The 72,089-nt window shown below is 38.0% G+C and overlaps 3 protein-coding genes across 3 annotated transcripts; 1 reads left to right on the forward strand and 2 right to left on the reverse strand.

The window, feature by feature from the left end:
* Positions 1-19,095: 19,095 nt before the first annotated feature.
* LOC145120707 (uncharacterized) lies at positions 19,096-20,085 on the forward strand. The gene has a single exon (XM_079056512.1). It carries the CDS (start codon positions 19,096-19,098, stop codon positions 20,083-20,085), a length of 990 nt encoding a protein of 329 aa, XP_078912638.1.
* Positions 20,086-24,294: 4,209 nt separating this feature from the next.
* On the reverse strand, positions 24,295-32,917 carry LOC145158123 (inositol transporter 1-like). Its single transcript, XM_079077062.1, has 4 exons — positions 32,444-32,917; positions 32,262-32,332; positions 31,786-32,121; positions 24,295-25,541 (listed from the first exon to the last, which is right to left on the reverse strand). Exons 1-4 carry the CDS (start codon positions 32,583-32,585, stop codon positions 24,597-24,599), a joined length of 1,494 nt encoding a protein of 497 aa, XP_078933188.1. The 5' UTR covers positions 32,586-32,917; the 3' UTR covers positions 24,295-24,596.
* A 19,374-nt stretch (positions 32,918-52,291) lies between these two features.
* LOC145106624 (uncharacterized) lies at positions 52,292-60,008 on the reverse strand. The gene is made up of 4 exons (XM_079043583.1): positions 59,936-60,008; positions 59,719-59,865; positions 55,328-55,474; positions 52,292-52,529 (listed from the first exon to the last, which is right to left on the reverse strand). Exons 2-4 carry the CDS (start codon positions 59,824-59,826, stop codon positions 52,470-52,472), a joined length of 315 nt encoding a protein of 104 aa, XP_078899709.1. The 5' UTR covers positions 59,827-59,865; positions 59,936-60,008; the 3' UTR covers positions 52,292-52,469.
* Positions 60,009-72,089: the final 12,081 nt, after the last annotated feature.

The raw sequence follows: 72,089 nt of genomic DNA on the forward strand, positions 1-72,089 counted from the left end.
AAGGGCCGCACTTGTGGGAAGTGCGGCAAGAGCCATGATGGGGTGTGCAGAGCAGGTGTGTGTTACAAGTGCGGGAAGGAAGGGCATATCGCGAGGGATTGCCCCAAGGGATTTTCGGTTTGCTTCCATTGCAACCAGACTGGCCATAGGAAGGCCAAGTGCCCGCAGTTGCTTCAGGGATCAGCGCAGGGATCTGCGCCTTCAACTACTCGAGCTACAGAGAGTCGGACCGTGAAGGCCGAGGCGTCAAAGGCTCGTGGTAGAGCCTTCCAGTTGATAGCGGAGGAGGTCCGCGCAGCACCCGATGTTGTGGCTGGTATTTGATCTTTTGCTTATTCTTTTGTTTATATATGGTGCTTATTTGTGATATGTTTAGGTACTTTTCTTGTGAGTTCTGTACCTGCTTTGGTGTTGTATAACTCGGGTGCGAGTCGATCTTTCGTATCACTAGCATTTAGTCGTCACATCAGTATCCGACGTGAGGCGTTGAGTCGACCTTTGAGAGTCTCCATAGCTGATGAGCATGCTGTTTTTGCGACTGGTGTGATCCGGGGATGTGTGCTTGAGATTTTTGGAGTCGAGTTTCCGATAGATTTGGTACCTATCGCGATGGGGGATGTTTGTGTCATCGTGGGCATGGATTGTTGAGCCGATTCGGAGCCATGATCGACTGTGAGCGTCAGCTGGTGACCATCCGAAATCCTAGTGGGGGAGTACTTACAGTATTCGGCGAGGGTACCTGATCTGGGTCAGCATTTTGTTCGGCTGCTCGAGCGAGGCAGAGCTTGCAGCAGAGTTGCATGGGTTTTCTGGCGTATGTGTCGGATACGCGGGATGTTACGGAGAGACCGAGTACTGTCGCTGAGGTTCCGGTGGTTAGCGAGTTTCCGGACGTTTTCCCCGAGGAGTTACCAGGTGTGCCTCCCGAGAGGCAGGTGGAGTTTCATATTGATTTACTTCCGGGGGCGGCACACCTATCGCCAAGGCGCCCTATCGCCTTGCGCCGCCAGAGATGCAGGAGTTATTCTCGCAGCTTCAGGAGCTGTTGGGAAAAGGATTTATCCGGCCGAGTAGCTCGTCGTGGGGAGCACCAATCCTTTTTGTCAAGAAAAAGGATGGTTCGCACCGGATGTGCATTGATTACCGGGAGTTGAACAAGCTGACGGTCAAGAACCGTTATCCACTCCCGAGGATCGACGATCTGTTCGATCAGTTGCAGGGTGCATATTGGTTTTCCAAGATCGATTTGAGGTCTGGTTATCACCAGATGAGGGTTCGTGAGGAGGATATTCAGAAGACAGCATTTAGAACTCGTTATGGGCATTATGAGTTCGTGGTGTTGCCTTTCGGGCTCACCAATGCACCAGCAACGTTCATGGATCTCATGAACCGGGTATGCAGGCCTATGTTGGATCGTTCGGTGATCGTGTTCATCGACGATATTTTGGTGTATTCGAGGTCTAGAGAGCAGCATGAGGAGCATTTGAGGGAGGTCCTCAGAGTATTGAGATCGGAGAGGCTTTATGCCAAATTCTCCAAGTGTGATTTCTGGTTACGAGAGGTCCAGTTCTTGGGACACCTGGTTAATCAGAATGGGATTTTAGTCGACCCGTCCAAGATTGAGGCGGTTATGAGTTGGGAGGTGTCGAGATCCCCCACCGAGATCAGGAGTTTTCTGGGGTTGGTCGGCTACTATCAGAGGTTTATCAGGGACTTCTCCAAGATCGTCGTTCCTCTCACCAGGTTGACCCGGAAGGGCGTTGCTTTTACTTGGGGTCCCGAGCAGCAGACCTCGTTTGAGACTCTTCGCCAGAGATTGTGCGAAGCTCCAGTGTTAGCTCTTCCTGAGGGAATGGAGGACTTTGTAGTTTACTGCGATGCATCTATATCGGGGTTAGGTGTAGTGCTTATGCAGAGAGGGCACGTGATAGCATATGCATCGAGGCAGCTGAAGCCTCATGAGACGAGGTATCCCACCCACGATTTAGAGTTGGGGGCAGTGGTGTTCGCCCTCAAGATCTGGCGCCATTACTTGTACGGGTTTCGGTGTACCATATACACGGACCACAAGAGCTTGAAGTATCTGATGGATCAGCCCAACCTGAATATGCGCCAGAGGAGGTGGTTGGACGTGGTAAAAGATTATGACTGTGAGATTCTGTATCACCCGGGCAAGGCTAACGTGGTAGCCGATGCCCACAGTCGCAAGGCGGAGAGTGCCCCGATTCGGGATATATGCATGAGGATGACAGTGATGACTCCGGTATTGGATATCATTCGAGAGGCCCAGGCGGAGGCCGTGAGACCGGAGAACCGCAATAAGGAGCGGGTGATTGGGAAAGTATCCGAGTTTGTGACGGATAGCCGGGGACTTATGACCTTTCGAGGTCGGATTTGGGTACCTTATACGGGTGGAGCTCGTAGCACTCTGATGGAGGAGGCGCATAGGTCGAGATTTTTCGATCCATCCCAGGGCCACTAAGATGTATTTGGATCTGAAAAGAGACTATTGGTGGCCCTGTATGAAGATGGATGTTGCTTGGGTGGTCGAGAGGTGCTTAACATGCCGCCGGGTCAAGGCAGAGCACCAACGTCCACATGGTCCATTGCAGCCTTTGGAGATTCCCCAGTGGAAGTGGGAACGGATCTCGATGGACTTCATCACCAAATTACCGAGAACGGCGCGTGGAGTTGACGCGATTTGGGTGATTGTGGATTGGTTGACGAAGAGTGCTCATTTCCTTGCTATTAGTGAGAGCTCTTTGGCTGAGATACTGGCAGAGATTTATGTGCGAGAGGTGGTAACTCGGCATGGAGTGCCGACGTCCATAGTGTCGGATCGGGATGTGCGTTTTACTTCCAGATTCTGGAAGAAGTTCCATGAGGAGTTGGGAACGCGATTGCATTTTAGTACCGCCTACCACCCACAGATAGACGGACAGAGCGAGCGAATGATTCAGATGCTCGAGGACATGCTTCGAGCATGTGTTATAGACTTCGGTGGGAGTTTGGACACATACCTACCCTTGGCTGAGTTTTCCTACAACAACAGCCATCACTCGAGCATTGGTATGCCTCCCTTTGAGCTCCTGTATGGGAGAAGGTGCCGCACTCCCATCTGTTGGGGAGAGGTGGGGCAGAGAGTTATGGGCAGCACTGAGATAGTGCTGAAGACGACCGAGCAGATTCAATAGGTCAGACAGAGGTTACTGACGGCGCAGATTCGTCAGAAGAGTTACGCGGATAGACGACAATCTGAGCTTGAGTTTCAGGTCAGAGATTTTGTGCTCCTGAAAGTTTCGCCATGGAAAGGAGTGATCCACTTCAGGAAGTGGGGCAAGTTTGGGCCTCGATATATCGGTCCGTTCAGAGTGACCGCCAGAATGGGTAAGGTAGCATACCAGTTGGAGCTACCTGCGGAGTTGAGTCAGATCCATAACACCTTCCAAGTGTCCCAGTTGCGGAAGTGTGTGGTTGATGAGACGACAGTGGTACCATTAGAGGACATTCAGGTGGATGCGAGCCTGAACTACATCGAGAGGCCGATCGCGATCTTGGATCGAAAGGTAAAAGTTCTAAGGAACAAGGAAGTGCCCCTGGTTCAGGTCCAGTGGCAGCATCGGAGAGGGTCCGATTTGACTTGGGAGTCGGAGTCAGAGATGCGGGAGCAGCATCCAAAGTTATTTGCGGAGTATGACTTCGAGGGCGAAGTCTGATTCTAGTGGGGGAGAATTGTAACATCCGGATTCCCAGGTATGTCATTTTAAGTATTTATTTTTTAGGATCATTGACCTACTCGACGAGTTGGCGCCATAACTCGCCGAGTAGAGTCGGGATGGCCACGTGGGTTTAATGATCTACTCGACGAGTTCGGGATTAGACTCGCCGAGTAGGCGCTGTAAGTTGAAACCCTAAATCCCCGGGTTTGGGGCCTATATAAGGATAAGTATAGCCTCATTTGCGGCTCCCCGACTGTTTCCTTTCACTAAGAGAAACCCTAATCGCCCCCTTGAGCTTTTGAGAGAGTTTGGAGCAATTGTTTGAGATCTTTGGTGCATTTTGGTAGAGGGAAAGAGGATTCCAAGCAAGGATTGTGAAGAGGTTGCTAGATCTGCTGCTTAGACATTGGAGCTTCTATTCAAGGTATAAAGTTCGTACATTTCTCTCTTGTATGGATAGATCTCATGGTTTTAGAGTTAGGGCTTCATTTCCATCTTTTTGGAGACCTTGAAGGTTTTGAGCACCTTCTTAGAAATAGACATCAGATCTGGACCTTGTGAGGTCCCTAGAGTCGAAAGTCCCCTGCTTTATGCAGCCATGATAGCCCCTTAAATGAGAGACTTCTTCTCAAGCTTGTTCTTGGCATTTTTAGCCTTTGGTGCTATGCATGAACGTAAAGCTCGAGGCTTTACGTGATATTCAGGCCTTGAGATCTTAGATCTAGAGTGTGTGAAAGTTTTCTGCCTTGAAATCACCTGGATACAAGTTGAGACCGAGCGGACTCGCCGAGTTGATGAGCCGACTCGACGAGCCGGTTAGGGTTTGTCCCGATGAACTGAGTCAGTTGGTGACCCGTCGAGTTAGGGGTTAGCTCGTCGAGTTGGAGCTTGTCGGGGGTGCCATGAATCGAATGGACTCGACGAGTCTCCCTAGTGCACTCGACGAGTCTGGTGAAAGTCGAGTTATGTGTTTCAGGTACTAGCGAGGATCGCGGGAAGGCGTCAGCATGATCCGTACACACTTATAGAGTTTATGTCTTGAGATTCTGGGATATGTTTTGTTATGATAACATTGGATACATTATGTTTGATATTACCTTATGAATAAAAGTATGTTTTAAAAATGAAAAATTGTTTTGGAAATTTACGTTGTTACAAGTTGGTATCAGAGCCTTGGTTTGAGGGATTTGGATGCACTTTTGGGTGTATTTGAACTCAAACTGAGGATTTGAGAAAGTTTTTCATAAAATAAACAATTTTTCTAAAAAGTAAAAGAATTTGAGAAAAACAGAAGGAAGCAGTGTGTACGATCAGCCAGCGTCCGAATGGTGATTTCCCAAAATACCCTAACATTATGTGTTATGAGTTATGTTATGATGTGTTACGCAAGCTAGAGTAGGCTAGGTATTCATATTAGGACTAGAGTGGCCTGATTTGTGATGCCTTAGCCTAGGAAGATTTCTGTTGCTATGAGATGCTTGAGAGTGAGTAGGTAGCAGTGAGGAGCTTATGAGAGGTCTACCGAAGGGTAGCCTATGCTAGCGAGATGTAGAGTACTTGTGATCTGGGATCCTAGGAGGAGGACTTGGGGTGAATAGTGATGCGGTGTGGACGGTAGTATAGGGCCCGTACTACTGAAGGCACCGGATCAGTGCGTAATCCAAGTAAGAATCCTTAGGGTATTAGGGAACAAGTAGGGTTGAGTGATCGAGTGCGAGTATACTCGAGCGAGTCTCTGATATTTTATGTTTGTATTTGAGAGACATCATGGTTGGGATGCGCCACAGACCTGAGACGAGCGGCGTGAGTGACGAGGAGCTTCGTCAGATGATCCACGATGAGGTGGCTGCGGCGATCCGAGCCGAGATTCCGGAGATGTTTGGGTCTATCAAGACCACATTGATTGAGACTTTTGATGAGCGGTACGCAGCGGTTACTGAGGCTGCGGCTGCTGCAGCTACTGCAGCTGTTGCTGCTGCTAGACCTCAGGGGGGTGACTCGATGTTGTTCCGAGAGTTCAGCAACACGAAGCCACCGGGGTTTGATGGGACGCAGGATCCGATTGCTGCGATGAGATGGATTTCTGATATCGAGGGATACTTCTACACCTGTTCGTCTCCGGAGCATTTTAGGGTTCGGTTTGCACTGAACCAACTTCGCTTGGGAGCAAAGGACTGGTGGAAGTTTGTGACGGTGAACTTCACTCTTGCAGAGATTTCGGAGGTGACCTGGGAGAGGTTCACCATCATGTTCAGAGACGAGTACGTTCCCCCGGTGGAGAGGGAACGGTTGGCACAGGAGTTTTTGTCCCTCAAGCAGGGGACGGAGTCAGTTACTGTGATCACACGGATGTTCCATGAGAGGGCGTTGTTTTGCCCTGAGCACGTGTCGTCTGAGCAGGCACGCATGAGTCGGTACTTGAGCATTTTGAGGAGGGGTATCAGGGAGTTCGTGGCGAACTCGTCATACCGGACATTTGCTGAGCTCCAGGCAAATGCCCGGAAGAGGGAGATCGAGCTGGAGACTCAGGCCCGGGAGGAGGCCGAGTCTCAGGGGAGGGACCGGCGGCCGGCACAGTCTCAGCCGGCAGCCAAGCGGTCAAAGCCCGCCGATTCGAGATCTGGAGGCCAGAAGGGTCGCACTTGTGGGAAGTGCGGCAAGGGACATGATGGGGTTTGTCGATCAGGTGTGTGCTACAAATGTGGCAGGGAGGGGCACATAGCCAAGGATTACCCCAAAGGGTTCATGGTTTGCTTTCATTGCAACCAAACCGGACACCGCGGGGGACAGCACAGGGAGCACCGCAGGGATCTGCCCTTGCTGTCGTGCGAGCTACAGAGGTTCGGCCGATGAAGGCCGAGGCACCGAAGGTCACGGGAGAGCCTTCCAGTTGACAGCAGAGGAGGTCCGCGCAGCGCCCGATGTCGTGGCTGGTATGTATTCTTTCATTTATTTATGCTGAGTTTGAGATATTGTGCTTATATTATGATATGCGTAGGTACTTTTCTTGTGAGTTCTGTACCTGCTTTGGTGTTATTTGACTCGGGTGCGAGTCGGTCATTTGTGTCGTTAGCGTTTAGTCATCACATCAGTATCCAGCGGGAGGCGTTGAGTCGACCTCTACGAGTTTCCATAGCTGACGAGCGAGCGGTGTATGCTACGGATGTGATTCGAGGATGTGTACTCGAGATCTTCGGTGTTGAGTTCCCGATATATCTAGTCCCGATTGCGATGGGGGACGTGTGTGTCATAGTGGGCATGGATTGGTTGAGCCGATTTGGGGCTGTTATAGACTGCGAGCGACAGTTGGTGACAATACGAGACCCTAGTGGGGGATTACTTACGGTGTACGGCGAGGGTACCCGTTCTGGGTCAGCATTTTGTTCGGCTGCTAGAGTGAGGTGGAGCCTACAGCAGGGCTGTAGCGGGTTTGTGGCTTATGTGATGGATTCACGGGTGGCCGCAGAGGAGCCGCGTTCGGTTAGTGATGTGCCGATACTGCGTGAGTTTCCGGATGTTTTCCCCGAAGAGTTGCCGGGTGTGCCTCCCGAGAGGCAAGTGAAGTTTCGCATCGATTTGGTTCCGGGAGTGGCGCCTATCGCCAAGGCGTCCTATCGCCTTGCGCCACCAGAGACGCAGGAGTTATCCTCACAGCTTCAGGAGCTGTTGGGGAAAGGATTTATCAGACCAAGTAGCTCACCTTGAGGAGCGTCGATCCTTTTGGTCAAGAAAAAGGATGGTTCACACTGGATGTGCATTGATTACCGGGAGTTGAACAAGTTGACGGTCAAGAACCGTTATCTACTGCCGAGGATTGATGATCTGTTCGATCAGTTGCAGGGGGCATCTTGGTTCTCTAAGATAGATTTGAGGTCTGGATATCACCAGATGAGGGTGCGAGATGAGGATATCCAGAAGACGGCGTTTAGGACTCGTTATGGGCACTACGAGTTTGTGGTGATGCCTTTTGGACTCACCAATGCACCAGCAGTGTTCATGGATCTCATGAACAGGGTATGCAGACCGATGTTGGACAGGTCGGTGATTGTATTCATCGACGATATTCTGGTGTATTCGAGATCTAGAGAACAGCACGAGGAGCATCTGAGAGAGATTCTCGGAGTTTTGAAATCGGAGAGGCTCTATGCCAAATTCTCCAAGTGCGAGTTCTGGTTACGGGAGGTCCAGTTCTTGGGGCATCTCGTCAACCAGAATGGGATATTGGTCGATTCGGCCAAGATTGAGGCTGTGATGAGTTGGGAGGTGCCGAGATCACCCACCGAGATCAGGAGTTTTTTGGGGTTGGCCGGCTACTATCGGAGATTTATCAAGGGTTTCTCCAAGATTGTCGTGCCTCTCACCAAGTTGACCCGGAAGGGCGTTGCTTTTTCGTGGGGTCCGGAGCAGCAGACCTCGTTTGAGACTCTTCGCCAGAGGTTGTGCGAAGCCCCGGTGTTATCCCTTCCAGAGGGAATGGAGGATTTTGTGGTGTACTGTGATGCATCGATATCAGGGTTGGGTGCGGTGCTTATGCAGAGAGGGCATGTGATAGCGTATGCATCGAGGCAGCTGAAGCCTCATGAGACGAGGTATCCCACCCACGATCTGGAGTTGGGGGCAGTGGTGTTCGCCCTCAAGATATGGCGTCACTATCTGTATGGGGTTCGGTGTACCATATACACGGACCACAAGAGTTTGAACTATCTGATGGATCATCCCAACCTGAATATGCGCCAGAGGAGATGGTTGGATGTGGTAAAGGATTACGATTGGGAGATCCTAAACCACCCGGGAAAAGCTAATGTTGTAGCTGATGCTCTGAGCCGTAGGGCAGAGAGTGCCCCGATTCGAGACACTTGTATGCGATTGACGGTGATGACTCCGGTGTTGGACACCATTCGGGAGGCCCAGGCAGAGGCCGTAATACCAGAGAACCGCAAGAGGGAGCGAGTGATCGAGCAGGTGTCTGAGTTCGTTACCGATAGTCGAGGGCTGATGACCTTTCAAGGTCGGATTTGGGTGCCGTATACGAGCGGGGCACGTACCATTCTGATGGAGGAGGCGCATAGATCGAGGTTCTCGATCCATCCCAGATCCACTAAGATGTATTTGGATTTGAAGAAAGACTATTGGTGGCCCTGTATGAAGAGGGATGTTGCGTGGTTCGTTGAGAGGTGCTTGACCTGTCGCCGGTTTAAGGCCGAGCACCAGCATCCGCATGGCAAGTTGCAGCCACTTGAGGTTCCCCAGTGGAAGTGGGAACAGATTTCCATGGATTTTATCACCAAATTGCCAAGGACCGCGAGGGGTGCCGATGCAATTTGGGTGATTGTTGACCGGCTGACGAAGAGCGCTCACTTCTTTGCTAACAGTGAGAGCTCTTCCGCAGAGAGGTTGGCCGAGTTGTATGTGAGAGAGGTGGTATCGCGTCATGGAGTACCGATCTCAATTTTGTCAGATCGAGATGTGCGTTTCACTTCCAGGTTCTGGAAGAAGTTCCATGAGGATTTGGGTACGAGGTTGCATTTCAGTACCGCCTACCACCCACAGACGGACGGACAAAGTGAGCGGCCAATTCAGACGCTCGAGGACATGCTTCAAGCATGTGTGTTGGACTTCGGAGGAAGCTGGGACACGAACTTGTCGTTGGCTGAGTTTTCCTATAACAACAGCCACCATTCGAGTATTGGTATGCCTCCCTTCGAGTTGTTGTACGGAAGGAGATGTCTGACTCCCATTTGCTGGGGAGAGGTAGGGCAGCGCGTGATGGGTAGCACTGAGATAGTGCTTCAGACGACTGAGCAGATACAGCAGGTCAGGCAGAGGTTGTTGACAGCTCAGAGTCGCCAGAAGAGTTATGTGGATAGGCGACGATCCGAGCTTGAGTTTCAGGTGGGAGACTTCGTACTCCTGAAGGTGTCTCCTTGGAAAAGAGTGATCCGATTCAGGAAGAGGGGCAAGTTGGGGCCCCGGTACATTGGTCCGTTCAGGGTGACCGCGAGGGTGGGCAGGGTAGCGTATCGTTTGGAGCTACCTGCGGAGTTGAGCCAGATTCATGATACCTTCCATGTGTCTCAGTTGAGGAAGTGTATAGCCGACGAGTCGGCGGTGGTGCCGCTGGAGGATATTTAGGTGGATGCGAGCCTGAATTATGTTGAGAAACCGATCGCGATCCTGGATCGGAAGATCAAGGTTCTGAGGAACAAGGAGGTGCCCCTGGTTCAGGTCCAGTGGCAACATCGGAGGGGGTCCGAGCTGACTTGGGAGCCGGAGTTAGAGATGCGGGAGCAGCATCAAGAGTTGTTTGCCGAGCGAGACTTCGAGGGCGAAGTCTGATTCTAGTGGGGGAGAATTGTAACATCCGGGTTCCCAGGTATTCTATGTTATTCATTTATTTTGAGTTATGAGGAGGGACTCGACGAGTTGACGCCTAGACTCGTCGAGTAGGATCGCGATTTGCTGACTGGATTAATGAAGGGACTCGACGAGTCGATGGGTGGACTCGACGAGTCCGCGCTGTGGACAGAAACCCTAAATCTTTGGGCCTGTGCCTTATTTAAGGGTCCTTATAGCCCTCAATTGCAGCTACCAGTCTAGAGAGAGAAACCCTAGAGAGCTTGATCGAGTGGTATAAGAGAGAGAGAGAGAGCCTTTTTGATCCTTATTAGTGTGATTTTGCAAAGAAGAAGGTGTTTCCAGCAAGAGGGGTCAAGGGGATTGCTATTCTATGGATTTCCAGCTTGGATCTGCAACTTTGAGGTAGTAAATCGATCCCTTCTTCTGTTTAGTATGAGATCCTTGAATTTAGGGTTTTCTATACCCTTTTATTGGCTTGAAATGATGAGTATATTGTCCCTTTGAGTGTTAGACTCTGGATCTGGACCTTTAGAGGTCCAAAGAGCCTTATCCAACCTGCTTTATGTTGTTCCATGGAAGAAATGATCTTAGGTTGCCTTTTTAGAGATGATTTCACCAAAGAGAGCCCTATGTGTGTTGCATGAGTGTAAAGGTCGGACCTTTACGTGATTATTGTGAATGGGGAGGGCAGATCTATAGGTTAGAGAAGCGGATCTGACCTCAGAAGATCATTTGAGTGTTGCCATGGACGTTACTCGCCGAGTCCAGAAGTGGACTCGACGAGTCGAGTCGGGGTTGCCCCGCGATTCGTGACAGGTGTAACCCGTCGAGTGAAGGGATGACTCGACGTGCCAAGTGAGGCTAGAAGGATTCTGAGGACCCGCATGGACTCGCCGAGTCGCCCATGTGCACTCGACGAGTCGGGTCAAAGTTTGACCGTTGACTTCAGTTGACCTTAGGGTTTTGGTCAAGTTGATTCAGGAGAGTTCAGGGAGGGGTAGGATGGCCTTCTACCCAATCTTTAGAGATGAGGCTATGAGAGGGTATTGATCAGGAATGTTATTCGTATGATAGGAGGAGGCTAGGTCGGGACGTCAAGCACGAGAGTTTATCCGACTTCATACAAGGTGAGTCTTCTCACTATACTGTACCTAGAATGGTACCTATGTGTGACCGGAAGGTCTTATATGCTATGAGATGTATGTACCGTATGCTGTTATATGATATGGATGTGTTATGTATGTTATGAATGCTAAGGACCGGAAGGTCATTATGATATGGACCGGAAGGTCAAGATGATATGAACCGGAAGGTCAATACGGGTAGGACCGGAAGGTCTACCAGGGTTGTGGGACGGAAGTCCTCTGAGACACAGTGACCGGAAGGTCTTATAGCCTTGAGTGGCGTATGTGCGTATGTGGTATTTTGGGCAACTCACTAAGCATTTATGCTTACAGTTGTTGTGTTATGTGTTTCAGGTACTAGCGAGGATCGTGGGAAGGCGCCGGCATGATCCGTACACACTTATGGAGTTTATGTCTTGAGATTCTGGGATATGTTTTGTTATTATAACATTGGATACATTATGTTTGATATTACCTTATGAATAAAAGTATGTTTTAAAAATGAAAAATTGTTTTGGAAATTTACGTTGTTACAGGACAGTTGAATGTATGGATCAGCCCTAACCCACAACCAAACAAGGAACAGGAAGTAAGGCAGAAATCACACATTCCACTGCCTATCGGATATTATTTATATATAACTCTGATGTATAAGCTAAGGAACCATAGAATTAACAATTAAGGGTCCTTTATGTTATACTAGTTTGTAAATAAGTGTTGAACCTTTTGTAAATATCTTCCTAGTTCCACCCGCTCTACTGTAAAGTATTGTTTTCGGTAAGTAATCGTATTTGTTTCCAAAAAGTTGAATTGTAAACTGTTTTCTTGTAAAATAATGATGTTTATCCTGGAAAATCCTATATTTTCCATAAAACCGAATTGTAGTCTTAAACGTTCTAAGACCGAAAAGTACAAGTATAATTTTCATACGTAATTTAATGATACATAGTTTTATTCATAAGTAAAACTAGCTGAAGATGTGTTTTCCCTGTAAACTAGATATGATGTTAATACCCTCCTATGATCACTTAGTACATACGAGTTGTATATAATCGCGATCGAACAGACAGTCGAATGGGTGATTCTTCCCTAAGCCCACAACCAAACAAGAAACAGGAAGTAAGGCGGAAATCACACATTCCACTACCTATCAGATATTAATTGTATATAACATTGATGTATATGTTAAGTAATCACAGAGTTAATACCCCTTAAGACTGTTTAAAAAGTATATTACTACGTAAATGTGTCGTTGTTTTCTCCATGTGAGTTCTTATAACCATACTGTAACCTAAGATGGCCTGATCGCGACGTTCTTCAGGCGTCGGAATGTTAACGACATTTGTCACCCCAGGCCTGCCAGCCTAACTGTAGCTAACAGTTAAAGTGCGGGATTGTCAGTCCCGTATAGATCTATACACAAATATCTCGCTCTCCCTACAAGAGACTCTGGTTATAAGTCAGGACTTGGTTGGTACTTAGGTAAGTACGCGAAGACGTCTCACAAATTGCTTCAACGAATTTACTAGTAATAAAGTGAAAAACCTTTTAGTAAATAACATGTAACTTTGTAAAATAGTACCTATGTTCCATTAACTATACCTATTATAGTTTATAAGTTTGTTTCCGTATTGTAACCTGAACTTTGTAAAATAGTATATTTGTTCCATAAACTATACCTATTATAGTTTATAAGTTTGTTTCCGTATTATAACATGAACTTTGTAAAATAGTACGTTTGTTCCATAAACTATACCTATTATAGTTTATAAGTTTGTTTTCGTTGATGTGAAAACCGTTGCGTCTTAACATGTTTTGTAAATATTTGTAAATTTATTAAATTTCGCTTTTAATTGCATATTAACGGTAAGAAAGCATAATAAGCCATTTATATTTTTAAACACAAGATTTCTTGTGTTTTACTTGTATTCCCCCCTAAAACAATTTAAAAATCGTGAAAGCGTAGGAGTATGAACTCACCTCGGGCGTGTGTTCTTGGTTGGTTACGATGTGGTTGCGATGATTCTCGGTTTTGAACACGTTGAATTTAACCATATCCTAATTTATATTAACACATAATATCGTATATAAATTAGATAAAACTAATGATTTAAAGTGTTAAACAACATTAGATTATGTAAGAAAAACTTACAAAATCCTTAGGAATTATTGAAATGTGTTCTTGGGATACTTTGAAGATATGAAGATATCCTGGGTGACTGATTTGAAGGTTTGAAGATATACTGGAAATTGCTTTGAGGATATGAAGATTCAAAGGATTTCCTTATGAGTTTTGAAAGAAAATGGGGAGTTTCCGTAGGTGTGAATATGTAAAATGAAGTATGATTTCGGTTACACACACACACACACACACACACACACATATATATATATATATATATATATATATATATATATATATATATATATATATATATATATATATATATATATATATATATATATATGAAAACCCTTTTATTCTCGTGTCTTCTAAATCTAATTTACCCACTTCCAATTACGCCACGTTACCTTACCTTCCGACCGGCACAATAAAAGATCCACCGATTTACCTTCTCCTCCAGCCGTTTGGGAGAAGTTGCTTCCAAACGTTTTCATTATACTTGACCGACTTCAGAAGCCAATCTTCCCTTTCCATCTTACAAACATATTCTGTCTTCTCGGAACCATTTAAGTGCTATCCCTCCACCGCTACGGCGCTACTATCCCTCCCCCGTTTCATTTATTCTCTCCTTATATTTTTCAGGATTTTTTTGTGTCGCCTACATCAAAATCGAAGGATCCACCGATTTAGGTGTTGTTTGTTTTTTCTGAGACAAAATGTCTGCATTCTGCGGACCACATCTGTAGACCTCTGCAGTAGAAGAGGTGGACCAAACGTCTGCAGTCTGAAAAAAAAAGGTTGTTTGTTTTTTTAACATCAGCGGGCTATTAAAATAAACTGAAATCTAAATAAATTGATTTTTTTTTAAAACTTCAAAGTGATTTTTTAATATTTTTATGACTTTGTTATAAATAACTAACAAATCTAGATCAACTTTTATGTATTATTGTATAAAAAATAAAAATAAAAATGGTATGAATTAACGTATATATTTGATAAAAATCATCAACTTTTGTTGCAAAGTTATAACTAAACATTATAATTAGGGATCAAAGAATTTGATACATAAATGGATGGAAATAAACTTCGATTTTTTCAATTAAATCCATTAAAAACGTACCATAAATATTTTCCCGAGAAATTAATGATATTGTATTAAATAATGTTTTACAAAATTTGGCAAAAAAATATAAGAATATATTATGATTTTTTTTTTCATATTTATATAAACAACTTCAACAACTATTATTGTAATAAATCTTTATTTATAAATTTGTTAAAAATATCATGTTTGTGTCGTCGAACGTTTTTTTTAAGTATTGTGATTTTTTTCAAATTGTTTATCATTAATAAAGTTGGAAAAAATATAAATTTAAAAAAAACTTAAAAAAATAAAGATATATGTGTTTTTTTAAGCTAGAAGATGTCTGAAGATGTTAGAAGACTCTGGTCCACATCTGCGCCAAGAAGAGGGCGCGCAGACATTTTTAGGTCTGCAGTCTTCAAAAAAACAAACAGTCTGCGAAAGCTAATGTCTGCGCGTGGTCTGCGCGGCGCAGACAGAAGAGGTCACGCAGATCTGCAGACAAAAAACAAACACCTTAGTGTTTCTCCTTCTCCTCTAACAAGTCCGACTTCCTCCTCAGAACAACTACGCCATCATCCATAAAAAAAAAACCATGATTTCTTGTCGGGGCGGTATCAGGATAAGAGAGAAATTTTAATGGTAAGGGTCAGTAAAGTCTTCACGATTCGTAAAATCAGGATAATCATCTGTTAGATCTTGTCGCATAGGAGAAACGACATCAAGAACAAGGTTTATAGATTCCAAATTATAAAAGGTAATTGACTGGATTTTAAATTGGGGCATCCTCCTATCGTCTCCTCTGCTCTTATTTTTTGTTTCTACCATACGAATCCACACTATTTTGGCATATCCATACTTCTAGAATCTAAATTGGTTCTCTCTTTGTACTTTAGAACACGTCTGTTTATCCTTTTCCTGATGCTGAATAACAATTGATTGCCACTAAATATGCCTATTTTTAACATTGCCCATACAAATTATGATCATATATTTGGACTTATTCTGGAATTTCACCAACATCCTGAAGCAAGACTTGATATGAAGTTGAAACCGACAAATTGATTTTTAGAAGAATTCTTACTTTTCTTCCCTTTTAAAAAAGGGTTGTTACTTGATTTAAAAAAATGGTAAAAAAATTGGGGGATGAAATCAGAAGTAGGATGTTCAAAATTTAGTTAATTTAGTGTTGTTCAGTTTCAAGCCGGAGATTGCGTTGAATGAATGTTGTTTAAGATTTTGAAAGTCAAAAGTATATGATTCTGACTTTTGGTGTAAAGTTGATAGATCATAAGTTGGACATAATGGTTGTCTGTTCTATTTTCTAATTTGGGGTTGCTTTTTCTTTATTTGAAACTTAAAAAATTGTTTCAAAAATGAAACTCAAGAACAACGATAATGCTTTTTTAGTTTAGAAAAACAAGAAAGCCACGTCCATTTTGTCCAACTAAACATGGTTGTACTTCTCTGCTTCTTTTACAAGTTATTGTTGAATATCGAGGGTGTTACAACAGTTACTATTGTTAATGTGGCATGAGGGTGTTTCATCATCTCCTTCTATGCAAGTGATTCTCTAGAAGGTATCATTACTTTTTTACCCCATGAAATTTATAATAAGATGCTTCTTTTTGGAGCTGATTGGACAGTGTGAATAATATACACAACCAACCTATGCAAACAGTATACAATACTGTAGCATGCGAAATTAAATTAAATCTTCGGTACATGAGAATGGGCATGTGCACCAGTTGCTCTAAATGCAATATAATTGGGTAAAAATTTCAATGTGTAATGCTAAAATTGCAATTTTGTTTTCGTTGGTGCAATTTGGTGTAGTTTAGGTGTTATGACCACTTGGAGAGTTCAGAGGGTGTGATGAGGGTAGCTGAAGATAACTAGAAAAGATGCATAGTTCATGAGTTTTCAAAATGGCAAGGTCATATTATGATGTATCCTTTAAAGCTTGATGTTGATGTGACTTTGGATTCATTGTTGGGGTGTCATGTGAAGGTTCTCCAGACTTTGACGGTCAAATTAAAAATTAAATATCGAATATTTGATTTAAGCAAAATTCAGATCTTTATGCATTTTTTTTTGTCATTACCTGGGGTTGTCTTCAAACGGACCGCGTTGGACACATCAGCACCACACCAAAAAACCGACATTTACGGTTTAATATTGAAATCCCAAATTTCTACCTTTATCTCAGCTCCTTCTCCGATATCTACTCTCCTATTCTCTGCAACCTCCAACCCGCTACATCCTTTCAACTATTGCACCTTTTTGTTGTCGGGCTGCTGCCACAGATTTACCAAAAAAGGTAAAAAAAATGGTGTTGACATAAAGACATTAGCGTCAGTGTTTATGTGTTGTGAATTTTCTTCTTCGTTTGGTTGTTTTCCTTGAATCAATATTTTTTTCTATTTTTAAAGTTTCAAGGATATCTTCCATCTTGTTTGTTGTCTTCTTAAAACTGGAACAATGAATCTTCTTGATTTACAATTTATCATGATTTACAAATGTTCATAATCAAAATATTTGATAAAAGAGTTAAACATCACCAAGATTTATTTTTTATGTTCTTCTCACATGTTTTTTTGTCGATGTAGTTGTGTGAACATCGTGCCGTTTGTAGTAAATGCACATATGTTTACACCAAAACTTAGGAAAATTCAAATGAATTGATAGGCACAACATGCCTTGGATAAATTTCTCACCATTTATGTTTCTTTCAGTGTGACAGAATACACAAATGTTTTCTTAAAGCATTTACGAATTGAAACCTAACAAAAAATAAGTTATTTTGGTGTTACTGAGACATGAGTATCAAATGGTTTATATGAGTACAATTTATACTGTTTTAAGGGACTTTTCAAATGCTTTTTGCAACAACTGGTTTTTGAGGAATTTTGGTTAGTTTCTTTCTTTGGTATTAGTTGACGTATGTTGCAACTATTGCTCTGTTAAAGCTTTTAAGCATTTGATAGTCAGTTCAGCTAGAGTGCTGCCAATGACAACATTCAAGGTGTGTAGTCATGCATTATTCGTTTTTCTATAAATATTTCTCCACGGTTTTAAATTATTTGTTTGTATTTTATATTCAAATGTCCTAAGCAATTGGCATTTATGTTTACAGTCTTAAAAACAGAAAAAACAATGTATAGCTCGTGAGTAGTTGGTTTAATCAAGTGGATTCATCAGTTTTTTGTAACTACATGTTTATTTTGCAATCCATTACTTTTTTTTTACAATAATAGTACTTTCTAATTTTTTGCTTAAAGAAACATTATTATGTTGTGTCATGTACGAAGCAAAAACTGAATACAAAAAAAAATAGAGCTAATAGGAGGTGATATAATGCCAACAATGATCCATCATTGGAAAAAATATCAAACTCTTTAGGTATATGAATAGATATACATTCCCAAATGTGTTTTTACCCACTCTACCTAAAATTGATTAAACCTTGAAATATATTTGTTTTGTTAGCCACAACTTCCCAACAGTGATAGCTTGTTCATGTGTTTCTCCTATATTCATAAAGATAACAATATGCAAAAATCATTTAAATGCTAAGTAACCATGAAAAAAAAATACCCAAGTTATCCTTCGTGGACCGTGCTTAGCACGGGCCTATAACATTTCTAGTATATATATATATATATATATATATATATATATATATATATATATATATATTGATGTGATGTTTACGTTGGGATATGTAACTTATCATCTTGGAAAGAGTATTAACCACCTAAGTGACTAAATATTTAGACATTTTAGGTGGTTTGCGGTCATAAAGGGGGTAGATTTCGGTCTAGCATGACCGAAATCACTTAGCTTAACCTCAAAGATATTGATTTCGGTCCTAAGTCAAATGGAAAAGAGTTTTCGGCCTTAAGGTCAAATAGGGAAGAGATTTCGGTCAAGGTGTTCTAGAAGGGGTGTTTGCGGTTTGACCTTTCCAAAAGCAAGAGTTCACGGTTTGGTTTTGGGATTAGATTCCCAAAACCGAAAACTACATTTACACCTTGGATTTTCATGATTTAAACTAAGTACTAGGCTCTTGTATGAAGAATCGAAACCCTTATTTGAATTAGTGTATTTACTTATAGTTTAAGGCTTAGCATTTTGATTTACGTTGATTTATACTAACCTAAATTAACTTAGGTTTCAATCCATACTTAGTTACTAGCTTATAAACATGTCCCTAAGGCTATAGATGATATTGTTAGTCTATATTATTAGCCCGCTTGTTTATGGGCCCTTTTTGTCTTTAGCCCATTAGGGTTTCTGTCTAGCTAGTATTTATATCTGCTTTATTCCTTGTAGTCTTTATGCTTTTCTCTGAGAACCCTTATAATTTCTCTTTGATATAATCATATGACAATGTTATCATGGTATCAGAGCAAAGGTTTGATACGTTGTTAGAAGTCTTTGTAGCAGTCATCTGTGGCGCGGATCGAAATTTTCTAGGGTTACTGTAGCATGCCGTTTTCGTTCATTATCACTGGTATTCGTTTTTTTTTTGATGTGTTGATTCGTTGCTACTGTTGATTCGTTGCTGCTGTTGGTTCATAATTGTTGTTGATTCGTTATTCAAGTGATTGCTTCCGCTGGTTTGTTACTCCTTTCATTCTCAGATTGTTATATTGTCATTGTGGTTATTCATTCACTATCAACATGACTGGAAAGGATGATTCCCTTCAGTCAATCAGTATTCGTTTGGATGGAAAGAATTATACGTATTGGAGTTACGTTATGAAGAACTTCCTTCGTGGGAAGAATATGTGGGGCTATGTCACTAGGACTAAAGTCAAACCCTCAGTGCCTCAAACTGAGAATTATGATATGTTGCTTGATGTTTGGGAGACTGATAACTCCAAGGTTATTACTTGGATCAATAACTCTGTTACTCGGTCCATTGGTATGCAGTTGACTAAGTATGACACAGCAAAGGAAGTTTGGAATCACTTGGAGAGACTGTATACTCAGTCCAATTTTGCTAAACAATACCAATTGGAATATGATATTCGTGCCCTTCAACAGAATGACCAGAACATTCAAGATTTCTATGCTGCTATGTCTGATCTCTGGGATCAATTGGCTCTTACTGAATCTAAAGAGTTAAAAGATTTTGAGCCTTACATTGCTAGGAGGGAAGAACAACGCTTGGTTCAGTTCTTGATGGCCTTGCATTCTGATTTTGAAGGTCTTCGTGGAACAATTCTTCATCGCTATCCTCTTCCTTCAGTTAATTCAGTTGTCCATGAGTTAATTGCAGAAGAGACTCGTATCAAGTCCCATGCAGATAAAGGGTTTAAAGCAACCTCTACTCCTACTCCCGCTCCTGCTGTGCTTGCTGTCTCCTCCAGTCAATCTCGACAAACTTCAAGAGTCGCTTATGATGAGTGTGCATTCTGCAAACAGAAGAATCATTGGAAAGCTCAGTGTCCATTGTTAGTCAACAAGGGTAAATCTGCTCAACCTCAGTCAGGGCAACAAAATAGGTCTGGTCAACAGAAGTTTCAGTCGCGTTCCTCTGGTACTCCTCCATGGACCCCTCGTCCTCCACAGTTTGCTGCTGCTGCTGTTCCACCAGTTGACACAGAATCTGTTGGACATATGCCACCATCTGCATTGGATCCCAAGGTGTTTGAGAGCTTTAGATAGTATTTGGCTTCTAATCCCACTGCCATGTCTGCATATATGTCTCATTCTGGTCCTTCTTCATCTGGCACTTCAGGTATTCCCTCATCTTTGTGGATTTTAGATTCTGGTGCAACCCATCATATGACTCCTCATTTGTCATCATTTACTTCTTTGTCGCAAGTGTCATCTATTTCTGTTAAGTCTGCTAGTGATACATCTATGCTAGTTGAGGGTGTTGGGTCTGTCTCTGTTTCTCATATCACTCTTCCTGATGTTTATTACATTCCGAAACTTACTTTGAACCTTGCCTCAGTCAGTCAGTTATGCAAGTCTGGTAATTGGGTGTTCTTTTCTGATTCTGTCTGTGTTATACAGGATCAACACACCCAGAAGGTGATTGGGATCGGTCGTAGGGTGGGGGAACTATATGTCTTGGAGGTCCTCAAAGTATCTGCTGTTGCTGCTTCCAACATTGATTTATCTTCTTTTCGTTTGAGTCCTTTGTCGCCTGAGTTTTATCTTTGGCATTCTCATTTGGGACATGTGTTTGTATCACGGTTGAATTTCTTAGCATCTAGTGGTGTTTTGGGTCATTTAAACTCTTGTGATATTTTTGATTGTAGTGGTTGCAAACTAGCAAATTTTTCTGCTTTACCCTTCAATAAAAGTATGTCTTGTTCTACTGCTCCTTTTGATATTATTCATTCTGATGTGTGGGGTCCTGCACCAGTATCCACAAAGGGTGGGTCAACCTATTATGTATCTTTTATAGATGATTATACTCGATATACATGGGTTTATCTTATGAAACGCAGATCTGATTTCTTTGATATTTACAGCAATTTTAGAGCTCTTGTTAAAACTCAACATTCGGCTGTGATTAAGTGCTTCAGGTGTGACTTAGGGGGTGAATATACCTCTAATGATTTCACTCGGTTACTTGCTTCTGATGGTACCATACACCAGTCTTCGTGTACTGACACACCTCAGCAAAACGGTGTGGCAGAACGAAAACATCGTCATATTGTTGAGATTGCCCGCTCATTGCTCCTGTCTGCGCAGGTCCCTAGTGCCTTTTGGGGAGAAGCAGTCCTAACTGTTGTGTATGTGATTAATCGTATCCCTACTTCATTGAATTCAGGAATATCTCCTTTTGAGAAGTTATATGGTCATCTACCAGACTACTCTTCCTTACGAGTTTTTGGATGTACTTGTTTTGTTCTTCGTCCTCATGTTGAAAGGAACAAGTTGGGGCCGAAATCTGCTATTTGTGTATTTTTGGGGTATGGTATTGGTCAGAAAGGATACCGTTGCTATGATCCTGTGAGTCAGAAGTTATATGTTTCTCGGCACGTTACTTTTTTAGAACATATTCCTTTCTACTCGATTCCTGCTACAGCCCACAATGTAACAAAGTCTGATCTTCTGCGTATTGATCCTTTTAATGAAGATATAGAGGCTCAAGACTCATCTATGCCACATGATCCCTCAGCACATGACACACCCACTTCTTCAGAGGGTGCCTCGACTCCACCTGTTCCTGAGCCTGATCCTCCGATTATTGAAGTTGAGGATCCACCTCCACCACCACCCCTCAGGAGATCTTCTCGTCCTGTCAAGTCCACCAAGCTACCAGATTTTTCTTACTCTACATATTCAGGACCGTTTGCTTCATTTATAGCAAGCATCCATCATCTGTCTGAACCTGAATCATATAGAGAAGCTGTTTCAGATCCTCTTTGGCATAATGCTATGGCTGAAGAACTCACTGCTCTTCATCAGACTCATACATGGGATTTGGTTTCTCTTCCTCCTGGGAAACATACGATAGGTTGTCGTTGGGTGTACAAGATAAAAACAAAAGTTGATGGCTCTGTTGAACGATATAAGGCTAGACTTGTAGCAAAAGGGTATTCACAACAGTATGGTTTTGACTACGAGGAGACATTTGCCCCAGTTGCAAAGATGACGACAGTTCGTACTATGATTGCAGTTGCATCCGTTCGACAGTGGAAGATATTTCAAATGGATATCAAGAATGCCTTTTTGAATGGTGACCTTCATGAAGAGGTTTATATGACCCCTCCTCCAGGAATTCAGCATCGATCGGGCGAGGTTTGTCGGCTTCGCAAAGCTTTGTATGGGCTCAAGCAAGCCCCTCGTGCTTGGTTTGAGAAATTCTCCACAGTGATTACCTCTCTTGGATTTGTCCAGAGTAATCACGATTCTACTTTGTTTATTAGATGCTCGAGTGCAGGACGGATTCTTCTGTCCTTATATGTGGATGACATGATTATTACAGGTGATGACCATGGTGGTATTGAGTCTTTGAAGTATGATCTAGCTCATCGATTTGCTATGAAGGATTTGGGCTTGCTGCGTTATTTCTTGGGTATTGAGGTCGCTCAGTCTAAGAAAGGGTACCTTCTTTCTCAGACTAAATATATATCTGACTTGTTTACACGGGCGGGACTTTCTGACAATCGGACTGTTGATACCCCTCTTGAAACCAATGCACGATACTCTCCTACTGATGGTGTTCCTTTGTCTGATCCGAATCTTTATCGTACTGTGGTGGTAAGTTTGGTTTATCTCACAGTCACTCGTCCAGATATTGCTCATGCTGTTCATATTGTCAGTCAGTTTGTTACTGCACCTACCTCTGTTCATTGGGGAGCTGTTCTTCGTATTCTGAGATATCTTCGTGGTACTCAGTTTCAGACTCTCTTGTTTCCCTCGACGTCTTCTCTTGAGTTACGTGCCTATAGTGATGCTGATTGGGATGGTGATCGTCATGATCGTAAGTCTACCACTGGATTTTGTGTATTTCTTGGAGAGTCTCTTATTTCATGGAAGAGCAAGAAACAGGATGTTGTCTCTAGATCTTCCACGGAGGCTGAATATCGTGTTATGGCTGTAACTACATGCGAGATTATCTGGTTACGGTGGCTGCTTGCGAATATGGGAGTTTACATTTCTTCACCTACTCCCTTGCATTGTGATAATAAAAGTGCGATACAAATTGCGAAGAATTCTGTTTTTCATGAGCGGACGAAGCACATTGAGATTGATTGTCATTTTACTCGTCATCACCTGCAGCTTAGCACCATTTCGCTTCCATTTGTTTCATCAACCTTGCAGCTTGCGGATATTTTTACGAAGGCTTTATCGGCTTCTCGGTTTCGGTTCTTATGTGACAAACTCTCAATGCTTATTGCTGCGGCATTGTGAGTTTGAGGGGGGATGTTAGTCTATATTATTAGCCCGCTTGTTTATGGGCCCTTTTTGTCTTTAGCCCATTAGGGTTTCTGTCTAGCTAGTATTTATATCCACTTTATTCCTTGTAGTCTTTATGCTTTTCTCTAAGAACCCTTGTAATTTCTCTTTGATATAATCATATGACAATGTTATCAGATATAATGCAACTAGGATTGCAACGTGGTTTCACTTATACATGGGTAGGGTTTAGACTTGCTGGATCTAAAAATTTTTGGATTGTGACAATGTAATCGTTTATTTTTTAGACAAACAATGTTTGTCGACCTGTTTTCCGCTTTGGCATGGTCCGCAAGACATCTCAAATCATAGATTTTTTTGTTATCGCCTACGTTCACAATGGTCATTACGTGAAAGTTAATTTACAAGAATCGCATCCAATGCCTAGAGTTTGCCACTTTGGCTTCACAAGATGTAATAATATTATGGTGGATGGAAGATAATGTATAATGCTCTACTTAATGTATATATTCTACCGAATGCAACATGTAATACTTGCAATATTCATATAACTGATGTCCCTAATAACTAATAAAATAAAATTATATATTATTAATATTACAAATTTTTTGTTATCGCCTATATGTACCCCCCACCCCCAATGTTGTGCATCCCCTTATATGTGAGTGTAATAGTACTTATGCACCCCTGATGTAACAGTCTATGTGGTGAAAATGATATTTATCGCACAACCCATATCAAATGAAAGGAAGTACACCGTATTTGGGTTCTTTGGGTTATGTATAAAAATTATCTTTTTCATTAAAAATTAATTGTAAATTACATTTTCTTTTTAATATACTTTTATGAATTTTTATTTGACTTTTGATGGGTGGTTTTGATTAAGTAAAGAGTCAAAACCATTATATCGAGCAAGAGACACAAATTCAATAATATTTTTTAACAAAACAAAAACGATGTTACCAAAATTTTCCCTCTCCTTAATTAGCAATATTGAAAAACGTTTCAAATTCTTGATAAAAATCAAGATTTTTAGATATATATATATCATAGCACACTATATAATAGTCATGAATTACAAAGTGAAACTAAACCACATCAAAGGTATCACCACCATTCACTTGAAAATCTTGAATGGTTTAATAATATCAAGTGAAAATCACACTTAAACCATACACATTCATGCTTACTACTGTATTTTCTTTTTCGTATTATCTCATCTACACCAAGATCGCTATACACCATATCCATTTTCAATTTCCATCATTTACCTTCCTTCTTCCATTTCTTTAGGTTTAGGGCTCCTCTCTATTTTCAATAAGAGATTCCAAACGCGAAGAACTACTCCTCCCCCAAGCTCTCTCCTTCCATATCCTCTCAACTTCCTCAAAGCTCAACCCTTTCGTCTCCGGCACAAACACAAACACAAACGCAAACGCAAGAACAGCAATGACAGCCAGAATCAAGAACGTCCAACCAGTCCCAACAGCTTCCGCAATCGAAAGAAAGCTCTGCGCCACCACCAAATTCGACACCCAATTCACCGTCGCCGACATCCCTCCACATATCCCTCTATACGATTCCGGATATATCTCAGAGTTCACCGTCCATGGAACCGGACCCATACCAGGGGCGAAGAACGCGATGTAAAGAGCTAACCCTAGAACAGCGACCCACCCAATGTTCGCAACCCCAATCGATTCAAAGTAAAACGCAACCGATAGAAGAATCAAAGAGAGGATTACACCTGACAGACTGCTTAGCGCTAATTTCCGGCGGCCGAAATGGTCGATGAGGTAGATTCCGACGACGGTGCCAGCGGCGTTCATTAATGCGACTATGAGGGATAGTAAAAGGGCTAACTGGTTTGATTTGAATCCGGCCATTTGAACTATCGTTGGACTGTAGTACATGACTGTGTTGATTCCGGTGAACTGTTGGAAAGCTTGAAGACCAGCTCCGGCGAAAAAGGCAAGGCGGATTTCTTTGATTCTGAACACGTCCCAGTAGCTCACGGCGTTTTTGCGTTGGTGTTCTTCTTCTAGAGCGGTGGAAAGCTGGTCGAGTTCTTCTTCTAACCGGTAAGGATCGTAGATTTTTGAGAGGACAACAATGGCGTCGGATTTGCTTTTCTTCATGTAAAGCCACCGTGGTGATTCGGGAAGAAATAACATCAAGAAGAATTGGATTATAGCGGGAACAGCAGCTACTCCAAGCATCCATCGCCATGTCCCACGAACCTGTTCAATAGCATATGTACAGAGTTTTAGATTCGAGAAACTTTATGAAGATCTATGAATCTGTGGATTCTATTGAGAGAATATTATTCATAAATGTGAATGTTGGATGTTAATCATGTTATTATGTATAGTTTGGGGACTATTTTTCTCACTTATGCATAATGTCACATTTTGTGATTTCTATTTAGACTGTTTAATATTCACAAGTTCCACAATTTGAAAAAAAAAAAAAAAAAAAACAAAACTACAAATTTGGTCCCTATGGTATTTAAAAACCTTTGGAAAGGATCCAAAAGTTTTTCAACTTGCATGAAAGGTCCAAAATCAAAAACCTTTGGAAAGGATCCAAAAGTTTTTCAACTTGCATGAAAGGTCCAAAATCAAAATGTTTCTGTGTTTTTGATCCAAAAAAACTTGAAAAGACCATTATACCTTTTTAATTTTTTTTGTGTTTTTGTATTTTTGATCCAAAAAAACTTGAAAAGACCATTATACCTTTTTAATTTTTTTTAGATTTTTTTTGTTCTTCTTTGATTTGTTTCCTTAGTATCTGGAGAATTTTTTAAATATAAAAGAAAAAAAAGTGGCCAACTCTCTCTCTCTCTCTCACACACACACACACACATAAAAAAAGAGGTTGGTTTCATCACATCCATTCCCGTCATGAAGCCCTAAATCCTAATGGATTCAACAATCAAAAACTTCATCCGAGTAAATCCTACGTTCGACGCCACCAACACCGCTCGACATTTCTTCATCTTCATCACCTCCATTTCTCGATGTTTTCCCACACCGACCATCATAGCATCACCGCCAGTCACGACCTCTCAGTCCACTCAGTCATCAATGAAGTCGAAGAAGGCGAAATTGCTTTCATCTCTAGTGTACCCCACGATGCTACACCCTCTTCTCTCCCAATCACCCTTAGAAATAATGATGTCGTACTCTCTGAATTTGAAGAATAGAGTATGAGATGTATTTACAGATAAACATATTACAATGTGTAAGGAGTTGGGAATATTACTCGATGGAGATGATTAGGGGACTTTGCTTCATATCTTCACGAAGCCTATGGGTGACAGGTATGCCCTTGTTCATCAATGCTCTTGAACTCATTCAATTTTCTTGAAAACATTATCAACATATTCAATAATACCTAACCCTAACTTACTATTGATCAATCCCCAAAATTTATGATCATTTTTCGTAAATATCTGAGCAGGACAATGATATTCATCGAGATAATTTAGAGGGTTGGGTGTATGCTGAAAGATGATAAAGGCAAGGTGCATCATAAGGTATGGTGTGGAAGATTTGGCAAGAGGAACTTATCTGAATTCTTCATATATATATATATATATATATATATATATATATATATATATATATATATATATATATATATATATATATAGAGAGAGAGAGAGAGAGAGAAAGAGAGAGAACTGAAGCTCTAGAATTAAAGGTGGGGTGTGTGCATTTTTGATCTCGATAACATTAGTTTGGTTTTTGAACCTGGGTAAAAAAAATCTTAAGAACCTAATTTTTTGGGGACTCCTTGTGTGTGTAATCTAGTAGCAAAGTAAAAAACAATCTTTTTTTTTCCTGATTTGCATATGATAGATGTGGAAGAAGAATAAGAAGAGAAAGGGAAAGGGAAAAGGAAAGAGTGAGTTTGTGTGTGTGTGTGTGTGTGAGAGAGAGAGAGAGAGAGTACGGTGGGGATGGGTGGTTGCTCCAATTCTTTTTGTTTTTTTTTTAAATTAAAATAGCATTAAAGTAGTTATAGAAAAAGAAAAAAGAAATTAAAATGGTATAACCGTCTTTTCAAATTTTTTTGGACCAAAAACACAGAAACATTTTGATTTTGAACCTTCCATGCAAGTTGAAAAGCTTTTGGACCCTATCCAAAGGTTTTAAATACCACAGGGACCAAATTTGTAGTTTTGTCAAAAAAAAAAAAGGAACAGGTCCGGTTTGAAAATGAACATCCCATTTAAAATTGAATTGAGATTTGAGATATTATGTCAAACCTATCAACTTGACACCTTATACCAACCCGGATCATGGATAAACATTTTTTCTAAAATATAAAGTAAAAAATGTCGTTTTAAACCTGGGGATCGATGGCTGGAAAACACCTTACGTTATGACGAAGCGATGAGTTTTACTTATTGGGTGGTTTGTGATCAAACAAGGAAATTTCGTTAGCTTCTCACACCGAAACCAAGTCCGACAAAAATAATGAAAACATAGGTTTTTCAAACCGATTTTGTTGTCGTAGAGAAAAACCGAAGCGAATATCAAACCAGTCCTATTCGATTTAAAAATCTTGTGCACCATTGATTTTTTTTTTTGAACACATATCGTCAACCAACTATAACGTTTGTACACGTATTACCATTAAACTTCACCTTTGTTCAAAAAATATCAATATGTTATCGGTAATAGTAGGTCACCAGTCACTATGTGGTTGCTGACATGGATTTTACTGTTTATTATGTACACGTTATACCATTAAACTTTTTTTTTTGTATACATTATACCATTAAACTTTCATAGAATACAACCAATCATAACTTATGTATTTTTTTATGAGATATTAACTAATATGAAATAAGGTTCTTAATCCCACATTGATAGAAGGTAGTATATTGAGGTGGTCTCCAATCCTATAAAAAGAGTCCAAAATTTTGGTTTCAAAGCATCCCAATCAAAAACACTTGAAGTGTTTGATTTTTTCTTTTCTTATTTTGTTTTAATGTGCATAAAAATGTTATCAAAACTTTGGAAGGCTTGGATGTAATCTAGGAGGAAAGGGGAGACTTAATAGATTGGTCTATGGAATTGTGATATGATTTATCATATATATATTAAGCTTTTAGGGGTTGTTAAGAGCATCTTTAAGATATATTTTTTTATGACTAATTACTATTTTTATTGATCACTTATCACCATTGGAAGAGATAGTATTTTTCCTTTTTTCATTGATATATATATATATATATATATATATATATATATATATATATATATATATATATATAATTTTTAGGTTTTGTACATCTAACCCCATCTCATTTAACGATCTTTAATTTTACTCATTTAGTTATACTTAAGTTTTAAATATTTATTATTTCTTTATTAATTAACTAATTTTATTAAACTCATGATACTTCATTTACAAAATATGAAATTTAGAAATGGATATATAATATTTTCAATCTTTCTATTTTTATAACTATAATGTAATAATCATGGCAGCAGCATTGGGCATAAATATGGGAAGGGCGCGATTTTTAGTACATCTCTTATGGGTATAACATTTATTCAGACCAAATTTTGGTCCAAGTGTCCTACACTTCGGCTCAGCTCAGGCCCGCTAATATGGGGCAAGCAAAGGACATCGGCAAACGCGGCCTTAAAAATGAAAAGTGATGACAGAAAGCTGTAAAAATGGGAAAAAAAACGCATAAACCCAATTTCTTTTAAAACAAAAGACAAGTTGTCTCGTTGGCAATGCCAATGTTCATATAATCGCCAATCACTGGTTCATGCTCACCCTCTCCAAATCGTAAATCTAACAACTACATCAACGGCAAAAAAAATAAAAATCAATCCTTTTAGATTTTCAATTGCGTTCGGAAAATTTTATCCAAATTTCTAGAGTTTGAGGATCAAATATGTGGAAAGAAGAGTTCGATTGTTCATCTGTTTGAGAATCCAATTTGTGAAAGAGGAGGATGACAAGCCTATGTTGCTCAATGATGGATTCGCTCCATATGTAATTGTTGATGATTAATATTTGAGATAACCAGCCCGATGGACAATAGAACCGCATTGTACAAATATTGCAACAAGGCTTCAGGTCGGGCGGGGCATCATGTTATATATATATATATATATATATATATATATATATATATATATATATATATATATATATAGCCCAAGTTTCATTGTTTTGGGCTCCGTTAGTATGGAATATGGCTGGAACGTAGAGAGTAAGGCAAGAGGACTTGACAAACAAATATATTTCGCGAATCGACCCTTAATATCGGCGCTTAAAAACAGAAGTCGAGGTATGTCTCATAGGGTTGGAGACAAATTAGAAAAATTTCTTATCGTTCGGCAACAGTTTGCTTGATTGATTATACCTATCTTCTCGTCGACTCGCCCCCAATCGATTATCGTTCAACGGCAACGGTTGGGTGAGCATGGTGCCGGTTTTGGACCAAACCGAACCACAAACCAATAGATGTGGTTTATATATGCCTAAAACTAATATGTGCAATTTTTGTCTAGGGTCGGTTTTGCATGTGGTTTTGGTTTGTATAGGTGTGGTTTCGGTTTTTAACCAAAATAAAGTGGTGGTGCAATTTATGTTAGAAATTCAAGATTGTAAACTCGGCTAACTCCGCCTCTTAGCAAGACAATTTGAGTCATTTCGGCCAAAAAAAAAACTCTAAAATCATTCAATTCGTTCAAAAAACAATGCAACTAGGTCCAAAAAAGACAAACTTAGTACAAAGTATGACCAATTCAGACCAACTCATAATCGGATGCCTCTTTAAATCCCATCCGGTTCAAAACGATCATCCAATTCAAAAGAGAACAAAAACTTATTTTAGCAAAAAACAAAAGGCACTCCTCGTATTTATAGTGGAACTCCACCCACTTTGTTTCATGAATTAAGCGATGTGGGACTCAAGGGACTCGAAGGAAAACACCAACCTTGACAATTTCTAATAATATCCATTATATCGTCGGAGGGTTCTGAGTCGTATCATGCAATCAGTCACTATCAACACCAAGGAGTGGAGAGTTCTTCAAGCGTTTCAGTGATATCAGTCTTTCCCTTTTCAATATTAAATTAGAAAACTTTCACTATTAATTTCTTTTATTTGTAATTTTTATCTTTGCGTTTTAGTGGTCAAATGAATGATTGTGTTTTTATGATTTAATGTTATTAGTTTTCTAGCACTTTTTTTAAAAGAATGCATTTTTATATGTATCAATAAATGAAATATATAATGATTTTGGGGTTGGTGATTTTAGTGTCACCTGACATTTTATGTAATTAGAACTGACATGTGAGCTAAGGGGCTTATCGTTTGTACTCTATATTATATGTTTGGTGAATGCAGAGTGCATGCATATATAAGATCGACTTATAAGCCGGTATGACAAAAAAGTGGGGGTAAGGGGGGTCCACCCCTTGCAGGGTCCTAGGGGCAGAGCTCCTAGCGGGGTCCAAGGGGCAGAGCCGCTGGCGGTTTGGGGCAGCGCCCCACAAGGTCTTCGGAAATTTGAATTAGTTACATTATGGAAAAACCAAATTCTAATGGGTGATTATGGTAAAATTGATAAATTTTATCAATTTTGGTAACCATTGATTATACCATTAATTTTGTGATTTTCCTAACTAATATAGAAGATTAACCCTAATCTGTAATGTATTTATACGACTCCTCTTTTGAGCCATAAAGATATAACCTTTCTTCAACTCTCTTTCTTTTATATGAACTCAGAACCATCTACGATTTTGGCTTGTGTTTTTGTGCTTAGATACACAAGGGTCCTTTTGGATTATCCTATACTAGATTTTTTGTAACCCACCCAAACATAGGGTGGAAATATTAGTTCGAAAAATAAATTTACACGATCCAAGAGAAATCCGGTTCTCCACCATCACCCTAATCAAATATCGTCCTAACATTTGGTGGGTTTTTGCTGATGTTTTCTGTAAATGTTTCTTTAATTTTTATTGGAAGCATGACATGTTATTTCATTAATTTTTTGGCATTATCGCCGGTAAGCCTTTTGATAGAATCCTCATTTTGTAGCTTTCATGTTGGCAAGTTATTTTGTGACATATTAATACACAAAAATCACAAATGCTTTCATGTTTTTCTCTTTAATGATTTATTGTCTTTGAATATGAGGATACGTCATTAATTGGTTGACACATACTCTTGGATCAGGATAAAAGTTCTTTTTATGATTTTGGTCAAAATAATCATATGGAGAAACAAATAACAAGACTGATTACTGTGATATTTCCTCTTGATTGTAATCCCTTTTTTATGTTAAGTTGAAAATAAGGTTCTTTAGCATGCTCGACTTATGCTCAATCTTTGATAATGGTGATTATTTCTATCCTAAATTATCTTATTCTAAATCAAGAAAACCAGTGCATCATGAAGAAGATAACATAAAAAGATAAAAGTTGAGAAAATCTGACCTCAGTGAAAGCAAGATTGACAAGGTAAGAAAGAAACTGCCCACTAGTGATCATGAGCACATTGGTGCTCACAAGACCTCCCCTTATTTCTGATGGAGCAGCTTCAGCTATATACATTGGAGCAGTAACAGATGCAACCCCTACCCCCAATCCAACCAAAAGCCTACCAAATATAATCACATATGGATTCCATGCAGCAGCCATTACAAAAGATCCCAATGCAAATATCACATCTGCAAGAAGAGTAGCAGCTTTTCGCCCATATTCATCATTTATTGCTCCTCCAGCTGCAGCCCCTATCATTGCTCCAACTAATGCCATGCTTACAATTGTTTCCTATACATATATATATATATATATATATATATATATATATATATATATATATATATATATATATATATATATATAAACTATCATAACCAAGTTGAATGATGAGAAAAATTGATCGATTAAGTTGGGAATGGAAGATGTACTTGTAGAAAACTACTTTGATCAACTGCTTCAAATTCGTCACGAATGTACAAAAGAGCACCTGATATAACTCCTGAAAGATGCATATGATAATTGAGTAGTTTTAGCGTATATTACCAAATCAAACCAAGATAGAGATCATATATATAATATCTAACAAAAGGAAAATAGAAAAGAAGGTGACCTGTGTCGTATCCGAAAAGGAGACCCCCGATTCCAGCTACAACAGTTAAACCCAATACATATGTATTGCTAAAGTAAGTAATTTTCTTATCATGACCAGAATCTATAAATCCTGAACTCCCTGGAAACGTTTCGATCGTCATCTTCAACCCAGTTTATATAATTCAAGAACCCACGAGAATACCAACACCTCAATTTATCGAATTGGTGGGTAGATGAAAATCCAAGGTGAATTTGAGGCTATTGTCGATTGATTTGTTTGTCAATTTATCAAGACCAAACAAATACATCCAATTGGCTGATTTCGAGCTGGAGAAAGGGGAAATGTGAATCTGTTCCTTGAAATTTGATAGTCAAAGATGACAGATTTTTAGTAAAGTGAGTAAGCTAGACTGATCGGATGAAATTTAGGGACAAGAATGGTATTTACTGCAACTCTCCGACGATGTTGTGAAGATAAAGTAAGGACTGCAAGACGTGGAGAATTTGATTTTAAACTTGTTTGAAGAGGGATGTAATCTAAAATCACAAGCGGGGGAGTCACCACCAACATATTTTCATTTTTAGTATTAATTTTTCCAATCATTTATATTTGTAGAACATAAACGTTTTCATTATTTAAGAAAAAAAAAACATAGTATTTTTACGGAAATAATTAATAATTGTGCAAATTCCGTAGGAAATTGTTAAAAAAACTTGTGAAAACACAAAAATAAAATCTTTTAGTTATTTTTGCATGGTTTCTCTATTATCGCAAAATCTTTGTACAAATAAAAGGCTCATAAGTTTAGTTGTTTTATGCATAAAAATCTCATTATTTGGAAAAAAAATTGATAAAGTTTTTTTAAAAAAATTTGAACAGAAAAGTCTCGATTAATGAATTTTACACGATAATCTGTCATTTCCTTTTAAAATAAAAATAAAGACTTTTTCGTTAACTTAGACAAAATATTAAATATTCAATTTTTATATTCTTTTATCCTAAAAAATCAAATTCAAAAGCCTAAAGGATATCTCAAACATTGACTCAGTTACAAACAAATACTAGTTTGCATTCAGTTGATTAAACACGGATCTTGGTCAAAATTTATTTCTCATTAAGAAATTATACTTCCACATAAACACCAGAAAAATATCAATTCTTACCGAGAAAAACATTTATAAGAGAATATATATGTGCCAAAATGATGGGTGTTACGCCCATTTAATACCCATGTTGGAACAAGTTTATAAAAGTTAACCAAATTTATTTTTTACTTAATTGCTAAATGTTAAATAATATAGATTTTCTAATATGTGTCTAAGCACATATAAAAACGTTAATTATAGAAAATATTACCAATATGAAATATATTAATTATATAAAATATTTTTTATAATTAATGCATTTTATATTTTTCAATTAAAAATATTCTTTATAATTAATAATTAATGCATCTCATATTTAAATATGATAATATTTATAAAAATCCTTAAATAATAAATTAAATTTGCATTTTATATTTTTCAATTAAAAATATTCTTTATAATTAATAATTAATGCATCTCATATTTAATTATGATAATATTTCTTATAAAAATCCTTAAATAATAAATTAAATTTGCATCTACAAATTACTTTTGATAAATATTTCTAACTAAAATCCTTCACTCCCTAGCCCACTTTAAATAAACAAATTTACAAACTAAATATTAAGCCACGTCACCTACCAAACTTGATTTGATCCATTTGGTCCATATATAAATCCAAGTGTTGTTACGATGTACAGCCCATTTCGAATTTATGTGAAGGTGGGTAGTCTGTCATTTGTAACCAACATGTGATTTTATCATATATTCTAACCTACATCAAGATCACATGATTCAAACATCAACCCACGTGTCGATCCAAACAGGGTCTTGTACTACTTGTCAATCCAGTACAAACCATGTTATCCACGCGCTACAGCCTATGCTACTGATCTTACTCGCCTTCTCCACCGTCCTTTTTCTGGACGCGTGTCAATCTTAAGAGACAGTAGAAATACATTTTGACCCGCTGTGACTGAATTTTTCAACGAATGTTCTTCACACAATATTTATAAATATATGTTTTATTAAATATAACAATAATGTTGTTAAATTTGATATAATAATTCGTATATTAAGTTGATATAATATATTGATTATATAATAATATATACATCTATTAAAACTGCATAATCTTATTGTTTTTGTTTTTAAAAATAACAATATAATTTTGTATATAATATTATTTTTAACTATTGTTGTTGTAAGTTATTTAAAATAATATATTTGGAAAATCTTAGTTATTTTAATTTGGTTTCAAAAGTTTCATTTATTTAAAATTTATTTGATGAATATTGTTAGTTTCTTTTATTGTAATTATTTAAAACAACAAACATTGTTTTTGTTTTTAAAGATAATATTGTATTTTTTATATAATATTACTTTTAACTATTTTTATTGTAAATTATTTTTAAGCTGTTTATTTAAAAACTCTTAATGATTATAAAAAATAGTTTCGTAGTTTTTTTGTTAACCATTTAACATTATATTGAAATTAATATTAAAACTATAATTTATAACTTTTATCTATTAATAGTCTCTCGATTGTTGTCAAGTTTAACTGAATTTTTGATTTAAGTTAATCGTTTAACATTATATTGAAATTAATAATTTAACTATTTTTCATAAAAATCATAAATTATACAAAAGTAGTGACTTTAAAATGACAATTGTTCACATACGACAATATATTTAAACTAATAAGTTAACTATAATATGTTAAAAAGTTAAAGTTATAATTTTATAAATAGAAGTAAATTATGATATTTTAATATTGTAGTTAACTTAATTTATGATTAGAATTTAGTTTTTACATTAATTTAACATTATTAACCAATTTATAATAATTATTAGAAAGAAATTGAAAAGTCATGGTGGTTTAAAATGCATGTGGTGCAAGTAAAAATGCCTATTTTATAAGTATCACCAGGCGAATGCCCGCGCGTTGCGCAGAAACACCTATATAGTTGAAATATTTACAAATATATATATATATATATATATATATATATATATATATATATATATATATATATAACAATAACGTTGCTGTTAAATTTGATATAATAATTTGTATACTAAATTGATATAATATATTGATTATTTTGAAATATATGATAATATATACATCTATTATAATTGTATAATCTCAACCGTTTGAATGACTTCTACCCGCGAGTTACTCATGAATAAAATTAAATATTATATATGGCTTAATGTTATTTATAGTTTTTGTTATTGTTAATTAATTTTTTAAAATTTATTTTCTTAACGTTTTAATTTCTATCATTATAATTATTTAAAACATTAGACATTGTTTTTTGATTTTAAAGGTAACAATATAATCATTTATATAGAGTTATTTTTAACTATTGTTATTGTAAGTTATTTTAAGCTAATTATTTAAAAACTTTTAACGATTATACAAATATTTTTAGGAAATATTTTAGTTAAATTGATATTATAATTTACTTTTTGCATTTAGCACTACAATTTATCACTTTTAACTATTCACAAAATATTCATTGGGTTTTTTAAGTGGAACTGAAACTTATATTTAAGTTGACATTGTAATGTTATATTTAAATTAAAAATTTAAGTATTTTGTCCAAACTGTTCCAAAGTTGTAGCTTTAAATTGATAATTGTTTACATACAACAACATATTAAATCTAATAAGTTAAGTATAATATGTTAAAAGTTAAAGACATAACTTATAAGTAGAAGTAAAGATATTATATTAATATTGAAATTTTGTTTATTTATGATTACACTTTAGGTTTGATATTTATTTAACCTTATTAACCAAATTATAATCATTATTAGAAAGACACTACAATTTATCACTTTTAACTATTTACAAAATATTATTTGGGTTGTTTAAGTTAAACTAAAATTTATGTTTAAGTTGGTCCTGTAATGTTATATTTAAGTTTATAATATAAATATTTTATACAAATTGTTCAAAAGTTGTAGTTTTGAAATGATAATGGTTTACATCCAACAATATGTTAAAACTAATAAATTAAGTATAATATGTAAAAGTTAAAAAAAACATAACTTTATAAGTAGAAGTAAAGATATTCTTTTAATATTGAAATTTAGTTTATATATGATTACACTTTAGGTTTGATATTTATTTAATCTTATTAACCAACTTATAATAATTATTAGAAAGAAATTGAAAAGTCATGGGAGTTTCAAATGAATGTGGTGAAAGGAAAAATGCATGGGAGTTTCAAATAAATGTGGTAAAAGAAAAAATGTTTCCTTTATAATATAGTATATGATATATGATATGATATGATGATTATATTTAAGTTGATCCTATAATGTTATATTTAAATGCGGAGCGGGATTGATCGCGGGTTAAGTGGCCAACTCGCCGAGTCGGCGGCTTGGACTCGACGAGTTGGTGCTGAAGAGAGAAAACCCTAATCCCGGGGGTTTTGCCCTATTTAAAGCACATTATAACCCACCCTCAGCCTCTTTGCTACCCTTTTGAGATCAAGAAACCCTAGAATCGAGTGAGCTTCCATTAATAGAGAGAATAAAGCTTTGGAGGAGAAGATCTTGGAAAGGAGCTTGAAGATCAAGAGGTTTGCTGCAAAGGAGTGGTGTAGATCCGAGATCTACTTTAGTTGGAGCTTATATTGGAGGTAATAATCTGTTGCTTGGGCTCTTTTGCATCTAGATCTATTATCATTTGAGATTTGGGGCATTTTTGGTATGATTGAGAGCTATTTCGAGCTAGAAGCTTAGATCTGAGGTTGCTACTTCATATCTAGGCTTGTGATGGTCCTTAATGTCATAAAGCTCATGTTTAAGAGTTATTGGTGAAGCCCCTTTGTCATAAACCCTAGCCCTAGAGTGTTTTGGGCTTATATCTCCTTGGTTTCACGTAAAGTTTGCAACTTTATGTGAGGGTTAGGCTGTAGAAGAGTGGATCTATGGATTGGAGCCCCTGCATGGCTCGAAAAGCCACTGTATGGATTGAGAACTTGAGAGACTCGGCGAGTCACATGGGTGTACTCGACGAGTTGTATGAATATGTGCATGGGCTCGGTGAGTTGGAAGAACAACTCGGCGAGTCTGTTGAAGATTGCCTTGGACTCGGCGAGTCTGTTCTTGGACTCGACGAGTCTGGTCGCGGAACCCTAACCTCTTCTGGTTAAGCCTCGAATCGGTGAGTCGAGGGACGACTCTGTGAGTTAAGCAGGATGGGACTCGGAGATCGTTGGACTCGACGAGTCTTGGGGCGACTCGGCGAGTTGAGTCGTGTTATGGGAGTTTCTGAGTATAGGAACTCGACGAGTCGACGGGTTGACTCGGCGAGTAGAGTCAACCAGGAAGGTTGACTTTGACTAGGGACTTTGACTTTGACCAAGAGTTGACCAGTTTGACTTCCAAGGGTATTTTGGTAATTTCGGTATTGGTTCCTTGGTAGTGTGCTGTGGTGATGTTCGTGTCGATGGTCGGAGCAGCTTGGTCGTATCTCTTCAGCCGACAATTTCAGGTGAGTTATCCTCACTATATCGACAGGGTCTACGGCACCAAGGCCGGCCCTTTATCGGATGGAAATCCGGGTATTGTTGTTATGTTATTGCTTTGCTAGATCTGCATCCTGGTATTTAGGATGGTGTTATGTTAGTGACCTGGTTAAGGTCGGTACCCGGTATATAGGGTAATGTTATGTTAGTGACCGGTTAGGTCGGAATCCTGGTTAGGATGTTGATATGCTATGTGATTTGTTAGACTGTTTGTCTGGTAGAGGATTGTTATGTGATACATTGTTTTATGTGCACATGGTTGTTTGACGGGGTTTGGGTTGAGGCGGGTCCTGCTTTGTGCTGTAGGCCAACATACCCAGGGCGGACCAGATATTCCGAAGGCCCAACGAGCGGTCCGGATAGGCTGAAGGCCCCAAGAGGGCGGACCAGACGTGCCGAGGCTCGGAGAGTGGACCAGGCCGACTGAAGGCCCGGTGTGGGCGGACCAGTCATACTGTAGACTCAGAGAGTGGACCAGGTGGATTGAAGGCCCGGTGCGGGCGGACCAATCACACTGTAGACTCGATGTACATGGCTAGACTCGGAGGGTGGACCAGGTGGACTGAAGGCCCGGTGCGGGCGGACCAGTCACACAGTAGACCTGATGTGCATGGCTGTTCTATTTGTGATATGTTACGAGTATGTTTATGTGTGGTTGGTATTTTGGGGGTAACTCACTAAGCTTTCGGGCTTACAGTTTCAGTGTATTGTTTCAGGTACTTCAGGAGATCGTGGCAAGGCGAAGGCGTGATCGTACCGCTCCTCATGTTTTATGATTTATGTGATATGGTTCTGGGGGATACTCTGATGTTTAAACTATTTTGAAAACGAGATGTATGAACTTAATGGTTTTTGAAAGAATTAAAATGTTTTAAATTGGCTCAATTTTATGGGTGTTACACTGATATTCTGAAATAAAGTTGCAACTGATATGGTTTTGAAAACAAATGTAACTGGTTTTTGTGGATGATGGAAATGTGTTTTGGAGAATTAAAAATGAAAATTTTCTTTTGAAAAATGGGGTCGTTATACCAGGGCATAAGGCAAAGCCTTTTGTTTGCATCGGGGGATTAGTCGATGCGCGAAAGCTGGCCCGGAAACCCTCATTAGGGAAGTTCCCTTTCCAAAAAAAAAATAACATCCTTATTTAGTACAAATATATTACATGATGTTGATAGTAAGAATGGATAATGACTTAAAAAGGTAATATATTTTCCGATTTGTATACATTTGGTGATTAAGTTTTTTTCGTCCACATTTACCCCTTTAACTTGTTAAACTTTACACATTCAGTCCTTATGAACGGTTACTCCAGGTTAGCGGGGAAAAATGACTTAATATGGTAATATATTTCTCATTTTGTACACATTTAGTCCTTAATATTTTTGTACATATTTAGTCCTTAATATTTTTTTTGTTTCAAAATAAGTCTTTTTTGTTTTTGTACTCATTCAATACTTATGAATGATTTCTTTAGGTTTTTCTCACGACATCTTACATGGGACAATCATTGATGAGGCATTTGGGGTTGTTGATGCTTATGTCCATCGCGATCTCGATTGCTTTGTTGCGTAGGTCATGTGGTTTGGCTTAGGTCTTGTGTTCTGAACGTCGTAACTTCTTCATACGATATCAGATTTTAACGATCTTTATATCCACGTGTTCGTTTTTTTAGTCTACTACAACTTTCGTTAAGATTACTCGCGTTAAAATGTAATACTCCCTCCATCCCAAAATTATTGTCCACAGACAAAACACACAGATTAAGAAAACATTAATTGCCACTAACTTTATACAATAAAATGACAGTTTTGTCCTTACTTTGCATTTAATGTTCCATTAAATGCTTAGTTGGTTAAGTAATAATGAGGGGATATTTTGGTAAAAATGTTATTTATTTTTAGAAGTGGACTATTATTTTAGGACAAACCAAAAAGGAAAGATGGACTATAATTTTGGGACGGAGGGAGTATATTTTTACTTACGATTTTATACAAAAAAACATCCATACATGCATTCATAAAAAAACGTATGAATATAAAGACCGTAAGTAAAAATATATTACTTTTTAACGAGAGTAATCTAAACGAAAGTTGTAGTAGACTAATATATGAATGCGTGGATATAAAGATCGTTAAAATCCGAGATCATATGAAGAAGTTATGACGTTCAGGACACATGACCTAAGCAACCAAGTAGTCGAGATAGTGATGGACACAACCATCAAAAGCCCCAAACACCTCATTAATGAATGTCCCACGTAAGATGTCGTGAGAAAAACCTAAAGAAATCATTCATAAGTACTGGATGAGTATAAAAACAAAAATGACTTATTTTGCAACAAAAAATATTAAGGACTAAATGTGTACAAAAATATTAAGGACTAAATGTGTACAAAGTGAGAAATATATTACCCTATTAAGACATTTTTACCGGCTAACCTGGAGTAGTCGGTCATAAGGATTAAATGTGTATAGTTTATGTAACATTCCGTTTAAATTAAATAAAATAAGTAAATAAATAAGTATCCCTAGACCCCGAGATATAATTATATCATTTTCTTATGTTATTTTATTGTAGCCCTAAATTCGTAATAATTCAACAAGGCATTGGTTTGGGAGCTAAATGTCATAATTTTTGGAATATTGGGGGTTAAATGTAATTTAGGAGTGATTTTGTAAAGATTTCTGAAGGCAGGGGGTGTTTGGTAATTATTGGACTTAAATTGAAAGGATTTTGGAATGTTGAGGGTTAAATGGTAACTTCTGGGACTTGAATTGTAATTAATTATTAAAGATAGGGGTTATTTGGTAAATAATGGATTTAAGTTGAAAAGAATTTGGAGGGAGGGGCTGGAAGTGTAATTATGAACTAAGATTTAAAAATTGACGGGCATAACCTGTCACCCTCCCAGTTGCCTCCACATATAAGGTAATAAACCCTAACCCTAATGGTAACCTCATCTCAGCCGCCACCTTATGCCTCCATCCCTCCAGCTGCCGCCACCGTTGTCGGAACCGGGAACCACCAGTCGAGTGCCGCTGTTTTGTTGCCCGCGAAACCAAGGACTGCGAAGCCGACGTCCACCCGGTGGGCAGTGAAAGATCGAGCTATCTTGGCCATTTGCGGTTGTTTCCGGTGACGGATAACCGCCACCTCCCCACCGTAACCACTCATTCTTCCTCTTCTGTCCCGTCGTCAGTCGCACCACTGGTACCGCCAAGCGTTTACGCCGCCACCGACATTAGCGCTGCTGTTGCCCGCCATTCCGAGTTGCTGCCGTCGCCGTACGCCACCATGTGGGTGGTTGTGTTTATATTCCAAGCAAGATGTGTGTGTGTGTGTTTCTGCTGCTAGAGTGCATGTTGTGGGTGTATTGTGCTTGACCGAACCTCACAAGAGAAGCCATCACCACCACCGTGAGGTGGTGGCTATCGACTCCGACCACCGCCTGCCGCCACGAGGGTGGTTATGTGTGTGCGTGTGTTTTATTGTGTATGTGTTTCTTTTGGATATTATGTTGTATAATCATATTTTGTGGCCGGAAAAATCAAGGAAACCCGTCACCACCACCGTGAGGTGGTGGCTGCCACCTCACACCGCCATTCAGCCGCCACATCGGGTGGCTATGTGAACTTGTGAGTGATTGGACTATTATTTGGGATGCTTTTGATGTGCTTTGGTCTAGGATCATAACCACCACCAGCACGAGGTGGTGGCTGCCGCCATGAGCCGCCGTTGACCACCACTACCCGAGGTGGTAGTGGGTGGTGCCCGACTTAATTAACATTAATTAACCTAAAAATTTAACCATTTGACTAATTGGCACGCGATTGGGTTGGAAACCCTAATTAGGGTTTAGAAAACCCTAATTTTTGATATGCTAGTTTTGGAATTGTCGGGACCCGCATTCTGGACCATTGGATTGGACTTATGAATTAAGCCCGACCACATTGTGTGATTGACCTAGTAGAATGATGGACTTAATGGATTAAGTCCTTAATGGGTTTAGTGTTTTTAATTAACCCTAATCGTCATTTTATGTGAAAACCCTAATTGTGTTGGGTTTTGAGTTGGGCCTTTTTGTTGGGCTTAGATGTTTGGATTCTTGTTGGGCCATATAATAACAAGTATATGGACTAGGAAATTTGGATGGGCTTTAGGGTAAGGCCCATGTGAGGGGTTTGGGCCCAATTTGGAAGATTAGGTCATATGTTGGGCCTTGGTTCATTGTTTGGCTTTTGGGCCTTCAGAGTGTGAATTTGGGCCTTAGGCTTGAATCAAGCTAGGATGGGGGTAAAGTAGTCTTTTACCCCAAGCATGGACTTATGGTTATGTATTGGAACCCAATTATTAATTGGGTGTTGTTTGATGTTGACAGTTCGGGAACCTGTCATCCAGCAGCTAGAGTTTTATCCGCGGGACTTGAGCAGTGCGAGGTGAGTTACCTTCCCGGTATAAGTAGGTCGAAGGCACCAATGTCGGCCCACTAGTAGTTGTTTACAGTATAGATGATTGTCTTTGTGATAATTGTTTGGTATGCCACTATCTGTTGAGATTTATGTGTTTGTATGCTATGTTATTACGTGGTAGTGGTAGGGGATGAAATAGTCCCCGTAACCGGTCGAAAGGACCGAAGGGGTAGGCCAGCACCCAGATATGCTAGGCAGTATGTGATGTATGTGTTTATATGATAGGATATTATGTAGTACTGGTATGGGGTGAAATAGTCCCCATAACCGGTTGAAAGAGACCGAAGGGGTAGGCCATCACCCAGATATGTTAGGCGGTTACCGGTTGAAAGAGACCGAAGGGGTAGGCCAACACCCTGATATGCTAGGCAGTTACCGGTTGAAGGAGACCGAAGGGGTAAGCCAACACCCGGATATGTTAGGCAGTATGTTTATTGTATGGTATGTGGTATGATGGGGGAACTCACTAAGCTTCGTGCTTACGGTTTTTAGTTTTGGTTTCAGGTACTTTTTCTTCGAAAGGAAAGGAGCCGGCATGATCGCAGCGCATCACACTATGTTTTTCGCACATGAGATCTTTGGGAGATATACTTTGATGCTGTTTTCTTATGACATGTTTTGACTATTGACATATGGGTTTTGATATGGGATGATACTATGGATGTTTTCAAACTATTGGTTTTATTATCACTTAATTAAAAATAAAATTTTTGGTTTTAAATTTTGGGATGTTACAGTTTAACAAGTTGAATGGGTAAATGTGAACGAAAAAAAACACAGTGACCAAATGTGTACAAATCGAAAAATATATTACCCTTTTAAGTCATTATCCCTAGTAAGAACTTAAAATTTTGTGAGTTAATACCACAATAAATACTGTAAAAGTTTATAATGTTTAAATAAAAAGTAATATTAATATAAACAAATACTATATACTCCCTCTGACCCATATTTATTGTCCACTTTTGATTTTTGAAGTTTTTATTTTTCAACTTTGATCTTAAATATTTTTATTTGTGTTATAAATTACTTGATGAAACTTATAACAATGAAAATACATTTAAAACACAATTCATTCATATATTTTACATCAAGTATTATATATCAAAAACAAAAATATTTAAGGTCAAAGTTGAAGAATAAAGAGTTCAAAAGTTAAAAGTGGACAATAAATATGGGACGGAGGTGGTAAAAATTTATGTAAAGAACCAAAAACGTAACTCTAAAATATAATAAGGGACCAAAATCGCAACTTATAAAATACAAATAACTTAACTTTAAAATTTTGAAGGATGAAAACTTTTAGATCGGAATTTTTTAGGGTGAAAAAGTGTATATGTAAAAGTTTGCTACGATGCACAATCTTTATTTTCAAAGATATTTTTATTTTGCATCTTCTATTATATTCTGAAAAATTTGCAATGTGATTTGGTTAAGCCATTTTTGGTCTAAAAATGGAATAATGTCTTAAAAAGGTAATATACTTTTTGATTTTCCACATTTGACCATTTAACTTGTTTTTATGTCCACATTCAGTCCTTATAAGTGACTACTCCATGTTAAGCCGGAAAAATAACTTAATGGGGTAATATATTTTTCTCATTTTGTACACATTTAGTCCTTAATGTTTGTAACATCCATAAAATCTTGCCAATTTAAAACTTTTTAAAACATTCAAAAACCAATAGTTATTACAAATTGTTTTCAAAATAGTTTCATGTCAGAGTATCCTAGAAATCAAATCATAAAAATATGAGGGGGTGCACGATCACGCCTTCGCCTTCCCGCGATCATCTGAAGTACCTGAAACAAAATCAACAACTGTAAGCCCGAAGCTTAGTGAGTCCCCCCCCCCCCAAATACCAATGCATACAAACCATAGCAATATCATACAAACAACATGCATATATAGAGTCTACGGTACGACTGGTCCGCCCTCACCGAGCCTTCAGTCTACCTGGTCCACTCTCAGAGTCTAAAGTATGACTGGATCGCCCTCACCGGGCCTTCAGTCTATCTGGTCCACTCTCAGAACCTTCAGCATGTCTGGTCCGTCCTAAAGGGCCTTCAGCTCATCTGGACCGTTCTCCGGGCCTTCGGCCTGACTAGTACGCCCTACCGGGTTTGCAGTCTATCTGAGTCGCCCTGGGTATGTTAGCCTAGAGCACAAATCAGGACCGCCTCAACCCACCTCTAATCATACAAATAACACATAATATCATACGCTAGCTAGCATGTACAGATAATCATACAGATCTAACATATCACTAATCATAACATCATCCTATATACCAGGATACTGATCTAACAGATCACTAAACATAACATCATCTTATAACCAGGATACAGATCTAACAGATCACTAACATAACATCATCCTATAACCAATATACAATCTAAAAGGGTCGGCCTTGGTGCATTAGACCCTGTTGATATAGTGAGAAGAACTCACCTCACAAGTAGTGCAGAACTGGACTGAAAGTCTCCGGCCGTTGTCTCACCGAAAATCCCAAACTATCCAAAATAACGAATACTAAGTCAACAATTGGTATATCAATCTTGACCAAGGGTCCCACATAGGGTAATTGTCCATTATTGCCTTTTCTTTAATTTGGGCCAGGGCCCAATACCAAATCCACGATCTAAAAGTCTATATATCCAAAGCCCATTAATGGCCCAATTTTCCCAATTGGGCCCAACTCCCTAATTGGGCCTTATTTTAAGATTCATTACCAAAACTGGCCCAAAACACAATTATTCAGAAAGTTAGCAAGGCCCAAGTCCAACTGGTCCAAAGGCGGCCCAATCCCGAAGCCCAATTTGTCAAAAGCCCAAAACAGAGGGCATACGCAGGGCGTACTCCTCTGGTACGTTGGGTGTACTCCGCCTTGCGTTGACCACCATCGGGGTGGTTGAACCAGTACGCTGGGCGTACAGAACTTATGTGGGGCGTACGCAAGTTTTACCAAAACTCTAATAAGTGCTTAATGGCTTAAGCACTTAAGCCCAAATTCCAGATCCATCGACCAAATGTGTCCTAGAACCATAAAGTCTCGAACTTTAAGACTTTGGACGTCCAGAAAGCTCTTAATACATGGTCTTAACCCATTAAGACATTGCTACTACATGCATGGGACACTTTAAGCCATTGGTACATCATTTTTATCACTTAGGACCCTTTCTAGGGTCTGAAAGGACAACTTATTTCGTTCAAATCATAACATGCACCAACTTGGGACTTTTGGGACAAGAAATGGTTTCATAAAGCTAATATGGCAAGATCTACATCATAAAAGCATAAGGGTTGGAGCTTTTTTACCTCCTGGAGCTTCTAGAGCACAAAGTAACCTCCGATCTACAAGCTTGTCTTCCTTCTCCAACTTCTTAATGCGAAACCTTCTTCTCCAATTAATCAAAACACACACTTTTAGCTCACACACTCAAGAAAGGGGTTAGGGTTTGGGGAAAACGGCTCAAAGTTATGGAGGCTGAGATGATGAAGGGTTTTGAGCTCATAAGGATGTTTATATAGCACCCAAACCCTAAATATTAGGGTTTCCATCTGTCGTGAGTACGCCCAGCATACACAAGTGTACGCTCAGTGTACCTTATGTATGCTTAGCGTGCTCTTCTTGGTCTCAAGTTGCAACTTTAACCCTTAGGCTTCTCATGGCTTGACTCTTCCAACCCCAGGGACTACAAATGACAAAATAATAATAAAAGAGAGGATTCAGAAATACTTGAAAATCTCAGTATGTTACAACGTTTTTGTACATATTTAGTCCTTATGATCGGTTTCTTCAGATTTTGCTCACAACGTCATATGTGAGACAATCATTAATGAGGTGCTCTCATACGTGGCTCGTCCTTCACTTATATCAGTAACCTAATTCACAATTCGGTCAAATAATGTTGGTGCCCTAGTTTTCTCCAAGCAGATGATGTCTTCGTCTTCGGTTTCATCTATTTCCATAGCAGACAACGAGATTATTTGTCTTGGAAGTGCAAATTCGAGTTAGGAGGAAGAAATCACAAAGAATTTTGTTGTCTGCTATAGAGATAGATGAAAATTTTTGTCAGGGTATTCTTTTGTCTTGGAAGGGCAAATTATTTTAGCATCTTACTTAATTCTTTTGTCTTGAAGGTGCAAATTCGAGTTAGAAGGAAACAATCACAAAAGTTCTTGTTGTTTGTTATAGAGAGATAAAACCAAAGCCGAAGACATCTTCTCTTTGGAGAAAACTAGGGCACCAACATTATTTGATCGATTCATGAATTAGGTTACTGATATAAATGAAGGACGAGCAATGTATGAGAACACCTCATTAATGATTGTCTCATATATGATGCCGTGAGCAAAATCTGAAGAAACTGATCATAAAGACTAAATGTGTGCAAAAACATCAAGGATTAAATGTGTACAAACTGAAAAATATAGTACTCTATTAAATCATTTTTCCGGCTTAACCTGGAATAGCCGGTTATAAGGACTGAATGAGGACAAAAAAACAAGTTCAATGGTCAAATGTGGACCAAAAAACACTCGATGACAAAATGTGTACAGATCAAAAAATATATTACCCTTTTAAGTTATTATCCCAAAAAAACCTAATGAATAATGATTTGTTAAGATTTTAAGATCTTACAAGCAAAAGCGTTCATAGGACCGTCTCTGAAGCAAAATATGTATTTTTTTTTGTTAGAATCTTGACTAGAATTATAACATGTTATCTTGATTTGATCATATACTTTTAGTCTTTATTATGTCATCAAATTTTTTGGTCTTTTAAATCCTATGAAATTTATCCATTATGCTTGAGAATCCAATGTTTGGCTTAAAAAAGTTGTTCCTTTAACTTGAAATCGAGCCTAAAAATTTTATCTATTCAACTTGAAATTAAGCCGTGCAAGTCATAAGAAGCTTCATAGAGCATCACAACTCCATTCATTCAATTAGCCTAATCATTGCAACAAGTAAGTTTGTATCTTTATAATCTTGTGTTTTTGTATGTACATGATCATATGAAAATCTTATTTCTTTTTTTAATATTTTCTTCATAATTATGTAGTTTTGTATCTATAATAATTTTTATTACTGCTTAAGAAGTTGAAATCGATTTCAACGTTAATATCTCAATCAACATCACATTGTAATAGAACTATACACACTATATACCGTGATCAAATTTGAATAATAGTTCATTTTAGAAGAATTTTATCCCTATCAAATTTTATTGTAATAACATGATTATATATAATATTCTGATGTTGATAGTTTTGGTTCAAAAAAATGATTCTCATTTTAATAAAATAAATTTTCCAATAAGTAAAATAATTATTTATGAAATTTTAAATAATCAACCAAATAAATATTAATATTTTAATCGGACTTGTCTTATGTTTTATCGTCACATGAGAATCACTATTTTTAACATGTGTTTTAATGCCTCTGCAGTGTGGTATCCATACTTTAGGCGAGGCTTTCACAAAAAAACATGACTGATAGAGGACTTTGGTATGGCCCATTTAGAAAAAAAAAAGTGTCACAAATAATAGAGAAAAAGTATTTACATTCTAAATTTTAATTATGAAAACATCAAACTCGTTTTTCCTTGAATGGTTTAGTCGAACTGGATTATTAGGCTGGAGGGAGTGGTGCAACAGAAACCGCACTTTCTTCACTGTCACGTAAGTGTTATGTTAGCTTTTACCACAAATGTATGGTTCCTTGCCACACCTAGGGATGAGCAGCGGAACTGGGTACCCGTTTTCGAAACTTAAACCACCTCGGAACCGCTGGTTCCAAAGTCGGATCTGCCTTAAGCAGTATCAGTTCCGATTATTATTTTTACGGTACCGCTACCCGCTGGGTACCCGCCGAAACCGGTATATATATATATATATATATATATATATATATATATATATATATATATATATATATATATATATTGTAACACCCTGTTTCGGATCGTTCTATGATTTTGGGCTCGTGGACCCTAATTCGGATATGTGAAGGATTTGGGGCTTTAAGGAAACAAGGTTTGGACTTTAATGAAAGATGTTATTGTTGGTAAGGAGGTATAACCCTTAAATCGTATATTGGAACCAAGGGGGAAATAGGGAAATCTACGTGTCAGGCCACTTGTAAGGGTTAAGGTTTTATGTTCGATCGGTGGTGAGCCAAAAGTAACAAGATAGAGTTGTAGAACCTTCAAGACCTTTATGTGGATATAAAGAATGTCAAAAATGGAGTTGGAACGAAGAAGTTACGACTGTTTAAAGTTGAACTGGAGTTGGGAGTGGTTGTACGCAGGGCGTACCTCAATAAAAGAAACGGGGACCCTCTTGAGTACGTTGGGCATACAAGAGAAGTACACAGGGTGTACTCACTCAGATCTAAAACCCTAATTTTTAGGGTTTGAGCCCTATTTAAGATCCTTAACTTCTGGGAAACCTCTCTATACTCAGCCTCCACCTCTCCGAAGCATCATCTCGAAACCCTAGCCCTATTTGTGAAGATCTTGAGCTGCTTGAGTGTTTTTGGTGCATCTTGAAGAAGAAGAAGTCTCTTATGAAGGATTGATGTGGCTCAAGCTTGAATAACCTATATGATTCTCTTGGGCATCTGAGCTGAACATGGGGATTTGGTAACTTCTGGACTCTACCTAACGCTTAAAAGGAAAATCCAACCATTCCTCGATAACCACTTTGAGAAAAATATAATCCTATGGGTATTCTTTTAGAAGAATCCCTTCTTCTTTTACCCGATGCATATGTATAACTAAGGGTAAAGGAGGATATGGCTATCTTTGTCAAAATACTAATAACAATGATAGTTGCTAAATCTAATACCCCTCTTGTTTCTCTCTAGACCAATCGACTTGTCGTCTTCCCACTGATCCTCTCGTAATGGTCATCTCAACCGTTTCTGGAACACCCGGATGGTAACGTACGGAAGACAATCGCATGTGTCTTTTTATACTCTCTATAATGAACGCCACTTTCCTAATCTATCGAGCGAGAATCTATTGGTCTGAACCTATTTACCGATCGATGTGCCTGAATTTGCGCATGTTCTTTTATCCTTTGATGTAACTTCAGTCCCAACTTTTGAGTCGTAGACTCAACTTCCAATGAGCACACACGTTCCTTCCTAACTCGTCTTATGAAGTGGTATCTATCTTATCTACAGTAATTAACTTAGCGATCATAACCTAATGATATGTGTATTTTTATACACACACACACACACACACACACACATATATATATATATATATATATATATATATATATATATATATATATATATATATATATCATATCTTAGTATTTTAGCCTTTATTACTCTTATTTAGAACTTAAAGGTACTTATAACGTTTAAATTTATATTTTATAGGAATAATGTTGCTAGAGCCGAAAAGATTTAAAGGAAGATGGAAGTTGGGCTTAGAAGGCTAAAGGATGTATATGGCTGAAGGCAGCCCACTACGCCCCACGTAGTGGGGCTTACGCCAAGCGTACTCAGGAGATGAAGACTACGCCCTGCGTAGATAGAATTACGCCCAACGTACTGGGAAGGTGTCCGGAATTCCTAATCACGATGAGTTTCTTGGTACGCCCCGCGTACACCTACTTACACCCAACGTACGTAAGTCGGTTCTAATGTTTATAAAAAGCGATTTTCGGCCAACCAGAAAAGAGAACTCGACTATCATTGATCCTTAGTCGATAAGTAACTTATATTTGGCCGTTTTGAGGGTCTAGAAGGCGTCTGGGTGCCATTAAGCTGACAAAAGCAAAGATCTAAGGGATTAGAGAGCGGATTCGTGTCGGTAATCATGTGGTTTGTTAACGTGACCATGTTTAGCATTCCATTGTGATGCCACTATGTGTTACTTTCTGATTTGGGTGTTAAAACCCTTTGTTTTGTGTTTATGATTAGATGAAACCTTGATTTATGGATTAATTGCTATTTGGATTGTTTTATTCGTGTTTAATTTATCTTGTTAAGCTTGAAAAAGACCCTTATGTGTTAATGATAATTATTTTCTGTTAATAACACTACTACAAAAACAGCCTTTTACGACACGCAATGCGTGTCGTAAAACGCTCAGACGACACGCAAATGCATGTCAAGGAAGGCCCTGTCATAACGAAAAACGACATGTTTTTGCGCGTCGTCTATTTACGACATGCATTTATGACGCGCATTTACGACACGCATTTACGACGTGCATTTACAATACGCATTGCGTGTCAAGGAAGGCCCTGTCATAAAAGAAGATGACACGCATTTGTGTGTCGTAACCTTACGACGCGCGTTTAGGACACGCATTGCGTATCATTAAAGTCCATGTCATAAATGAAGATGACACGCATTTGCGTGTCATAAACTTCAGCAACCATTTACGAAGTTTATTTCACTAATATGTCAAATACAAATAATTATTCCAATAATACAAAATAAAATACCATAAATAACAAAGATAATTCATTTCACTAATATGTCAAATACAAATAATTATTCCAATATTGAGTAAATGTAATAAAAAATGAACTCAAGAGAAGCAGAATTTATATACAGTTGCATTATCTAGCTTACTATGTGCCAACAACTCTCTGTGTGTTTGCTTGAGTCTCGTTTCCTCCAAAGCTTCTAGCCATGCCAAAGTATGATATCTTAGGGTTTATGTCCAAATCAAGTAAAACATTGCTAGCTTTAAGATCTCTATGGATGATTCTTAATCGTGAATCTTGATGCAGATAAAGAAGTCCTCGAGCAATTCCTTTGATAATGTTAAAATGCGTTGTACGTCTAATCAAGTTGAGAACTTCGTGTCTTATCTGCCCAACATGAAGATGTAGTCATATTCAGTTTCGGTGAATGCTTAGTTCGTAAGCGTTAAATTAATGGCAATTAAGTGATTCTGACCAAATAAACACAAGTCTAAGCTTCTGTTTGGCATGTACTCATAACAACTTTTAATCTCCCTATATGCTACATCCGAGGAGTTTAACAAGATTTCGGTGCTGAAGTTTTGGAGACTGGGCCTTTTCTGGGTTTTTTTTGGACCGGGCGGGCTTTATCCAAAGGCCTCTTATTTTTTTAGTTTTTTACAATAAAATTGATAAGAAACAGAAACAATACATGTGTTATGGATGTAAAGCACTCCAAAAGTGGGAAAAGATCTTTGTCTGAGTTTGAAAGCTGCTGCCATTTTGCAACCAATGGTGGCATCAAAATTTCAAGGTATTTAGGCTGCAAATCACAATCATGTTTACCATGTAAATGAAATTAGATGAGAAAATTTAACAAAATATAGCCAACAATTGAAATCCACTTTGATACAATTATTAAAAGTACCTCTCTTTCCAACTCAGAGAGTTCTTTCTTTAGTTTTTTAAGAGTGTCAGCGCGAAGAGATTTGATGTCTGTTCTCCATTCTTCCTGATAAGATAAATTGAGAAGCATTTTTCAAAAAACACCATTTTCTTAATTATTAGAACACGTTAGGAAAGCTTTATACTCTTTGATGTAAGAAGCTAAGTAAACTTATAAAACACACGTGTGGCATACCTATGTTAAGTATCCTGCTTCTTAGCATTCATTTTCTAGGAATATGTTTAACTATCAATAACTGAATTACCTTAAAAGATTCAATTTCGTTAAAAAAATAGAAAAAAGAAACACACCTTGGCCTCGATACATGTGATGCATTAATCCCAAGATATCATGTGATGCTTTAAGAGGTAATGGTTTCATTGTAAAAGTGTAAAATATGGATAAAGAATGTGCTTACCACAATTAAATTAAAAAAAAACAAATATAATGAAGAAAAACTACCCGTAGTTGCCTTAAGGTGTCAAGCCAAGAAAAACTACTTGTACCAGAGGTCTTAGACGAGCATGTTTTTGGGTGTGACAGAGGGTTGCTAGCTGTCACAGACTGTGAAGTTGAACCCAATCTTGTATCCTTTCTTCCTGTGGTCTATCTGCATAACATCATTGACAAGAAGAGTACTTCCAGTGTTATGTTAAAATTGCAATAAAGTAAGTCAAAATTAATATATTATAGCTTTAAAAAAAAGTCAAACTCAATTTTTAAGAAGCTCAACTCTGTTAGACTTAGACCATCTGCAAGAGTTTGAGGCATCCACTGGAATTTGCAGCAAAGTACACAAAGGGGTGGAAATATTCCTCAGATCATAACATTAAGTTCTATAATCAGCAGACCTAAAACACAACAAATGTAACGCCCGTAGATCCGAGCTAGTCAATTTAGAGACAATGAACATCAAAAATGAGTTTTTAATGGAAGATTATTTAGAAGGAATAATCTTAACCAAGTAGTATTATATGTTACAAGGGTTCTGTACATATAAAGAATGCCGAAATCCGAGTTATAACGAAGAAGTCATGGCGCGTCGAAGTTTTACGGAAAAACCGGCACGACACCGGGAAGCGTAAATAGTGAATTTACGATAGAACTACTTTTAGCCTTAGCGATCTAAACGAAAGTCATAGAAAACGTTAAACCGAGAGCTTCCATAAAAAGAACGCCCAAATCTGACTTCGTATGAGGAAGTTATGATTTTTCGAAGTTTCGGCTTAGCGGTGTACAGCCCGATGTTCGAATATTATATCGAGCAGTTTTTAGCCGACACAACCTAAACGAGAATCGAAGATCTTGTTAATAGTAGCGTAACGATAAAAAGAAAGACGAAAACGGACTTCGGATGAAGAAGTTATGAATTTTTAACGGACCAATCCTGTCCCGGCTTGTTAAAAGTATAAATTTAAAATAAACTCAAAATTAGCCGACGGAGTCTAAATGAACGTTATAGAGTACGTTCCCGCCTACGCGTGGATATAAAGAACGTCGAAAACGGAGCTCGTATAAGGAAGATACGAATTTTTGAAGTTGGAACTCAAATTTGCGTAGCCTGTTGCGAGATTAATGACGTGGCAGCATCAAGGTCGTTCATCGCTGATCAGGCCTCGCACCAGATGAAGACACGTGCGAGCCAACGTACCTCGGTCTTATCCGGGTCCGATGCAAGTGCGAGCCAACTGTGTGAAGCTGGCAACCTTATCAGAGTTACGCCCAGCGTAACCGAAGGCTACGCCCAGCGTAGTCCGAAGTTCCAACACTATAAATAGAGGGCCGAGGCTGCCATTCTCTTCACCCCAAAATCCACTCTCTCTCTAACTTCTTTCTCTCTCTAAAGGTTCCTAAACCCCTCCTAAGCCTAGGTAAGCCCCCTAGCACCCGAAGGAAGCCCCGAAGCTCCCGGAGTCCCGAAATAATAATAATAATAATAATAGCTTTTAAATAAGTGAGCTACGCCTATGAAATTTTTAATATAGCTTTTAAATAATTATAGTAATGTTATTAGGTCCTTAAAATAATTATTTGGGCTATTATTATGAGTTATATAGGGTGTTGTTTAACACTTATATAATAATAATAATAGCTAGACTATTAATTAATCGCGGTTAACGTTAGATTAAACCCTAGTGGTATTGATACTAGGTTTTGTCAAGGGAAAACTTATTTTGAGATAACGAAGCGTTGTCCGAGTTCCGAATCACCACCTTAACAGGTGAGTGCATAGTTACTTTCATCTTACACATAGATATGAAGTAATTTATATAAATTACGTGCTATGTGTGCATATTGTCTGTATACTTGCTATCTATGCTGGATGAATGATTTTATACATGTTTTAAATGATTTAAACTGTATACGTATTTTATATCTACAAATATGTTGGGTGAAACATGGGTAGATGAATGATGAGGGATGAAAGATGATGTGAGTGAACATTGGCAGCTATAGACTTAGTGCCTAAATAATATCGACAGTTATGAACTTAGTACCTGATACATAAACACTGGTAGCTATGGACTTAGTACCTGATAGATAAACGTTGGTAGCTATGGACTTAGTGCCTGATGGATAAACGTTGGTAGCTATGGACTTAGTACCTGATAAACGTTGGTAGCTATGGACTTAGTACCTATTAGATGAACACTGGTAGCTATGGATTTAGTACCCGATGAATGAACTTTAGTAGCTATGGAATTAGTGCTTTACGAACGAGCATTGGCAGCTATGGACTTAGTGCCTGTCTTATAACCCTGGAAGCAAGGGAATTCGGAATGAACGAATAGATGACTCTTAGGGTAGACCCTTGAGAGTAAGGAAGATAATGGGGATAGGTAATTGGGTTGATTGTTTGATGTTTAAACATAATAATTATATTATTGTGGGTTGAAAACCCTATGTACTCACCAGGTTTCCCAACCTGACCCACTCAAGCTTATTTGTATCTCAGGTGTTGATATGAAGTTACATAGCACTGAGAGATTAAAAAGATGTAGATCACTAGTGTAAATGAATGTAAGTTCTGTTTATGCTTATGTTTATGTATTGACGATGACATCCCAAAGGTTTTAAAATGAATAAAAAATACATTTCTTTGGAAATGCTTTGATAACGTATTTATCATGTTTTTCTGGGAATAAATTCCGCAACATTTTTATTAAAAGAAGTACTCTGATTTTTATAAAGCATAAACAAAATCGGTCTTTCTGGCCGTGAAAATGGGGATGTCACAATAAATGACTGGAATAAGGCGAAAATTGGACAGAACACATATATGTTGCACTTCTGATTATGGTCAAGCTCTTCTCTTACATATATATCAAAAACCACAATCATTTATATATATAAAGATATATAATTAACTAAAAGGGTAAAAGGGTAAAAGGGTAAAAAGGGGTATACCTCATTAATGCTACATAATTTCACAGTACAGTCACCACTTCCACTGGCTAACTTCATAGGATCTACTTGAGAAAAGTCAACAGACCATGTCCACCTTTCATGCTCCATATGATGATAAACTGCTTCACCAATTCCAGCGTCCCATATCTGTATTTATTTATTTATTAACATATGCACTAACTTTATAAAAGAATTGTGTAAATTTACTAAATTATACCTTGACTATGTCATCATAGTCTGTTGAAGCAAGATAGTTTCTGATATAGTTGGTATCAGAGCATTAGTTTAAGCGAACTAGGAATTTGTAGGAAATTTCTAGACTTAAACTTAGAATGTTAAGCGATGATTGTGAGATGAGTGTCTTCTATATTTTAGACACGAGCACTAGTATATTTTAGGAAAGATGCCTAAAATGTTGTTATGTGCTAAATGTTATATGTTTGCCATATATGATATTATTTGTTCGGATCTATGGTCTGTTGCCGACCAGATCTGGAAACCTTATGTGTTTAGGATTCTAAGCGTACGAATACGGTATTAGAACTAGCATGTAAACATTTCGGAGTGATAAGGAGATTTATATGTCTATCATACATAAAGCTTTCTTGTCTTAAATTCTCGCCCGGTACACCAAACGTTTGTTTGGGTGTACAAAACGTTATGGTGAAGACTCGTAGAGAATTGAGTAAATGGAGGAAATGAAAGGCTTATGATAGTGAATGACACCTATTGGAAGATATCGTAAGAGTGATATCTTGCCTTTAGAATATGTCTGATAAAATAGTGGAACGTTTAGAGGAGTATGGTACGTCTGAAGTACACCTTCGATTGGCAGGATGATGGAACGATTGGTGTAATTCTTGAAGTTGTCCTATCGTCTGGAATTTCCATCACCAACCGAGACGAAGTAGAATTGATGATTGAAGATACGCATGGAAGAAGTCCTAGTAGAGTCTAGGAAATTTTCTATGATTATTTGGACACATTCGTATGTGTTAAATTGTTTTGTGATTTTAGAGCTTGGGGACTGGGAGACAATACTTGGGACGAGTATGAGTAGGTGTGAATGGTAGTATAGGCCTATACTACCGGAAGCACAAGACTCACACTTGGATTAGGGAAAGTCACAAGGTTACCAAGGAGCTAGTAATTGACTTCGTTTTATTCGAGTATGTCGTTACCATTGTTTCGGTAATGACTAAGAATATTGTTGTTATTCCGACCCTAGCGGTCATATCAAATTGAGTCCGACTAAGACGAGTATGTTAAATGGTTCAGAGAACCAAGTCCGATGTAGCATCTGACTTAAGCTAGAAACTTGAAGTGAAAGACAATCAAAGCGATCAGTAGAGGTATCGCGATAGTTGCTTGTAGCTAGGAATGCTACCTTTTAAGATGTGATTATATCACATTAGAACATGAAGGAAGGTATAGTCTGTTCTGGAATTTAACTCTAAGAGACTGAGTCTAAGCGTTGCAACCTACGATGATAGGTCATTAGAATATGACACATCGATCCATTGTAGTAAAAAAAGAACTTATCTTAAGAAGAAGAAGGAGTCTCCAGTAAGGATCGAGATTGTGACTTGAAGGCCATAATTTGGAGTCTAACGGAGCAGGTTCAAGATCGAGCACCGCCTGCAGTCAAGGAGTCCAAGAGTTAAATACGCGTTCAAAGCAACATAGAAGTTACGGTTATTACCTAGGATGAAGAGATAACGTAAGGAGTCATTATACAACCCTGTCTCGTTGATGATTCCGGGACGTAATCATCCTAAGGGGGAGATAATTGTAACGCCCGTAGATCCGGGCTATCAATTTAGAGACAATGAGCATCAAAAATGAGTTTTTGATGGAAGATTATTTAGAAGGAATAATCTTAACCAAGTAGTAGTATATGTTACAAGGGTTCCGTACATATAAAGAACGCCGAAATCCGAGTTATAATGAATAAGTGATGGCCCGTCGAAGTTTTACGGTAAAACCGGCACGACACCGGGAAGCGTAAATAGTGAATTTACGATAGAGCGACTTTTAGCCTTAGCGATCTAAACGAAAGTCGTAGAAAACGTTAAACCGAGAGCGCCCATAAAAAGAACGCCCAAATCTGACTTCGTATGAGGAAGTTATGATTTTTCGAAGTTTCGGCTTAGCGGTGTACAGCCCGATGTTCGAATATTAGATCGAGCACTTTTTAGCCGACACAACCTAAACGAGAATCGAAGATCTTGTTAATAGTAGCGTAACGATAAAAAAAAGACGAAAACGGACTTCGGATGAAGAAGTTATTAATTTTTAACGGACCAATCATGTCCCGGCCTGTTAAAAATATAAATTTAAAATAAAGTCAAAATTAGCCGACGGAGTCTAAATGAAAGTTATAGAGTAAGTTCCCGCCTACGCGTGGATATAAAGAACGTCGAAAATGGAGCTCGTATAAGGAAGATACAAATTTTTGAAGTTGGAACTCAATTTTGTGAAGCCTGTTGCGAGATTAATGACGTGGCAGCATCAGGGTCGTTCATCGCTGATCAGGCCTCGCACCAGATGAAGACACGTCGCCTTCGCTCTACGCCCCACGTCCGAGGTTGGGTACGCCCAGCGTACCTCGGTCTTATCCGGGTCCGATGCAAGTGCGAGCCAGCTGTGCGAAGCTGGCAACCTTATCCGAGTTACGCCCAACGTAACCGAAGGCTACGTCCAGCGTAGTCCGAAGTTCCAACACTATAAATAGAGGGCCGAGGCTGCCATTCTCTTCACCCCAAAATCCACTCTCTCTCTAACTTCTTTCTCTCTCTAAAGGTTCCTAAACCCCTCCTAAGCCTAGGTAAGCCCCCTAGCACCCGAAGGAAGCCCCGAAGCTCCCGGAGTCCCGAGAAAAAGGGTCTTTCGGTTCGGAAACGCTGCTCCAAGCGAAGCCCGGTTTTCTTTAAAATCCGCTGTAAGTGAGCTACGCCTATGAAATTTTTAATATAGCTTTTAAATAATTATAGTAATGTTATTAGGTCCTTAAAATAATTATTTGGGCTATTATTATGAGTTATATAGGGTGTTGTTTAACACTTATATAATAATAATAATAGCTAGACTATTAATTAGTCACGGTTAACGTTAGATTAAACCCTAGTGGTATTGATACTAGGTTTTGTCAAGGGAAAACTTATTTTGAGATAACGAAGCGCTGTCCGAGTTCCGAGTCACCACCTTAACAGGTGAGTGCATAGTTACTTTCATCTTACACATAGATATGAAGTATTTTATATAAATTACGTGTTATGTGTGCATATTGTCTGTATACTTGCTATCTATGCTCGATGAATGATTTTATACATGTTTTAAATGATTTAAACTGTATACGTATTTTATATCTACAAATATGTTGGGTGAAACATGGGTAGATGAATGATGAGGGATGAAAGATGATGTGAGTGAACATTGGCAGCTATAGACTTAGTGCCTAAATAATATCGGCAGTTATGAACTTAATACCTGATAGATAAACACTGGTAGCTATGGACTTAGTACCTGATAGATAAACGTTGGTAGCTATGGACTTAGTTCCTGATGGATAAACGTTGGTAGCTATGGACTTAGTACCTAATAAACGTTGGTAGCTATGGACTTAGTACCTATTAGATGAACACTGGTAGTTATGGAATTAGTGCCCGATGAATGAACTTTAGTAGCTATGGAATTAGTGCTTTACGAACGAGCATTGGCAGCTATGGAATTAGTGTCTGTCTTATAACCCTGGAAGAAAGGGACTTCGGAATGAACGAATAGATGACTCTTAGGGTAGACCCTTGAGAGTAAGGAAGATAATGGGGATAGGTAATTGGGTCGATTTTTTGATGTTTAAACATAATAATTATATTATTGTGGGTTGAAAACCCAATGTACTCACCAGGTTTCCCAACCTGACACACTCAAGCTTATTTGTATCTCAGGTGTCGATATGAAGTTACATAGCACTGAGAGATTAAATAGATATAGATCACTAGTGTAAATGAATGTAAGTTCTGTTTATGCTTATGTTTATGTATTGACGATGACATCCCAAAGGTTTTAAAATGAATAAAAAATACATTTCTTTGGAAATGTTTTGATAACGTATTTATCATGTTTTTCTGGGAATAAATTTCGCAACATTTGTATTAAAAGAAGTACTCTGATTTTTATAAAGCATAAACAAAATCGGTCTTTCTGGCCGTGAAAATGGGGATGTCACAATAAATGACTGGAATAAGGCGAAAATTAGACAGAACACATATATGTTGCACTTCTGATTATGGTCAAGCTCTTCTCTTACATATATATCAAAAACCACAATCATTTATATATATAAAGATATATAATTAACTAAAAGGGTAAAAGGGTAAAAAGGGGTATACCTCATTAATGCTACATAATTTCACAGTACAATCACCACTTCCACTGGCTAACTTCATAGGATCTACTTGAGAAAAGTCAACAGACCATGTCCACCTTTCATGCTCCATATGATGATAAACTGCTTCACCAATTCCAGCGTCCCATATCTGTATTTATTTATTTATTAACATATGTACTAACTTTATAAAATAATTGTGTAAATTTACTAAATTATACCTTGACTATGTCATCATAGTCTGTTGAAGCAAGATAGTTTCTGATATAGTTGTTCCATCAAATACAGCTAATCTTTGATTTTTAATAGATTTTTAACATCAACTAATCCCAAATGCTCTAAAATTGCGCAAAACCAAGAAATTTGCATTGATTTTTAACATCTCGCCAATTGGCTGATTCAAGAACAGATTAAGGTAACTCCAAGAACTGTGTAAATAATAATACTCAAATGCTAAAACCCCATCACACGATTCCTGCAACAAATCAAATCACACTCTGTAATGGAATGAATTAGTACATCTAAAATATATTGAATTAAAGCTAATAAGAAACATGAAAAAAGAGTGTCTTACATTCTTGAAATCAACAGGTCTCTTGTGCACAAACATAATTTAAGCATACTCAATACTAAATTCAAGATTAAACAACAAATTCCTTCGAGCCTCTGTTACCATATGGATTCTAAACTCCTTCACAAACCAAAGAAAGAGCCCAATTTGACCTTTTTAGTGTCACATGGATTAAGTTCTTATTAGCAAATTTTATGAAAAGTTACAATCTGTTCAAATTGTGGGGTGCACATGAAAAACCAATGAGTAATGTAACAATGATGCGTAATTTTGTTGCATTTAGTATTTACAAAGATGGTTTACTTAGCAATTAATCAGAGGGCAAAATGGTCAATAAGACTGTAAAAAAAGAAAATTGAAACCCCACCTCTTTCTGAAGCTCAATTGACCGCTTTGACTTCTCAGCCAGTTGAATTCGTAATGCTCGAAGCTCGTGTTCCATGTCCATAACCTGCATAAATAGCATATAAAGTTACAATATCACAAAAGGATTTTGATTGGCTATAAAAAATCATTTCACAAAATCATAAATTAATAAGTCATAACCTAATCACATAAACAAATCATTTATCATAATAATAAAAAGAAAAAACATTACCATGTCATTAACTGTTGAAACTGCAGCATCGACATCCCGTTTAATGAGATGAGCATCGGTTAAAAGAGCGTATGTTTTCTCATTAGGCTTCACTCCTAAGCTTACTAAGTGCTCAAACACTCTAACTGCTTCATCTCTCTACAAAAAAATATATGGTTTACAAAAGAAATTAGGTTATATGAGTTGAAAAGACTATAAAAACCTTATGGAGCTTTCCAAATGCAGTTAAGAGAGCATTGTATGAATGGATGTCGGGAGTCAACTCAAAAGTTGACTCCATGGCACTAAAAGTTTGATATGCTCAATCAACATCCCATATATTTGCACACCCTAAGATAACACAGTTTAATGCAACAACATATTTGTATGGAGGATTTGCTCTACTCAAGTTCTCCAATTGATAATAAACCTGAAAAATATTTAACAGATACTGTTGATTGTTAAATTCCACTACCAATAAAGTTTCTCAAATTAAGTAGTGTTTCCACTAAGTCGGTAGAAAGAAACAAACTGTATCCAAAGTTACCAATATAATCAGATCCTCTATCACATTCACACCTACAGGAATCAAACAACTATTTTCTTAAACTTTAAAATGGAACCAAAAGTCAAGGTCATATTAAAAATTTAGATCTACACTCTCTGTGTGTGCATAGATAGAATCATGTGGGAATTTGATTTTTGTTCATCGCCATCAATCCCAATAAAAGCTCGAAAGATCGAATCAACAACAAAAAATGGTGGTGAATCTCATTTTATTACTTATTATTATAGTTTATTTTTAGTTAAAACCATCTCATTTTAGTTAATCTTCATGCATATTTTCTCTTTTTGTTATTTTTCTCCTTTATCGGGTGCTTTCCAGTCTTTTGAGCTTAATTGCAGGATTTACCGAAGACTATTTGTCATTGGAGGTATGGAAGGAGTGCGGGACTTTTGGAGGCTTGCGGTTTGCTTGTGGACTTGAAGTGGTGTGATTGGGCATATTGTCAACATAATCAAAGGAGCAAGTTGGGCTTAATTTTAGATGAAGAATGATGATGACGTGAAGAGAATTTTGAGCTATAGAAGATCAAGGAAGCAATGGCCAATCTTGGGAGAGTCAAGAAGACACAATTGGGCTATCAAGAACCTTTACATGTGGGCTGGACCAAGAAATAAAGGAGAAAAACTAGAAGGCCAATCAAATGGGCCAAATGGCCCAGAATCCACGCGGTCCGCGTGGATCGCACTGTGAAGAATCCAGATTTTTTACTTTTTGACTCTATTTTGGGAAGGTTGGTGGAATGCTTTTGGGGGACTTTTAGATCCGAATTTTTACACCTATTTACTGGTTTTTTGAGGAAGAAAAGGGGGGGGATACTTGGAGGAACAAACACCTTTGCTCTCTAGAAGATTGGAAGATTTAGAAGCTTGGAGCAATGTTTGGTATCACTAATCTACTTTGCATTTCTTTCATTTTGGCCATGCTTGGCTAGACTCATATTTGGTTGATTTGGATGTAATTGCTTGAATGTTTTGGCTATTTTTAAGAACTCCATGAACTTGTGTTGAATATCTATGATTATATTTTCTATGAAAACTTCCTTCATGTTTATATATCTCTAGTCATGAATATTGATATGTGAATGTTATTTTTGTTGGTTAAATTCTTGGCTAAGTAATGGATCTTCAATTTAACAAGCAACAATTAGTTTAAATGTTTGTTTTCATTTCATTTAGACTAAGAAAATATTTTCTCCATAGTGGTAATGAAAGCAATAGATTACTCTTTGGATTTGGTGACTCTTAAAACCTAATGCTAATTGATTTTCACAAAATTACATGCTTCATTAGTTTTGTGACTTTGATTTAGGAAATGTGCTATGAGCTTCTCTAGTCATTTTAATACAAAAGAAGAGCTGAGGCAAGTTATGCTTATAAATTGCTATAGCCAAGTTAGATTATAAACACAAGTATTGCACCTTGGTATTCTCATGATTAATTAACCAAATATTCAAGTAATGAAAGTCCAAAGTCAACCATCTTTATCTTATTGATTTTACATCAAACTTTGCTTTTGTTGAATTGTGTTTTTTAAATCTTAGTGTAATTTTAGTTTTCTTTTAAACATCTCAAAAGATCAAAATCCCCCATTTTTGTTTTATTTTAGTTTTACAAGTGTTTGTACAACAAGATTTTCATAGAAGTAACGAATTGAACCAATCTCCGTGGATTCGACCCCTTTACCACTATACACTGTTTTAGTGTGTAATATTTATGGTATTTATTTTGTTGGCCTCGACAACCACCAAAAGTCAATGTCATATTAAAAATTTAGATCTAAACTCTCTGTGTGTGCATAGATAGAATCATGTGGGAATTTGATTTTTGTTCATCGCCATCAATCCCAATAAAAGCTCGAAAGATCGAATCAACAGCAAAAAATGGTGGTGACGCTTGAATATAAAGATTAACACAAATAAACACACATATTTAATGAACAAACGTACCCACATCACGTGTCTCCATACTTCATGGGTCAAGGGTTTTCAGGTAGAACAACAACGACATTCTCTAGGGTTTCCCGTGGCGGTGTAGTGATTTTTCGACAGAGGTAGAGACAAATGGTGAAAGAAGGCTGGGGACGGGGATCTAGGGTTCAAGATGGTGAAAGAAGGATATAGTGATTTGATGTATGGATGCACGGTGCAGTGGATATCGAGAGAATGAGAATATTAAGCATCAAATCATGTGATGGCGGTGGAGGTCGTGAAGCTGCAAAACAACGATGAGCGTAAGAAAGGAACCAACTAGAGATCACTTTTCCGGTAGCGATCTCCTCCACATGGATGTAAATGAAAGCCAACAAATCAGCTCCGAAAATATCGTTGTATTTCACTTCGAAATCCAAATGAAGCACTCGATGTAGGGAGGCGGAGGAAGAGCTGCAATAATTTTTGTGGGAAAAGAACACACCTAGGGCAAATTAGGGGAAACGAAGAAGGTGGGTTTTCTAATTTTTTTGGATTTTCTTTTCCCGCTGCTAGCTAGTTTCTAAAAAGGAGCCGCGCGTTTGTAAAACTATAAAGCGACACTTATAGAGGACACACGTTTAAGATAAGCGCCCTCCGTGGTTTTTTTTGTGAGACACTAAATTTAGGGCACGCAAAAATGCGTGTTCTAAATCCTTTAAATTTAGGGAGAGCTAACATTATTTTTAGGATACACACTTTTGCGTATCGTAAATCTGCGTGTGTCATGGTTTGCGCGTCATTAAAGGGTTGTTTTCTAGTAGTGTAATCAAGTTTATTGAGTTGTATGGACATAATCTTAATTGCTTTAATCATATAGTTTTGTGAAAACAAGATTGTATGCCTAGTATTAGTGAACATAAACCTAGGGTTAATTAGAAAATAAGTAAGTTAATGTGTGAGCATGTGTGATGAACAACCACATATAAGTTGATGAAATTGACAAATTTAATTAACTAAGATTACAAGTCTTGCTTGATACGAACTGAACACTAGGAAACTTGTTAGTTTAATCAATTGGCCAATGTTTGAATTGACTTGTTTGCTAAAGGATTAGTAATAGTGAATATGAACCTAATCATTTTAGAAATCGGTGACCATGAATAAATAAATCTGTGTGTGCAATTCTCTATGATTTCAAGATGAAATTTGTCTAAACCAAAGTACCTAAAGAGATTTGTCTTCGGTCAGCTTATCGAGATTTGCTATTTATTTGTTTGTTTGAAATTTTTAATTCCATAAAACATTTCTTTACTGTTTTCGTGTGTTTTGTGTAACCTATAATCAAACATTTTAAATTAATTCACTACCGTTCCCCTTGCGTTCGACACCCTTGCTTATCAAAGCTATACTATACTCGATCGGGTTCACTGCCTGTAAGGTGTGGTTTAGATGCGATAAACTAGGAATTATAAATAAAAAACTAATGCATTAAATATTCACATCACCTAATAACGTTTTGTTACAAAAAGATTCACGACGAGTTGAATTCTTGTCTCTACGAGATAAATCCTGGTATGGAAGACACCTTCCTTCTCTCTTATTATTCTTGTGTCAGAAGCTTGATCCTTCTTCCTTGGGTTATGAGAGGTTGACATACAACCACACGATAACAGGTAGAAACTCTTGTCGCCAGTTACTTCGCCCCAACGAAGGCTGCAATTCTTATGTCGAACACCATGATCATCTCCTTCTTAAATCTCGTGACTAAATTTGACTCTATATCAGACAAGGTTCTCGAACCCACTCTCTTAAGTAATTTTTTTACTCGATCTTTTATTCCTACTTGGGCCCGAACTTAGATTCACTCTTCTAAACATCACCGTACAACAGGTAATGACAACGCAAAGGAATTTTATATTGTTAGCTACACTATTTACCAATGCCTTAGTAACTTTGCGACTCTTCCTGATCCAAGTGCGAGTCATGTGCTTCTGGTAGTATAGGCCTCTACTACCTTTCACACCTACTCATACTTGTCCCAAAAATTGTCCCAAATGTTCCAAGTCACTTTCCAACACTACACATGATGACCACTAAAGATATATGCATGTGTCTTAACAAGCACATACAAAAGATCTTGTTAGACTCCAGTAGGATTTTGCGTCTTTATCAATGTCCTACCGCATGAATATACGCCCTATCAAGAACATATTAAACTTCCAAGACTCTCTTTCTATAATTACTTCCATTTTACCCTACAACTTGCCAAGGAAGAACTTCTACTAATACTAACTAATTATTTGATGAATACGATTACATGCCTCTAAAATCAAACAGTCTGTCGACTGAATGATCCGACACTACAACGGTTGGACTCAAACAAGAGTTGCGCAATAACACCAAATCAGGCAATCTAAAACTATTTAATTCTGGGAGCATGCAACTTATCGTATTTGTCGCACAACTAATTAATATTAATATAGGTTCTAAGTAGCAATTAATAAGTAAATCCTTAGACTATAAGGCATCTTAAGTATCAGACAATTCTAACTGACAATTCCTGAAAAGATCCCTAGCCTGCATACTAGCATGCATTTCTACCATCTCATATATCAACAAACATAATGAATATGGATATTTTGGGAATCACTTTCCTTTCTGAGCTCCAACTGACTGTACGCACCACATTTTTTGTTTGACTAAAGTTCTTTTTCTTAAAAATATTTGTTAAGACATTCAGATCCTCAGTTTGAGTCTGGAATCACACGAGTGTTCATCTAATTCTCTCAAACCAGGGTTCTGATACCAACTTGTTACGTCCTGATTTTTCAACACAAAATTTTTCATTTTTTTAAATATATATATAAAACACAAATCCAAAAGCACATCTTTATTAAAAGATCATTGTCATACATTTATTAAATATAAAAGAGAGTTTTAGCGGAAGTCTAAAAACATTATTAATTTATTCGATGTGAGTACAGTCACGCTGGAGCCTTTCCATGATCAGAAGAACAACCTGAAAAATAGTTATTCAACAACTATAAGTCGAGGCTTAGTGGGTTTCCAAGGATACCATATATCACAATACATATACATGCATACAAACAATGGCTCACAACCTTTCGCCGATCCACCAATTGGCTCACGACCTTTCGCCGATCCACCAATAATATGTGTATCTAGACTTACGGCCTATCTGCCATTTCGTCGTCAACACACGGGTCTATAGGCTCCCGACCTTTCGCCGTTCTGCCATCAACCCGTAACTTAAATATAATAACATTTAAACACATAGATATTACACTGTTGACACTATTCTACTAGTTCAAGTACAGTAATAATAAGCACATAGAGACTATACTTTCGGCTCTACTCAATGACTCGAGTATAATAACATAAAGCACATAAAGATTATACTTTTACTTTACTATCTCTCTATCCTAACATACATGAATATATATTGTAATACATAGTATAGTAAGATAACTCACCTCAAATAACAAATGTGTGTCTCATTTCCCAATTGTTCCCAATATGATTCTTTGATCTAAACGGTTAAAAATTGTATCTAAGGTTACCAACCTAATAATCATAAGCTATAATATAATTAATAATATTTTAGTTCTATAATAACGTTTTGTTAGTTATTTTATATAATCTTGTTGGTCTAATATAAAAACGGTTTTGAAAAGAAATAATAATTTAGTTATAACTATATCATGATCGTTAGACCAATATTTCAAAATCCATTTTAAACAGATCAAAACGATGTTACTAAAATATGATATCAACGTCATTGTATAAATGATCTAACGAGTTATGTTAATAATTTTAACGATGATCAAAATATTAATAAAGATCATACCTTTGGTTTGCTATAGTTCTCACTGTTTAAAGAAAACGTCTCCTCGTTCTTTCTAAAAGTTTGTAAATAAATAATATGATCGTATTCACCAAAATACTCTATTTATACTAAAAATATGAGTACCACATAGATTTTAAGAATCCGTACAATTGCATTAAGAGTCATCACAAAACAATTAGACACGTATTACATACGTTTGCCACAATTGAATATCCGTACAATATATATGACTCATTCTTTTCTTTCGGATAACCTTTAGCTTCTATAACTTTATATGCAAGCATTAATTTGTGTATTAATACGAATTGTACTTTTTATGTGAATCACAAACAACTTATGTATATGCCCCTTCAAAATATGTATGTGTGTATTAATAAAAGTTTTGCTAATAAATTTGTTAAATCACAGCTATAATAGAAGATGTCTTATTTATATATTTTTCTTTAATCTCTAGACATATAATTTGTATATATGTATATATTACATGACCTTATCTTTAAATTGGTCAGATATATGCAACAAATACCACTACATATATTTTCTACTTAAAATAATATAATCGATATCTTATAAAAATATCAAAATATCGAATCAGACTAATAATTGAAAATGATATATCATCAAATATGTAGAAGATATTATTTTACGATTTGTTTTAATCTAACGTTGTAAAATGAAACGTGGTCAATTATTATTTAAAATATGATAAATATTATTTCACAACCAGTTCTAAATTTTGTTGTTGTATAATATAATGGGTTAATTGTTGTCAAAATTACAGGTGTTAAATATCAGTAAGGCAACCATCAGGGGGTTGGAGTACACCTCGTGAACACTTAGTTCAAAAACACTTACAGGTTGCGATTCTGTCAGCGTTCCACTGGATTGTCTAGAATAGTCCGTGGTCGACATCTATACTCCACTAGACGACCGGGTCAACTTTAAAGTCAAGGTCTCTCATCATTTATCTCATCTTTCATTTTTTATTATCTATATCATATTCCATCTACCCATCTTTACCCAACATATTTATATGTATAAAATGAAGGGTTTTGAGCATTCTAACACTCCTATGGTGTACATGCAACCCTAGAAACATTGGATCTATGTTTTACTAAGATACATGCAAATTTGATTTTCCAAGGTTATTAACCTAACTAGCATGACATGGGGAACTTTTAAACATAAAAGCTAGTTGAAGTACATACCTTTTTGTTGTTTGGATTCCTTGAGAACCTTGTGAGTCTAGCACCTCAAGTGTGATGCCTCAAATGTCTCACACAACACCACAACCCTTGGAATAACCTTGAGAGAAGCACACTTACACTCAAAATTCGGCTAGCCCTCTTACACTTGCTTGTAGTGGCCGATTTTGCTAGACTTGGGGTCTTTATATAGTTGTGACACAAGTAGGGTTACACCATGTAAACCCTAATTGTCATGACTTTCCATATTCCATGATCCATGGGTTTATAACCTCCATGGACTATCCATGGAGCACCTTATGGGTTTTAGCCGAATCCACACAAACCATGGATCATTAGCCCACTATACAAGAATAGATGATTTATACAATCAACCCCATATATTTAATTAGTCTCCTTTTGATCACTTAATTAATTCCAAATTAAATCTTTGATCAATACTAATTAAATAATATTATTAATATATTAGAACTTATAATATATTAATAAACCTTAAGTGTCCTTTCTCTCATTTTGGTCTATCCAAGTATTGCAATGCCATGCAACCCAAATGGACCATGCTAACCGGCTCAAGTACATTCCAGGAATAGTTATAAACTTAGACACCTAATCCAACAGTCTCCCACTTCGATAAGTCTAATAAGTATAACTGCAAGAATGACTTCAGGAACCGATCAGCAATCGTAGCTCTTTCAAGGTCTCGCGGAACTGAGATGATGATGATAGGCCATTTAAGATAAGTGATCATATAATCCTCTGTTCGGGATATCAGTCGGACAAATACATGGAACATTGTCTTACTTATTGTCCAGCAGTTTGTTTCCCGATTTCCGATTTGTTTGACATAGAACTTAATCGAACACATCAATTTAGTTCTGACCGGGCCCGATACATAGGTCACAACAAAATCATCGAGGGGCCCATATATCGCTTCTAATCCAAGAAGGAACAGATAAACTTCACCTCATATGCTTGTTCTACTACTTGTTGAATTATACACAAATACACGTTTTATAACATCGAGTTACCGATGCGTTTTCGTACAATCAGTGTATAACCAACTCATAGTTAACAACTCATATCTCTAGGTTTGAAGACTTATATGATATTACCGTCTCACGATCACTCGAGATAAATTCCATGAAGTGATACAAGTGAGCGTGGGTTGAATCCAATACTCAGAACTTATGAGCACTCATGAGTGTTGTAGCAACTCTTGCTATGTCCAACAACTTAGACATCTACAAGCCAACTCATGACAGTCTTGATTCATATCTACTTCCAACATACGACCGACTGTGGAGAATTTGAATAATACGATATACCATAACATAATTATTCTGGAAGTCAAAACATGCCAAATGAAATAATAGTAAACGATTTACATAAGATAGCAACACTTTACTTATAAATAAACAACAACTTTTAGTTATCATCGAATGTCAATTACACTTTACAAATTTCAAAGCTATCTAACTACTAAAACTAATATCATCCTTCAGCCCTATGCGTCTCGCATGCTGGAGATGCTTAACCCTACCCAGTCCCTTCGTGAGGGGATCTGTTGGGTTCTCATCCGATGATACCCTCTTTGCCACGAGGAGTCCTTCTTCTATTTGATGTCTGATAAAATGGTATTTTCTGTCGATGTGTCTGCATCTCCCGTGATCCCTTGGTTCCTGGGCTAAGGCAACTGCACTTCCACTATCACAGAAAATCTCCATAGGCTCCTTTATAGCTGGTACAACCCCAAGGACTCCAATGAAGTTCTTTAGCCATATAGCCTCATTTGCTGCCTCGCTTGCCGCTATATACTCTGATTCGCAAGTTGATTAAGCCACTATCTCCTGCTTGGAACTTTTCCAAGAAATTGCTCCTCCGTTTAAGGTAAAGACCCAACCTGACTGAGAGCGGAAATTATCCATATCAGTCTGAAAGCTAGCATCACTATACCCTACTACTCTCAAATCATCACTCCCACTGAGGGTAAGGACCCAGTCCTTAGTCCTCCGCAGGTACTTGAGAATATTCTTTACCGCAGTCCAGTGAGCCTTGCCAGGGTTCCCCTGATATTTGCTGACCATGATCAAAGCAAAGGCCACATCGGGACGAGTACAAGTCATAGCATACATGATCGAGCCTACAGCAGAAGCATACAGTACTCGACTCATCTCAGCTATCTCAGCCTCTGTACTCGGGCTCTGAGTCTTACTCAATCTGGCGTTACTCTGGATCGGTAACTCTCCTTTCTTGGAATTCTGCATGCTGAACCTATTCAACACCTTATCCAAGTAGGTACTCTGACTAAGTCCAATTAGTCTTTTACTCCTGTCTCTCAAAATCCATAACCCTAGGATATAGGCAACTTCTCCAAGGTCCTTCATAGCGAAACACTTCCCAAGCCAGGACTTCACTTCCTGCAGAGTTGGGATGTCATTTCCTATGAGTAGTATGTCATCCACATACAATACCAAAAAGCTAACTATATTCCCACTAGCCTTGACATATACACAGGACTCATCTTCGCTCCTCGAAAAGCCAAACTCTTTGACTTTCTCATCGAAACAAAGATTCCCTCTACGAGGTGCTTGTTTCAATCCATAGATGGATTTCTCAAGCTTACACACTCTATTAGGGTACTCTGTGCTGACAAAACCCTCTGGCTGAATCATGTAAATATCCTCATCCAACTTTCCATTAAGGAAAGCGGTTTTGACATCCATTTGCCATATTTCATAGTCATGAAATGCAGCAATGGCTAACATAATCCTAATAGACTTAATCTTTGCTACTGGTGAAAAGGTCTCATCATAATGAACTCCTGGAGTTTGAGAAAAGCCCTTTGCAACCAGTCGTGCCTTATAAGTGTGTACATTACCATCCATGTCGGTCTTCTTATTGAAGATCCATTTGCACCCGACGGTCTTGCGACCCGGTACATTGTCAACCAAGTTCCAAACTTGATTGTCATACATGGACTGTATCTCGCTGTCCATAGCCTCTTTCCATTTAGCAGCCTCAGCCTGCCATGGCTTCCGTGTAGCTGTTAGGTTCATCCAGACTTACCAGTGTATTATCACTGATAAGTGTATCACCTTCCGCAGTAATATGGAAACCATAGTAATGCTCAGGTGCATTCCTAACTCTCGTGCAACGCCTCAGAGGTACAGACTCATCTGTCGGATCAACATGAGTTTCCTCCTCAGGTTGATTGCTAGGGTTTGAGGTACCTTCACCACTTGACTCTTGAATTTCTTCAAGGTCAATTTTCCTCCCACTGTTTCCTTGGCTTATGAATTCTCTATCTCGAAAGACTCCTCTCCTTGCTACAAAGACCACATTATCACTGGGTCTGTAGAAGAGGTAACCAAAGGATTTATGTGGGTAGCCGATGAAAATACACCTCTCACTACGAGGTTCAAGCTTATCGTGAGTCTCGGACCTCACGAAAGCCTCGCAACCCCAAATCTTGGTGTGGTCTAGATTGGGAACTTTTTCAGTCCACATCTCATGAGGTGTTTTGGCAACCTTTTTGGTAGGGACTAGATTAAGAATATGGGCGGCAGTCTCTAAGGCATACCCCCAGAATGAGATTGGTAGCGAAGCTCAACTCATCATGGAACGAACCATGTCCAACAAGGTTCGATTACGCCTCTAAGCCACACCATTAAGTTGTG

Source organism: Lactuca virosa, chromosome 1, assembly GCF_052849685.1.
Source record: "Lactuca virosa cultivar CGN04683 chromosome 1, Lactuca_virosa_CGN04683_v6, whole genome shotgun sequence".
Lineage (NCBI taxonomy): Eukaryota > Viridiplantae > Streptophyta > Magnoliopsida > Asterales > Asteraceae > Lactuca > Lactuca virosa.

What these genes read in the sequence shown, in the direction of transcription:
- LOC145120707 (XM_079056512.1), top strand. Translation starts at nt 19,096, where the DNA reads ATGACTGGAAAGGATGATTCCCTTCAGTCAATCAGTATTCGTTTGGAT.
- LOC145158123 (XM_079077062.1), bottom strand. Translation starts at nt 32,585, where the DNA reads ATGACGATCGAAACGTTTCCAGGGAGTTCAGGATTTATAGATTCTGGT. An exon ending in CCTTTTCGGATACGACACAG is followed by an intron (nt 32,333 to 32,443) that starts GTCACCTTCTTT and finishes TGCATCTTTCAG; the next exon opens with GAGTTATATCAGGTGCTCTT. An exon ending in TCAATCTTGCTTTCACTGAG is followed by an intron (nt 25,542 to 31,785) that starts GTCAGATTTTCT and finishes GCTATTGAACAG; the next exon opens with GTTCGTGGGACATGGCGATG.
- LOC145106624 (XM_079043583.1), bottom strand. Translation starts at nt 59,826, where the DNA reads ATGGAGCATGAAAGGTGGACATGGTCTGTTGACTTTTCTCAAGTAGAT. An exon ending in AATTATGTAGCATTAATGAG is followed by an intron (nt 55,475 to 59,718) that starts GTATACCCCTTT and finishes AAATAAATACAG; the next exon opens with ATATGGGACGCTGGAATTGG. An exon ending in AATTATGTAGCATTAATGAG is followed by an intron (nt 52,530 to 55,327) that starts GTATACCCCTTT and finishes GATGTTATGCAG; the next exon opens with ATAGACCACAGGAAGAAAGG.